The 72089-nt window shown below is 36.4% G+C and overlaps 5 protein-coding genes and 2 pseudogenes across 5 annotated transcripts; 3 read left to right on the forward strand and 4 right to left on the reverse strand.

The window, feature by feature from the left end:
- Window positions 1-3572: 3572 nt before the first annotated feature.
- LOC113914659 (olfactory receptor 4C46-like) lies at window positions 3573-4502 on the forward strand. Its single transcript, XM_027580075.2, has one exon. The coding sequence runs from the start codon at window positions 3573-3575 to the stop codon at window positions 4500-4502; it is 930 nt and encodes a 309-aa protein (XP_027435876.2).
- Window positions 4503-10442: 5940 nt separating this feature from the next.
- LOC113913578 (hyaluronan mediated motility receptor-like) lies at window positions 10443-12951 on the reverse strand. The gene is given in 2 exon segments (XM_035723133.1): window positions 10443-12508; window positions 12921-12951. Coding segments are annotated over 2 exon segments (2097 nt in total).
- Window positions 12952-16634: 3683 nt separating this feature from the next.
- Window positions 16635-17570, reverse strand: LOC113914821 (olfactory receptor 4P4-like). The gene has a single exon (XM_027580380.2). The coding sequence runs from the start codon at window positions 17568-17570 to the stop codon at window positions 16635-16637; it is 936 nt and encodes a 311-aa protein (XP_027436181.2).
- A 10913-nt stretch (window positions 17571-28483) lies between these two features.
- Window positions 28484-29413, reverse strand: LOC113914630 (olfactory receptor 4C46-like). The gene has a single exon (XM_027580031.2). It carries the CDS (start codon window positions 29411-29413, stop codon window positions 28484-28486), a length of 930 nt encoding a protein of 309 aa, XP_027435832.2.
- A 6859-nt stretch (window positions 29414-36272) lies between these two features.
- Window positions 36273-38806, forward strand: LOC113914954 (annotated as a pseudogene).
- A 9427-nt stretch (window positions 38807-48233) lies between these two features.
- Window positions 48234-49163, reverse strand: LOC113914644 (olfactory receptor 4C46-like). The gene has a single exon (XM_027580062.2). The coding sequence runs from the start codon at window positions 49161-49163 to the stop codon at window positions 48234-48236; it is 930 nt and encodes a 309-aa protein (XP_027435863.2).
- A 17678-nt stretch (window positions 49164-66841) lies between these two features.
- Window positions 66842-67508, forward strand: LOC113913577 (annotated as a pseudogene).
- Window positions 67509-72089: the final 4581 nt, after the last annotated feature.

Consider the following 72089-nt stretch of genomic DNA (forward strand, 5'->3'; position numbering starts at 1 on the left):
TCAACATTTTAAAACTCATGCTTATCAGGTAACACCATTTTTTAAAAATGAAGAGGCAATCCATGGATTAGGTGAAAATTTTGTATACATACAGAACATATGTATGCCAAAGGCCTGTATCATATGCAAAGAACATTTATAACTTAGTAATAAGGAAACCAGAACCCTCAGGTTTAAATAATTATGCAAAGGAAATGAACAAAAGTACACAAAGAAGGTATACAAACGGCCAATAATAAGATGAAAAAAAACTCAACATCATTAGTCATCAGGGAAAGCAAATTAAAACTACAACAATACATCACTTCAGGTCTCCTAGAATGACTCAAAGGAAAAAACAGTACCAACTGAAAAAGATGTAGAACAACTGGGACTCATCTTGTGTTTTGATCTCCCTCCACAATTTTAATGTTGCCTACTCTTCCATACTGAACAAACTGAATTCCAAAGATAACTAATTGGGAGCTTTTTAGATTTTGTATTTACTTCCTGTCTCCTAATGAATGTGAAAACAAACAAACAAACAAAAACAGCTTTTGGAGTTAAGAACGTTAAAATGGCTACCATTGATTTCATGCCCTCACTGCTCTAGCTCTCAAGCAATCAGTAGCAGGTTCCAGAGAAGTTTTATTATTGCTAAGGAGGCAGATGTTCGCTCTGTAACGTGAGTCAACAGGTGTACTACATCACAGGTCACCACACTGGAATTATGCCATTTTTCTATTTACCTGACATTCAACTTTCTTAGAAACTCAAGTTCATTTAGAGAAAGGGGATTCCTACATGTTTGGGTTCCAAGCAGAGGGAATGCATTTCCCTATTCAAAACTGGATGGTTGTCAAACCTCTCTTCAGCATGGTTTCTAAGACAAAGCTTTCTGTCAGAGGAGATAACTAATTCCTGGGAGAGAAGTAGCAGCACTAAGACAAGGTCCGTGAACCTATGGAAACCACTTTAAATATCATGCAGTGCAAGGTGAAGATGGTTTTGTTGATCACATTTACAGAGCAAGTATGATCATTATGCTTAGAATGACCCAATTGAATGTGCTTACTCCATACATCTTGCTTCTTGCCTATGGGACCAGAGCCATCTGTAGATGACTTCCCCATAGTGTTTCAAAGGAACCCATTCTAAATCCCAATCCCAAGTGTTCTGTAAAAACTTTCTGAGGTTTTTGGCTAGGACGAAGCTTTTGATTGATAAAAACACTTTCTTAAAAACCGTTCATTTGATATCAAATTATTTGAATAGTCTCTTACTGGGTGTGTCATATCTTTTATATTGAAAGATATTTATCTGAGAGGATGTCAGTTTGAAGATGGGATTATTTCTGAACACCCCCAAACATCATTAAGATCTTCTAAGTCTGTAAGGTAAGTTCTCCATATTGCTGATGCATCTTAAAAATTGTTACTTCCCATATATATTAATCATTGTTTCAGTCCCTTCAAATATAATATTAGAGTATTCCATCCTCACCTCATTTCTTCAAAAGATAGTTGGTAAATATCATTCACCTAAGCTGACAGATGAAAAATTTGAAAGTCAAGGAATTGAAGCCAATTGTAAGACCCTGCTCTTCGTCACCAAACAGCATGCTTTTGCAGTGAGACATCTAGTTGAATAATCTGAACTAAACATGAGAGTGAAAACAAAATGTAAATGCACTTCTCACATAGAAGAGACATAAGTATGAATAATAAATGACAGATATCATCAGCTGTGTAGTCCAAGCATGAATGGAGAATTCTTTCTGGTAAAAAAGGCTACAGATAATTGAGTCTGTATGTCTACTTTATAAGTAAAATTGGAGAGGATTCTTCCTGAACTTCTTGCACAGTTAAATTATTGCATAATTATCACTCAAAATGTCAATAATTCCTATATCCTAGGTTCCTACACAGTTACAAAATAGATGAAAGTCCTCTGTGTGTACAACACGGTGGTGATATGTTCAAATATGTTTCCTTAAACAAGTCTCATAAAAACCTTGGATGTGGATATTATCAATCTTGCATTATAGATGAGGAAACAAGGCTGTAATGTGCTAGAATTATACTCCATATAAAAGAAGATGCAAGGGGAAAAATCAGAATTCTAACCTGGTCTTTTTGATTTTCAAATGAAAACACTTACCACATTGGAAATCCTTTTCAACATTCAACAGATGGCTTGCTTTGGAGATGGATTGTAGTAAGGAGAGCTAGGTCTGAGGGAGAAGTCAAGATAAAAATATCTTTCAATGAATACAGTACAACATTTTATTTAAAAATTGGGAATTCAAGCATGTCATTGTGTGTGTGTGTGTGTGTGTGTGTGTGTGCGTGTCTCCTAATGAAATTGTGTTATATACACTTGGCTCCAAAGTAATAATAAAGCAATTATAATTATTGTGGTCATATAAAAAGGAGATTACTAGTTCAATGTTGTTAATTACAACAATATAGGGCATGGCTAATAATTTGGAGGAAATACATGTCAAGTATAATCTGAACTAATCTTGGTTCTGCCTTTAATTAGCATCTTGATCTTGGCAGGATCTTTAACTTCTCTATCTTTCTATTACATAAAGTATAAAATAAGTATAAGAGAAATAGCAAGAATTATCTTACAGGTTTGTGATGGGGATTAAATCAGCAAATGTCTGCAAAAACACTCAGAGCCACTAAACACTCAATTTTAGTAAATATTGTTATTGTTTTTATTACCATCAACCTGATTCTCTGACACTGATTTCTCATCTCAAAATGGATGGAATAATACCAAACACAGAGGATGTTTTCAGTATTTAATGAGATCCTGTCAACACTTGCTATTATTCCATGAACATAGTAATCAATGACTAAGTCAATTACCATACGTGTATCATTAGCAAATATAATACTATTGTATTTAGACAATAAGCATTATGAATTAATTTTATAGTAGCTTTTGTATACTTTCTTCACATACCCACCACCAACGCCCTGTTACTCCTATGTCAACTATTATAAATAATCTTTTAACTGGGATTTCTGTCACTGGTTTCCAACCCCCTACTAAACCTCACCCCAATTCACCAAGACACATGAAGATCTTTATTAAAATTATATCCCTTATTCCCCATTTCTCAAATTCCTCTTTACTTTTCCACCTATATTCTCACTGTCTTCCCATGGTTCCCCATTTCCTAAGGATAGAGGGAAAATTTCTTAACCCTGCATTCTGAACCTTTACATCATAAACTACCTTCTTTTTCTTACTTAGCTGCCACTATGTATTCAATCGACTACTTCATGTTATGTGGCTAATCAACTCGGATCATGAAGTGTGCACAGATGATCTCCTGCTTGTGTGTTTAAAGATTTCCTCCTGTCCATACTCAACAGAAACTTCAACCAGTAAATAATCTAAGTAATCTTAAAGAACTCATAATTTATTATCTATCTCAAAAAAACATATGAGAATCCACAACTCAATAGAATCTAGGTATGTATAACTTACTAGATGAAGAAGCTTAATAAATTCAAGGTTACGTAAATCAAAAGGGATTTTTTTTCAGGTAATGCAAGGATTCATGACATGAAATAATGGGAAACAGGAACAATGTGACAGAGTTTGTTCTACTGGGGCTCACAGAGAATCCAAAGATGCAGAAAATCATATTTGTTGTCTTTTTGGTGATTTACATCGTCTCTGTGGTAGGAAATATGCTCACCATGATCACTATCACTACCAGCCCATTACTGGCGTCCCCCATGTACTATTTCCTGGCCTGTCTCTCCTTCATTGATGTCTGCTATTCTTCTATTAATACGCCTAAACTGATCATAGATTCACTCCGTGAAAAGAAGACCACCACATTCAATGCATGTATAACCCAAATCTTAGGGGAGCATTTCTTTGGAGGTGCTGATGTCATCCTGCTCACTGTGATGGCCTATGACTGCTATGTGGCCATCTGCAAGCCACTGCACTACACGACCATCATGAATCGACGGGTGTGTGGCCTGTTAATGGGAGTGGTGTGGTTGGGGGGCTTTCTTCATGCCACCATACAGATCTTCTTTATCATCCCTCTACCCTTCTGCAGCCCTAATGCCATAGATCACTTTATGTGTGATCTGAACCCTTTGCTCAATCTTGTCTGCATTGATACCCACACTCTAGGGCTCTTCGTTGCTGCCAACAGTAGATTCATCTGTCGGCTAAACTTCCTCCTCCTGATCATCTCCTATGTGGTCGTTCTGCACTCCCTCAGGAACCACAGCTTGGAGGCAAAGCGCAAGGCCCTCTCCACCTGTGTCTCCCACATCACAGTGGTTGTCCTATTCTTTGTTCCCTGCCTATTTGTGTACATGAGACCTGCAGCTACTTTATCTATTGATAAAGCAGTTGCAGTGTTCTACACTCTGATAACGCCCATGTTAAACTCCTTAATCTATACCTTGAGAAATGACCAGATGAAAAATGCCATTAGGAAATTGTGTAGTAGAAAAGTTATTTCAGGTGAGAAATAAATATGGCTGAAGCCCAACATTGATTCAATGAAAACAAAGGTCTAAAGGACATTTTGGAAGTTCTTAGAAAGGAATACCTACCAAATAAAGAAAAAGCAAACTACTGTGAATTATAACTTCTGAAGTGAGTGGAGCAGAAATGTGTGCAAGAAAGAAAAGAAGCTTACCACAGACTATGCTACATGCTATATACGAATATAGCATGTAGCATAGTCCTATATATATTCATATTGACTATGAATATTTACTATCTATAAATTCCAATATATTTTTATTAAGAATTCTTCTCATATTTATACACCAGTGTTGATGATAACATGTTGTCTATAAATTATGGTATAAAACGACTATAGGGTTATAAAAACAAAGAGCCATTTAACATCTGAGGGGTAACAATGATTACCCCGTTTCCAAATTTTCTTGTAGACTTTAGAGTCATATTGTATTGTTCATGTCACCCATCTTAGGCTGCTAATCCATAAGAAAAAAATGATGACTCAAAATATGAACATCTTATTCTTTGAGAGGAATTTCTATTTATTAAATAAAGTCACACTCTATAGAGTACTTGACTACTTCTTAAAAATAGTTTTTACAAGGTAGCACAATGTCTGGGGCACAAAAAATATTGAATGAGTGAATAATGGTATGAAGGAAGTTGAATAAAGTCAAGAAAATGTAGAGCAAAAAAATAATAGTAGAGACAAGGGACTTTTTTCCTACTTTTATCTGATTCAGACTGAGGATTTTAGATAGATCTCTTTGAGAAACCACAATTTGTTTGAACTCCTGATTAAACTATGTATTTAGAAAGATTGAAACTGAGATTCTCAGTGAAGGGACAAATAGCTTACCTTGATACTCTCTCTGCTCTCAGAAATATTTCATCATCATATGAATGTGAGCTGTTCATGCCGTTTTTCTCTGTTAATTAGATTACTTCTAGGTAACATTTCATTATGAAAAGCTGTTTTTAAAAATATGTGGTTCCATCTACACACAAAACAACTTCAGGATAAATATATTCCATATATATATATATATATGTATATATATATATATATACGATAATATATCCCCATTCACTAATCAATAGATATTTTTAGACAAAAAAATATATCAGACACATTGATGGTTGCTGGGCCTTCAGGGGTGAATAGAGAGGAACCAGAGTCTTGCCATCAGAAAGCTTCAGATCCACTGAGAGACACCCAGGAGGGAGCAGAATATGATAAGACCATGTTATAAATGGGAAGGTAGTGGCTGCACAGCATGCTGAGAAACATATTTGAGGGACACACAACAAAGACCAAGGGGTCAGGAAGACTTCTTAGATGAAAACAAATCAAAAAGGGGCACAAAGGTTGAATGGGAATCATCAGAGTGAATAGGCATGCATTAGGGTGAGAATATTCCTGGGAGAGGATGCATAAGAAAGACCAGATGGTGAAAAAGAGTATGCAGAAAGCACAATCATTTCAGTATGTTGTGGCAATTCATCTATTCATTCAATAATTAATTATTGAGCTCCTACTGTGTGTCGGGTTATAACCTAGACACACAGCTCCTAAAAGTCTAATTAGTAAGACATGAAACTAGAAAGTTAGTGAAGGGAAGGTCAGGAAGGGCTCAGAACTGTGTTAAAGCTGAATGCCAAGTACCATGGGGAACACATTGAAAGGGTCTTCCATATCTTTTCATGGCCTGTAGCTCATTTCTCTTAGCACTGACTAATTCTGGACTGTCTGATGTTGCAGTTTATCTATCCTAACCTACTGAAGGACAACTTGGATGCTTCCAATTTTATGGACAATTATGAATAAAGCTGCCTTTAAACATCTGTGTGGAGGTTTTCTTGTGGACATAAGTTTTCAACTCCTCTGGGTAATGTCAAGGAGTGAGATTGCTAAATTGTTTTAGTTTTGTAAGAAACTGACAAACTGTCTTCCCAAATGGCTGCATCATTTTGCTTTCCCACCAGCAATAACTGAGAGTTCCTGTTGCTCCACATCTTCACCAGCATTATTGGAGACAGTGTCCGATATTTTGCCATCCTAATAAGCATATTGTTGTAAAACCTCTTTTAAGTCATTTGCTTATCCAAAATTTGCAAATTAATTAATTCAAGAAGGCTCATGGACTTGGAGACAATTGGCCCAAACTTCACAATTAAAATATGACAAGTTCAGAATCTATGCCATGTTTGACCTGACATAAACATTGATCCCATCCATCATTGTGAATTCTAAGATCAAAAAAGTGTGCTTTGGTCAACTTATGTTGAATTCTACAGTGTTCTTACATAAAATTAGATTTATTCCAAGGGCAATGGGCCACTACCCACAGTTTCTGAAGAGTGAGCAGTGGAACAAGAATTGTCTGTTAGATGCTGTTTCCTTTATTCTTCAGATCTAAGGACTCACATTTTACAAGTAGGCTCTTTACAGTTCAGAGAAAAATGTGAATGCCAGATTGCTGGGTGGGAAAGAGTAAAATAGCAGACATGTGCTCCCACATGATAAGGTAGCAAAGATAGAAAACATAAAATTATCTCTGAAGAGACTGCACAGCTACTAAGGGAAGAAGTAGAAGGAATGAGATTAAAAATGGAGGGTAAACTCAGCTGAGGTGAGCAGCAACAACGACATTTACTGTGGGAAATGTCATTTCTGGGTACTGGATGGAACTGAAGATCCAAGTTTTATACACATTGACAGGGACTGTTGAGACGTGAAGGAATCTGCAGAGCGTTGGTCAGCGATCTAGGGAATCTCAAGGACACAACAGTTTTTGCCTTGTTTCATTAGAGAAGCCACATAGCATAACCAGGAGAGAAACAGACTTTTTAGAAATAATATTTTGTATACTTATTCACTAGCTGATGGACATTTGAATTGTGTCCAGGTAATGGCCATAGCGAATGATGAGCTGTGAACTTTCATGTGCAAGCCTTAGTGGGGACATAGATTATCCTTTCTCTTGGATTGATGCCTAAGAGTGGAATTGCTGAGTTATATGATGAGTGTATGTTAGCATTTTAAGAAACTGCCAAAGTGTTTTCAAAAGTGATGGTGTTTTGTTACATTTCCACCAGCAATGTGTGAGAGTTCTCGTTTCCCCACAACCTCACCAACACTTGGCATTGTCAGTCTTTTTTTTTAATTTATTATCTATTATTTATTTCTTTATTTCTTTATTTCTTTATAGGTAATATTTTGGGCATTGTTACAATTAGGGTTTTTTTTTTCCAGTTTTTATTTAAATTCCAGTTAGCATACAGTGTAATATTAGTTTCAGGTGTAAAATTAATTTTTTTGTTTTTTTAATTTATTTTTGTTTGTTTCTTTCATATTTTAATTAAATTCCAGTTAGTTAACATACAGTGTAATGTTAGTTTCAGGTGTAGAATTTAGTGAACCACCACTGACATTCAAAACCTGCTGCTTTGGCTAAGTTCAAGTGTAGTTACAATTAGGTGGTAACAAATAATCTATTAATGTAATAATGTATTTTATGTTTTATCACAATCTAGGGATTTACATCTAAGCATTGGTATACTTTTTTGATAAATAGTATTTGTATCAATTTTATTTTTAATTATTCTCTAATTTCTATTATTTATTTTCACTTTTTATTAAAAATGTTTCTAAATTACTATATACTTGAAATTGAAAGTTACCCTTTTATTATTGTTTTCTACCTTAACTGCATTGTCATTAGATAAGTTGCTCTGAGTGGCTCAGATAATTTAACACTAGTTGAGAATAAATTTATGGCATAAAATAGGATGAATATTTTAAATAACTCATATTCACTCAACAGCTGATGAATGTAGAGTTTTTTATATACCCATAGTTTGCTGCTTATTATTTGAATTAAATCCTCTATATGTATACACATTCAGATTTGTAAATGTTTCAGTGTTGCAAATTCTATCAATACTGAATGATTTTAAGAATTGATAATGGCTCTTACTTTAAAATCTGTTTTTTAAATATATATATAATAAAATAATATCAAATATATATATATAATCTCTTGCTTCCAATACTACTGCGTTTTGGGCACCTGGTGGCTCAGTTGGTTAAGTGTCTGCCTTCAGCTCAGTTCATAATCCCAGGGTCCTGGGATCCAGCCTGGCATAGGTCTCCCTGCTCTGCGGGGAGCCTGCTTCTGCCTCTCCCTCTGCCTGCCATTCCTCCTTCTTGTGCTCTCTCTATTTCAAATAAATAAATAAAATAATTCTTTAAAAAATAAAAATAAAATAAAAACCAAATACTACTACATTTTGACTGCTCTATCTTTTTCATGCTTTCAATTTTCAATTTTTCATGCCCTAGGAGTTAGGTGCATCTTTTGTAAAAAGCACCTATCAATTGATGATGTACAGTAACAAAAGACATGTTTCAAAATATTCAAAGCAACTCTACTCATTTCCTTGAATATGAAATGCCTGAATGTCTAGCAACAAAACAATGGATCAATTGTCACATACCTAGGCAATGAGATACCACAGCTCAATGAAAATAATCAGGAAACATAAAACATAAAGAATGAATCTCATGAACATATTAATGAGAAAAACAGTCACTGAAGAGTATAATCTGCATTACTGTTTTTCTACAAATTCAAACCCTAGGTAAATTTATTTTTTTTAAGAACTCTCATAATTTATTTAAAAACAAACAAACAGTAATCCAATTAAAAATGGGCAAAGGATATAAGTAGTTCTTCCAGGAGAGACATACAAATGGCCGATAAGCACAAGAAAAGATGGTCAACATCATTAATCATCAGGGAAATGCAAGTCAAAACCACAATTAGGTATCTCTTCACATCCACTAGTATGGTCAGAATGAAGAAATCAGGTAATAAGAAATGTTGGTGAGGATGTGGAAAAACTGGAACCCTCATATATTGCAGGTGGAATATAGAAAGATACAGCTGCTTTGGAAAAGAGTTCCTCAAATGATTAAACATGAAGTTACCAAGTTACCAAGCAATTTCACTCTTAAGTATAACCCAAGAGAAACCAAAACATATGTCCACATAAAAACTTGTACATGAATGCTCATAGGAGCATTATTCATAATAGCCCAAAGGTGGAAACAAGTCAAATGTCTATCAACTGACAAATGGATAAATAAAATGTGACATATCCACACAATGAAATATTATTAGGTCATAAAGAGGAATGAAGTACTCATATGTGCTATGACATGGATGAACTTTGAAAACACTGTTAAGCAAAAGAAGCTAGTCACAAAAGACCACATATTATTTGAGCGCACAAATAAGAAATATCTGGAATAGGGAAATTTATAGAGACAGAAAGTAGATTAGTGGTGGGAGGGGTGAATGAGGGGATAGGGAGATGACAGTTAAAAGGTAAGGGGTTTCATTTTGAGGTGATACAAATGTTCTAAAATTGACTATGGAGATGGTTGCATATCTGTGAACGTACTAAACACCAGAGTTGAATACTCTAAATGGGTGAATTGTATGGTATGTGAATTATATCTTAATAGAGGTGTTAAAAAAACTTAAATGCTTAGCTATCTTCTTCTTAAGTAACTCTACACCCAATATGGGCTCGAACTCATGACTCTGAGATCAAGAGTCACATGTTCTACAAACTGAGCCAGCCAGGTGCCCCAAATGCTTAAACTATTTTTTGAATACGGCTTATCTTTATGATATTTATTTATACCAAGGACTTTGCTATTTTGCAAATAGAAATGGATGTGTAAAGCTTTATGAACTCTTCCAATTACACTAGTGATTTTCAATATACTAATGAGGTAGTTGGAAAACCTGGGAACATTAATAGCCATCTATGGTCAACACTCTAAAATAAATCCATAATTCTCAGATGGATGTTCCTCTATAAACTTAGTTTTTTCTGATACCGAAGTCCTTCCTTAAACTCAAATTTTATAGTTAGAATAACAAATGCCCCACCCTAATACCTTCAATAGAACTAAGTGTTAGTTTAGAAACCGATTTGAGTTGGCTATTTTCATCTTTCAGTTTCACAACATGCTTGATTTTTTGCTTTAGATTTTGATGACCCAGTAATTTAGCATACACATCTCTTAGTTTATTTAGTTGTTCCTGAGCTGCACCATGTTCATTCAACAAAGCCTGTTTCTCTGTTTCAAATGCATCCAGTTGTAGCTGAAAAGGTTTCATTTTATTATATAGTTCTTCATAAAGGAGACGCCACTTATTCATTTCCTCAGTTAACTCTACCACTGTGTTTTCTTTTCCAGCTTTTCTTGCTTCTTCCTCTTCCAGTTGTTTCTTGAACTCTTCACTTTGTTCCTTGAGCTGGTTCTGCAAGTCAGTTATTGTTTTAAGAGAAGAGACTGTGATTTCTTTAATTTCTGCTTCTTTAAGTGCTGACTTGGTCTGCAGATCTAGAAGCATCTTTGTGTATTCTTGATTTGAGGTCTCAACTGCCAATATCTGATAATGAATGTCCTCTGCATTTTTCTCGGCCTTGGCCACTTTTTCCTGAAGTGATGAGTTCTCCAGCTTAAGATCTTCTATCTCACTAGCTGTTAATGCTTTATAACTTTCAAATTGAGCAGTAACATCTCCAAGGTTTTGTACTGTACTATCATACTTCTCCTGTAAAAGCAGGGTGGCCTGATTGTGAGCAGCATTAGTTTTTTCCAGTTCAGCTTCTTTCCCTTTCAGCTTCTCTTCTAGGAGTTTTAGTTCTTCAGCTCGAGATTTTGTTTCCTCTTCCAACTGCCTAACTAGCCTTTCAGCTTGTTCCTCCTTTTGCTGTAATTTATCTAGCTCATCCAGTACTTGCTTTAATTCTTCCTCAAAGAGAGTCCTCTCTTTCATCATTTCCTCTTGAAAAGAACATAGCTTCTGTTGAAGACTGGAGGACAATTCCTTCTCTTGTTGCAGAAGTGAATCAGTCTGTAATTCTTTTTGTTGTAGTTTTTCATGTTCCTGTTTTTCAAGAGTAAGTTTCTCCTTTAAGTTTTGCATTTCAGAATTTAGAGTTTCATCCCGTACTCTATCCCTGTTGACAAGGTCTACTTTTTCTTTTTCGAGCAGCTGACACTTAGCATTCAGGTCTTCTACTTGTTTAGAAAGTAAAACAACATTTTCCTCAAGAGACTGCTTAAGGCTTACAACTTCATGGTTCTTTTCTTACACATTTTCTTCTAACTGGGCAGTATCTAGCTTGTATTTTTCCACTTGATCTGATGCACAACTAATTTCTTTGATGTATTCTAAGAGTTTTTCTGTTTCGGATTTTTCATCAATCTTTTCCTTCTCTATCAAAACAAGTTTCCCCTCAAGTTGTGCTATTTCCCCCTGAGACTCCTCAAGATTCTTCTGAGTGACGTGCAGCTTCACCTCCATGCCTTCCTGTTTAGCCATCATACTCCTCATCTTTGTTTCTCTTTTGTTTCTAAGTTTCATTAACTCAAGGCTCAGAATTCTCATAGTCTTCTGGTTACTATCTTCAGAAAACTTTGATTTTAGTAGCTCATTAGTCCAGGTTAACTCAATAAGCTGTTTTTCTAGTGAAGCATTACTTGCAGAGAGAGATGTTTTCTCCCTGACTGTAGCATTTAGCTTGGCCTCCATTTTCTCTAGTTCAGCTTCCAGATCCTGGATTCGCTTGTCCTGAGCACCACGTTCCTGCAGAAGAACACGAATCTCTTTTTCTAATATCTTCAAATCTTTATCATTCTTTTGAGATTCCTTCTTTAATCCCAAAGTCTTTACTTTTCTTGCTGAAGCAAGCAGGGTAGTATCTGTGTCAACATTAAGATTTTGTTGAGATTCTTTTTGTTTTTTAAATCTTTGTGATTTCTGAAAGGATACTGGTCCTTTCAATACTTCTGACGTTTTAACATCATAAGCACCTGGAGACGGTGCACAACCGGAAGGGTCATTGAATTGTTTCAGGGGCACCTTAGGAAAAGATATGTTGACGACCAGCTCCACGAACTGAAGGTCACTAACCTCAAACCCTAGGTAAATTTAATCATTTTTGTAGATGAAGATACTGATTACTTTCCAAAGGTGGTCATTTTAAAGATTATGAAGAGGACTTCAAGTGTACTGATAATTTGTGACTTTTAATCTGATTGCTGATTAGATGATATTGCTCATTTTATTGATCTACCCATTCTACACATGAAGATGATCTGTATTCTAGTAACGAAGTTGATCATTTTAAGTACATTGCCTTTCAAACTTTAGACTGAAAAATGTTTTATGATGTTCTTTCAAAGCATAAAATCAAATCTTGCAATAGTTTTGTTTCTTCATTAGTAGCTGTTGAGAAGGTAGTTTGTCCAATTTCTCTTTGTTATAAAAACTCTACTTAATTTTTTCTCCCTCATTATTTTTTGCTACTATTCATTCTTCTTTGCACAGTACCTCCAAAATGCTTGTAGCTCCTGTATTGCATGTGGCTAATCTAAAACTGCTTCAGGGGCACCTGGGTGGTTCAGTCAGTTAAGCCTCTGCCCTCACCTCAGGTCATGATCCATGGGTCCTGAGATCAAGCCCAGGGTCTGGCTCCCTGATCGAAGGGGGGTCTGCTACTCTCCCTCTCCTGCTCCTCTCCCACCCTCCTGTGTGCTCTCTTTCTCTCAAATAAATAAATAAAATTTTAAATACTTAAATAAATAAAAGCCTTCTAGTATTATAATTATCTTTCTTCTTATAAAGTTCCACTATCCTGTTCTTTGTCTGTCATAACTAGTATTTTTCTTAAGAGAGCTTATTTTAAATTCCATGAAACATGAGCAAAAGGTCTTACATTAAAGTTGTAAGGTTTTCTTTTTTTAATTTTTAAAATTTTTTTAAAGATTTTATTTATTTATTTATTTATTTGAGAGATAGTGCATGAGAGGGGGTAGGGTCAGAGGGAGAAGCAGAACCCCAGTGAGGAGGGAGCCCGATGCGGGACTCGATCCTGAGACTTCAAGATCATGACCTGAGCTGAAGGCAGTCGCTTAACCAACTAAGCCACCGAGGCACTTTAAAGTTGCAAGGTTTTAATGTATTATCTCTTTTCACTAGAAAAACTTTTTCAGAAGAATCTTCATTTAGTTACAAGATGTCTTCATTTAGGTATTGTGCAATTTATTTTGTAATCAATAAACTTTATTTTTTAGAGCAGTTTTACTTTTACCACAAAATAGAGTGGAAACTACAGAGATCCCATACCCTCCATCCCCCTCACTGGGACAACCTCTCCCTCCAGAGGGCTACATGTGTTAAATCAAATGAACCTACATCAACACAACATTATCTCCCAAAATTCAGTATACATCAGGGTTCACTCTTGGTGTTTGACAGGTATAATAACACTGTCCCAAATTCAGGGATATACAGAACAGTTTCACTACCCTAAAAATCCTCTGTGTTCCACCTATTCATCCCTCTCCCCTCCCTAATCCTTGGCACCCAGGGATTGATATTTTTGCTGTTTCCATAATTTTGCCTTTTCCAGAATGTCACATATAGATGGTCCCCAACTTACAGTGATTTGACTTGTACTTTTCCAACTTTACAAGGGTGTAAAAGTGATATACATGCAGTAGAAACTGTACTTTGAATTTTGAATTTGGGTCTTTTCCCAAGCTACTGATAGTGCAGTACAATCCTGGTGATTCTGGGCAGGGGCAGTGAGGTGCAGCTCCCAGTCAGCCAAGCAATCACAAGGGTCAACAATCAAGACACTTACAACCATTCTGTTCCCATACAGCAATTCCGTTTTTCATGAGCAGTACAGTATTTAATAAGTTACATGAGATATGCAATGCTTTCTTACAAAATAGGCCTTGTATTCAATGATTTGTCCAACTGTAGGCTAAAAATGTAAGTGTTCTGATGACAGTTACGGTAGGCTAAGCTAAGCTATGAGTTTTGGTAGGTTGGGTATATTTCATGCATTTTTGACTTAAGATATTTTCAACTTATGGGGAACCGGGTGGCTCAGTCAGTTAAGCAGCTGCCTTTGGCTCAGGGCATGATCCCAGTGTTCTGGGATCAAGTTCCATATCTGGGTCCCCACTCAGTGGGAAGTCTGCTTCTTCCTCTCCCTCTGTACGTCCACCTGGATCATGATCTCTCTCTCTCAGACACATACTCTCTCTCTCAGACACACACACTCTCTTGCTCACAAATAAATAATAAAATCAATAAAAAATAAAAAATTAAAGTCTTAAAAAAAGATATTTTCAATTTATAATGGGATTACTGGGCCATAACTCCCTTGTAAGTCGAGGAAGGCCTATAGTTGAATCATACAAAAGGCAGCCCCTTAACATTGGCTTCTTTCCCTTTGAAATATGAATTTATGTTTCCTGCATATATATTCTTACCTTAATAGCTCAGTTCTTTTTAGTCCTGAATAATATTCCATCCTCCAGAAGTACAATTATTTATTTATTCACCTACTGTAGGGCATCTTGGTGGCTTCCAAGGTTTGGAAGGTTTGTGATTATGAATAAAGCTGCCATAAATAACCATGGGCAACCAAAATGCATTAATTTTTTCCTTTACTTTGTGGTTAAATCACATCTTATTTCTGTTTTGCTAGTTCACTCTCTCTCTGTCTGTCCCTCTGTCTCTCTCTGTCATTGAAGTAGGAAAAATCTCTGGTTGTGGATCCAAGGACTAATCATTTAGTTATCAATTTTAGGTATGTAGGAGTGAGCAACACATAAACTTTTTTATAAAGTTCTTTAACATTATGGGAAATGATACTATACTCTGGCCAATAGGTGGAATGCCAGGAAATGTGTTTCAGCATTCAGAATTGTAGATTCTCACTCTGTCTTCACTATTTATTATTGTTGATTTCAATGGGACATCAGGAGAGTTGACCCCAAGGAACCACTTTATTATTATTTTTTTTAATTTTTTTATTGTTATGTTAATCACCATATATTACATCATTAGTTTTTGGTGCAGTGTTCCATGATTCATTGTTTGTTCATAACACCCAGTGCTCCATGCAGAACGTGGCCTCCTCAATACCCATCACCAGGCTAACCCATCCCCCTACCCCCCTCCCCTCTAGAGCCCTCAGTTTGTTTTTCAGAGTCCATCATCTCTCATGGTTCGTCTCCCCCTCTGACATATTCCCCTTTTCTTCCTCTCCTGTTATCTTCTTCTTTTTCTTTTTTCTTAAAATATGTTGCGTTATTTGTTTCAGAAGTACAGATCTGTGATTCAACAGTCTTGCACAATTCACAGCGTTCACCGTAGCACATACCCTCCCCAATATCTATCACCCAGACACCCCATCCCTCCCACCCCCAACCACTCCAGTAACACTCAGCCCAAGGAACCACTTTAAAACAGATTTTTCTTGGGGCACCAAGGTGGCTCATTTGTTAAGAGACTGCCTTTGGCTCCGATTGTGATGCCAAGGTTCAGGGATGGAGCCCTGCATCAGGATCCCTGCTTGGTGGGTAATCAGCTTCTCCCTCTCCCTCTATACCCTGCCCTCGCTGCTCCTGCTCATGATCACTGATGCGCGCTCTCTCTCAAAAATAAATAAATAAATAAATAAAATCTTGAAAAACTAAAACAATTTCTACTCTATTCATTTGCACAACTGACTTCTGTAAGAACTAAGGGATATATATATGTGGGTGTGTGTATATATATTCTTTCAGAAATTTAAATTAATTCTTTTAGTTTTAGATTATTGCTTATTATTGATTTTTTTTTTTTTTTTTTTTTAGATTACAACTTCTGAACTACCGAGAATGTCTGTCACTGTTTGTCTGGCCTCTAAGTGCAATATATTAACAAAACTATCATTAAAATAATTCCCTTTATAATTCACTAATAATATACCATTGGTTTATTTGCTTTGATTCAATTGTTCTTCATGAAGGTTCCCCATGTATACCATCTTAATACCCCACAAAATTAATTTAGTTCCTGATTAATTTTGGTCTGCAAGAATCAGTACTTGCTCACTGATCACTTTAAACCTGTGGTCCTATTGCTGGCCTTCACTCCCCCATGACAGGGATGGTCCACAAACCCATGAGACAGTCACTGCCTTTTTCACTCACATCTCCCTCTTTTCTTTCTCAGAGTTTAGCCGATAAACTTTTTTCCAAGTTAACTGTGTACCTCCTTTGAAAATAATGATGGGCTCCAAAACTTTCTCATGGCTTTTTTCATCTCTGAATTTCTCAGACTATAGATTAGGGGATTGAACATAGGAGAAATGATGGTATAAAATAGAGCAAATATTTTGTCCTCAGGAAAAGTAGTAGGTGGTCTAAGGTAGATAAAGATTACAGGCCCAAAAAATAAGATGACCACAGTGATATGAGAACAACAGGTGGAGAGGGCTTTGTGTCTTCCCTCAGCTGAGAGATTTCTTAAAGTGAACAATATTATCCCATAAGAAACAAATAAGACAATAAAGGATACTAAGGAAAGCAGACCTGAAAAGGCAACCACAAGGACACCAGTGATACGTGTATCAGTACAGGCGACCTTTAGCAAAGGAAAAATATCACAAAAGTAGTGATCAATTTCATTAGGACCACAGAAGGGCAAACCAATTGCAGTGGAAAATAGAGGAAAGGCATGGACGGCCGCACCAGCCCAAGCAGCTAAGACTAGGAGATGGCACCTTGTCCTGTTCATGATAAGTAGGTAGTGGAGAGGTTTGCAGATGGCAGCATAGCGATCAAAGGCCATGGCGGTAAGAATGAAGATCTCAGTGCCTCCAAAGAAGTGCATTGTAAAGATCTGTAACATGCAGTTACTGTAGGAGATGGTTTTTCTTTCCACTAACAGGTCAGCAATTAACTTGGGGGTAACCGTCGAGGTGTAGCAGATGTCCATAGCGGATAAGTGGCTGAGGAAGTAGTACATGGGTTTGTGAAACAGAGGGCTGCATTGAATGGAGACAAGGATCAGAAGGTTTCCTGCCAACAGGGCAACATAACAGAATAAGAAGAGCACAAAGCAAAATATTTGTATGTTCTGGTCATACGAAAGTCCTAGAAGTATGAACTCTGAGATGTTTCTCTGGCTTTTCATATATTTGGTTTTGGTGTATGCTTCCCTAAGGACTTACATTTCTGAAAGAAAGAAAAGATAATTCTAGGTGAATATTAACTGTATGAATATTATATATAAATTTAATTAAAATGCATATTTTCAGAAATAGTGTTAAGAATAATTGTTTTTGATTTATTGAATTGAGCCGGTTTTTCTTTTTATGCTATCTTGTATAAATCTATCATGAAATAGATTTATAATGGCAATAAACAGAATAATTACGTATTTTACTCAAAATTACTAGTAATTATTTAAATATTTAAATACTATTTTGAAAATACATGTTACTACTATTAATTATACTTTTAGGATAAGGACTGCTAATTATATTATTTGGTGTAAAACAAGGAAAAGCTTTCCTCCATATTTCCCAGTTTTTATAACTTACACATAAAATGAAATTCCCTTCTTTTAAAATTATCTGAGAAAATTCCCTTAATTTTCTGGGAATGAATCCTGAAAAAATGCACATTTTTTGAACTACTGAACTATAAGATGTGTAGAGCATACTACACTTCCCTACCTGGTCAAACATTGTCAATGGGTCATGTGAAACCAATGGAATTGCTCTTTTTTTTTTTTTTAAGATTTTATTTATTTGAGAGAGAGAGAGAGAATGAGAGATAGAGAGCACGAGAGGGAAGAGGGTCAGAGGGAGAAGCAGACTCCCTGCCGAGCAAGGAGCCCGATGTGGGACTCGATCCCAGGACTCCAGGATCATGACCTGAGCCGAAGGCAGTCGCTTAACCAACTGAGCCACCCAGGCGCCCTGGAATTGCTCTTACATTAAAAAGCAAAGAATAGTTGAAAACAATACAACAAAAGAGAGAATATCAATTAATGATTGAAATCTTGAAAAATATTCAGGAAACCCATTCTTTTGTCATATTTATAATTCATGAGTTAAATACAATTTAAAAAATACATGCTGTCATTGATTTTGTGATAGCAGTTGATAAAGGAAAGATAAAACTGTTGAATTGCCCATGTATTTTTGAACGATGCACTTGTCCTGGCTTTGGCAGAAAATTTCATATTTTAGATACAATCTAAAGATCCAATGCCAATAAAAGGGGCTAATACTGAAAGTAACTTGAAGACACTCTTCCTGGTGAGTTAGAACTCAATGATATTTGTTGCAATAATGAATAAATGAAAAATTCAGGAATTCACATCTCTGTATCTAATGTATATCTTAAGACATCATTTAATCAGTGCAAAATGAGATTAGGAGGAAGAGAAAGCACTTGCAAGAGCTCTTTTACCCACTAAGGAGGAAATATCTGATTCTGGTGGGTTTGCAAAGCTAGCACCTTCTACCTTAGTCTGAATCTCAAGTGACAGACATATCTGGGCCCCCAGAGGCCTATTTAAAATACAAAATGCTTTTGTTACATTATTTGGCAACAATCATTGTAGAGACTCATAGATTTAATATCTGTGTTATTGATATTCCTCAAAAAGATTTTAGATGGCAAATAGTTGACAGCTAGGGCATTTTTAGAATGGTCTGTACCATAAGACATCAATTCTATTTTAAATTATATTCAAAATTCTAACCTCATAAGTGTAGAAATTTTCAATTGTTCCTATTTTGCTTTCGGGATCTATAACAAGGACCCCTAGCCTCCTTTACATAACAAAATAATATAATTATGTCACAGAGGGTTCCGCAGTTAACTGTAACTAAGGAGTACTGAAAAGCTTTAGGAGTGTGAGGATCATTGACCTATCTTCTACTTACTGCAACTGTTACTAATCTTTGCTTATGAGGTAGAAACAATGTTAATTTTTCAGGTATACCTAATTACTAAAACAAATGGATTTACAGGCAACTCTTATCTAAGTAGACTGTGAACAATAGAAATGTGGAAATCACTGGACCAATTCAAATCTCTGATTCTAATCAGAAAAGATGTATCAAGAGAATTTAAGTAATTTCTCAGGATTTTCAAGTAACACACTGTAAATGTGAAAAGACAGAAATCCTCTGTCTTCCTCAATCTGGGGTTATCTTTCATGGGAGAGAACTGAGAGGGATGTCATGAAGGACAGTATGGAAAAACTCTTGAGTCCTCCTCTGATCAGAAAAGAATATGCAGATGGAGCACTGGGTGTTATGAACAAACAATGAATCATGGAACACTACACCAAAACAAATGATGTAATATATGGTGATTAACATAACAATAAAAAATTTAAAAAAAAAGAAAGAAAGAAAAGAATATGCAGGACAATGGGTTAACCAACACCCTGTCTTTTCGAAAATGTAAGTAAAGAGGTATAGAAAATTTAATATACACATGTATTGTAGGATTTGCTGATGCTAAATCATTTGAAATAATTTGCCTTCATTTTTACAAAAATGCAAATTCCTCATCAGGATTCCTGCTTGTTTTCTAGATCATCATTGGAATTTCAACTCCAATAGCTCAAAACCCCAGCCTGTATTCTGAGGGAATTTGCTCTATGATCAGTGCCTTTAGCAAAGGTAAAAGGGAAGAGGGAAAGTCAGTTGAGGAGAATTACTGTCATAAAACAAATAAAATGATAGCAAGGACCCCACTCATGGAACAATTGCAGTCACAATTGGTAAATAAAGAACATCAGGCAGACACTGAACAAGTGGTTGAAACAGTAGCAACACACAAAGGGGCAGAAATGCTGAGGCATCTCAGATCAACTGACCAGTGTGATCCTTGAGCAAATGGCTTCATCTCTTTAGGCCTCCTCTTCCTCATTTCACAACTAAGCTATCCTTACAAAATTCAGAATTTTAGTGAGGAATGCATGAGGTAACATGAAATTGCCACTGACATGTGTGTTTCAAAACTGTCATTTTTTACAGTCCTTCCTCTCTGAGTGATTAGTTTAGGACCACAGATCGTCATGCGTCCACACACACAATCAATGGGAAAATAAAGGAAATAAAAAAGAACATTCACAACATGGATTTAGCAAGTATGATCATGATAAACTTCAATTTCAACAATCTCTTACTGAAACTCTGTTAGTATCTTAATCAATTGGTTATCTTAGCCTGTTTCTTAACACTGATCACTAGTCTAATTTTTTTTCTACAAAAGGTACACAAATTATTTTTTTAATTTCTTGGAATTATTGAATACAAATTATGTGTACCTTCTGGATTATGCTGTTTATGAAGGAATAGAACCTGTCATATTTACATAAAAGTTTCCACCACACATTCAAACTTTTCCTTAGTGTAACAGAACGTAGGGTGCTATAACCTTACCATGGTTGACTCAGATGAAACTACTCTGTTTTAGTAAGGCAGATGTTTTGAAATATAAGAAATTCTTTTTTATTGTACATATTCAAGCATAAACTGGTCTGTTTCTTAATAAGACTATGGAGGACTGTATTTAAGAGCTGGGGAAACAATGAAATTCACTGCCAACATGAAGATGGTTTATCTAAGTCTACTACTTTGCTCCCCAAAAGGGAGAATTTTGCTTATAGCTAATGTGCCATTAAAACTAAAGTTTGCTGAAACATTTTTATAGTAATAAATTGTCATATGCTGCAAGAGAAGTTATATGCTTTAGAATGAAATTATATAGAAGTAATATAAAGAACACACAGTTAGCCTAGCACGTGTGTGGTGGGACCCTTCCCAAACCAAGATGACATGGGTAATTCACTAACTATAGGATCTGAGTGGCTGTCTGGTTAGTTTTGGGGCTGCATCAGGAAGCATCCCATCCTCAGATACTCACTCTGCCAGTTTGTCTCTAGTACCATAATCTGGAATCAAATGCAGAGATTTAGAAACCCGGGAATTCAAACACATCCAGATGAATTCTCCATGAATATTTTGGGAAAATTTCAACAAGTCTTAAACCTTCTATAATTTACAAGCGAAGTGGACTTCCAAAATTCACAAAGACACAGTGATGCAAGAAGTGGATCTTCATCCCTCAGGAAAGCAGGCTGGGAACTATGAAAGCTGATTCAGCTGCTTAAGGATAGCTCTGAAGAAAAATAAGCAAAATGGGTTTTTATATTCCTGCAAAAGCTAACAATAGTATTTAGGTCCTAGGAATCATCCCTTTACTTTGTGCCTATGCCTGAAGATAATTTGGTTCAAGGGAACAGAATATAAACTTATGTGGCCATATGATAATTATTAGGTCTTTGAAATCTTTATGTAATTATATTCCCAGGGCATTTCCAAACAAGTCTTGGCCCAAGAGTTGCAAAGCCATCATCACATTAATGTGCTTGGTGCTCTTGGCTATAAACTTTCCAAAATTGCTTATCTGGAAAAAAAATTGACCCTTTTTCCCTGAAGGCCCCAAAAGGCTATAGTGTGACTGGCTTGTGTTCTTCAGCTTTCTGAAGAACAGGAGGGAAATTATAGCTTATAATTCTATCAGGGTGGCTTTCAGGAAATCAGAAATGAGGTAGGACAAGGAGCACTAAAAGGGCCACTTAGTCATTTTGTTGTTGTTGTTGTTGTTGTAGTTTTTTGAAATTATCAAGATCTTTGGTGTGCAGGGTAGGTAGGTAAATAAAATTAATGACTTGTGATATTATAATTGGTATGATGTTAGCATTGATGGATGAGCTGGTGGAGAAGGGTAGACAAAAAAAAGAAAGGAATAAAAAATTCTTCCCCCTAACTTGGGAAGGAGGAAAAGCAAAAATGATATGGAAAAATCAGAGGAAGGAAGCAAAGTACAGCAAAGCCTCTAATGTGTCTCCCATCTGGTTCTTTCTCTGCTCACTGACTATTCACAGGTTGTTTAGACTCAGTCTCATCCGCATGCACTGAAGCCAGGCAGTCTCTCTCTACCATACGCCAATCCATGCATGTAAATTTTCTCACGCAGGAAGTGTCAGGAAATCAAATTTTATAATATTTCATCTGCTTCAGATCAATCTCATTAGCCAAAGAATAAAAAAAATTTACTGAGAGATTGTTGGGTGGATTAAGTTCATATTACTTAATGTTCATAATAATGCATATTTTGACATACGTATTATTAGCTTCACTATGTATATAAAAACACAGAAGGTTCTAGAGGTTGAATAACTAGCTCAAATAGCCAGTAAGCAATTGAAGCAAGAAAATGCGTTATTCTAGTTTACTGCTTCCTTTGGGGCTTTAAATATTTAATAACTCTGAGGAAATGAAAGATTCTAGCACTTCATCATAAAGGACATTATAACCCAGTGATTCAGAGCTTGTCTAAATCAGCGTTATGCCCAGGGCTGACCAAGCTGCACTCAAGAGCTAGCCTGTACCAATCTATGGCAGGAAATAGCTGGTCATATTTCTAACCTTCTCCCTGTACACACACGTGGACAAGCCTTAGAGAAGGATACATGTTACATTCACATCCTCAACTGTTTAATTCATCCTACTAGTTGTGCTGCATAGTTATAATTTTGGTGAAGTGTAAATCTGTTGACCTCAGAGAGTCGGGGACCTGTGGCGGCGAAGGAACTGAGAAAAAGAGACCACAGTATAGCGAGGCACAGGGGACCCCGAGCAAACAGCCCGAGGCCCCGAGGTTTATTTTCCATACTCTTACATACCTTCTACAGCGATATAGATCTATAATGGTTTACAGCAGGGGTGTAGTAAGGCACATTCCTCCATGTATACAGGATTAGTCAAGCACATAAGAATCTTTAAAACAGAATAAAGGAACAGAGGGGAGTGCCCAGTGTGCTGTTTACAGCCTGCTTCCTATCTACAAAACATCTTCCGCTGCGGACTTCAGAACAGATCACACATGTCCCAAGGGCATTTCACTCTGATCCTTTCAGGTTATTTTTAACCTTGCAATCTTGAGTTTTCTCAGAGATCTCAGAGTCTGAGCGAACATGCACCAGTGGTCGTTGTGGCATTCTGTTTCCCACATAAATCATTATTTTTTGTGGACACGTTTTTTTAGATATATTTATTTCAGAGCAAGGGAGGGAGGGTGGCGGGGGAGAGAGAAAGAACAAGCACATGGTGGAGGGGCAGAAAGGGAGAGAAATTCTCGAACAGACTATATGCTGCATGCTGAGCCATGCTAGGGGCTTGATCTCAGGACCAGGAAATCACCACCTGACCTGAAACCAACAGAAGGATACTGAACCAACTATATCACCCAGGAGCCTCTATTTGGACACTCATTCAGTTCAGAAATTTTTTTTCGTATAGTTCACATTCAGAAAATTTTTCTTATAATCCAAGGTCATGCGGATATTCTCCTATATTTTACACCATTTTTTTTAACTTTTACATCTCACATATAGCTCTAAGATCCATTTTAAATAAATCTGTACTGGCGTGATGTATAGATAAAAGTTTTCTTGCCTTTTTTGTTTTATTTGTTTTGTGGGGTAGATAAAGATGCCCAATATTTCCACTATCATTTATTGCAAAAACTATTTTTTCACCACTGAATTGACTGCAGACTTTTGCTGAGATTAGTTGGCCATGTATGAGCAGGTCTACCACTGGGATCTCTAGTCTGCTTTTTGATCTTCTGGGATATCTTTATGAAAATACCACATCATTTTGAACACAGCTGTTTTGTAACATTGCTGGAAATGAGATAGTGGAAGTTCTCAAAATTCATTCTTTTTTAACATTCTGGGATCTAATTTAGGGTCCTCGTATTTGCATAGGAGTTTTAAATCAATTTGGAAAAGTTTTAAATATGCCTGTAATTTTGTTTGAGAATGCTTGAATCTGGAGATTCCTTTGGGGAGAATTCAGCTCTTAATAATGTTGAAACATCTGTCCACAAACACAGTCTTTTTTCTAATTATTAAGGTGTTTATAATCTTTTAACAAATATTTTACTCTCAGAGAACATGTTTTCCCTATATCTTGCTATATTTATTCTTAATTATTGTATAATTGTAAGACATTAAAAATAGGATTTAAAATCCAATTTCTATTTGTTAGTCACTAGTACAAACTATGAAACTGAATTATGTATACAGATGTTATATGTTGAAATTATGCTAAAATGACATTGCAAAGTAGGAGAACTAAATTTATCTGTACTCACAGTGAAATGATTGCCTATGTAAAAGTTCTATGTGTGTGTGTGTGTGTGTGTGTGTGTGTGTGCGCTAATATAGTAGTGTTATATACACTTGCCTCCAAAGTAGTAATAAAGCAATTATATTTATTATGGTCATATAAAGAAGAGATTAATAGTTCAATGTTATGTATAGCAATATAGGGCATGAGTAAGAACTTGGAGGAAAACCATTAACAAGTATAATCTGAAGTAATCTTTTTTTTTAAGATTTTATTTATTTATTTGACAGAGAGAGACACAGCGAGAGAGGGAACACAAGCAGGGGGATTGGGAGAGGGAGAAGTAGGCTTCCCACGGAGCAGGGAACCTGATGCGAGCCTCGATCCCAGGACTCTGGGATCATGACCTGAGCTGAAGGCAGATGTTTAACGACTGAGCCACCCAAGCTCCCCTAGAATCCTTTAGTATTATAATACTATTTCTAAGGACCCTACAGAAAGAATGAGTCATAATAGAATATTTTGAACAGCCCTATGCTAAATTTTAAAAGACTAACAATGCCAAGTGTGGGTGAGGTTGTGGGGAAATGGGATTTCTCACACATTGCTGGTGGAAATGTAACATAGCACCACCACTTTTGAAAACACTTTGGCAGTTTCTTAAAATGCTGACAAATATTTAACATATAACTCAGCAATGTCATTCTTAGGTATCAATCCAAGAAATGATAATCTATGACCACACGAGGAATTGTTCATGTATGTTCACAGCTCATCATTCACTATGGCCCTTACCTGGACACAATTCAAATGTCCATTAGCTAGTGAATAAGTATACAAAATGTGGTAGAGCCATACGGTAAAATACTATTTTTTCTAAAGAGTAACAAACTACTGATAATACAATGTGATAAACCTCTAAAACAGTTTGGTAAAGGAAGAATTAGTATTGCCTTTTAAAAGTATTCTTTTTAAAAAGTCTGTTTCTCTCCTGGTTATGTGTCTTCATAAATGAATCAAGGGAAAATCTGATGGTCCTTGAGATTCCCTAGATCTCTGACCAAAGCTCTGCAGATTCCTTCATGTCTCAGCAGTTGCTCTCAATGTGTATAAACCTTGGATCCTCAGTTCCATCCTGTACACAGGAATGACATTTCCCACAGTAAATGTCATTGTTGCTGCTCACCTCAGCTGAGTTTATCCCCCATTTTTAATCTCATTCCTTCTACTTCTTCCCTTAGTAGCTGTCCAGTCTTTTTAGAGAGGATTCTCTGTTTTCCATCTTTGTTACCTTATCATGTGGGCACACGTGTCCGTTATTTCACATCTCCTCACCCAGAAATCTGTCATTCACATTTTTCTCTGAGCTGTAAAGGGTCTACTTGTAAAATGTGAGTCCTTAGACCTGAAGAATGAAGGAAACAGCATTCTAACAGACAATTCTGATTCCATTGCTCACTCCACAGAAACAGTGGGTAATGGCCCATTGCCCTTGGAATAAAATCTAATTTTATGTAAGAACAGTGTAGAATTCAACATAAGTTGACCAAAGCACACTTTTTTGATCTTAGAATTCACAATGATGGATGGGATCAATATGTTTATGTCAGGTCAAATATGGCATAGATTTTGAACCTGTCATATTTCAATTGTGAGGTTTGGACCAATTGGTTCCAAGTCCATGAGCCTTCTTGAACTACTTAATCTGCATATTTTGGATAAGCAAATGACTCAAAGGTGGTTTTACCACAATTCACCCATTAGGATGGCCAAAATATGGGATACCATCACTAATCACTAATTAATGCTGGTGAGGATGTGGAAAACAGGAACTCTCATTTATTGCTGGTGGAAAAGCAATATAGTGTAGCTATTTGGGAAGACAGTTTGTCAGTTTCTTACAAATCTAAACATACTCTTACTGTACAATCCAGCAATCTCATTCCTTGGTATTTATCCAAGGAGTTGAAAGCTTGTGTCCACATAAAAAATGCACATAGATGTTTAAAAGCAGCTTTATTCATAATTATCCAAACAATTGGAAGCATCCATGATGTCCTTCAGTAGGTTAGGGCAGATATACTGCAACATCAGGCAGTGCAGAATTATTCAGTGCTAAGAGAAATGAGCTACAGGTCATGAAAAGATATGGAAGACCCTCTCAATGTGTTCCACATGGTTCTTGGCATTCAGCTTTAACACAATGATGAGACTCTTCTTGGTCTTCCTTGTCCACTAACTTTCTAGTTTCATATCTTACTAATTAGACTTTTAGGAGCTCAGTGTCCTGGTTATAACTCAACACACAGTAGGGGCTCAGTAATTAATTACTGAATGAATAGATGAGCCAATAGCCACAACATATTGAAATGATTAGATTTTCTTTTTCACCCACTGGCTTTTGTTATGCATCCTCTCCTAGTAATATTCTCACCCTTATACATGCCTATTCACTCTGATGATTCCCTTTCACTTTTTGTGCCCCTTTTTGATATGTTTCATGTAGGAATTCTTCTGACCCCCTGGTCTTTGTTGTGTGTCCCTCATACATGCTTTCTCAGCATGCTCTGCTGCCATTACTTTCCCATTTATAACATGGTCTTATCATATTCTGCTCCCTTTTGGGTGACTCTCAGTGGATATGAAGCTCTCTGAAGGCAAAACCCAGATTCATCTCTATTCACCATGGAAGCCCCAGCAACCATCAATGCATCTGATATATTTTTGGGGCTCTAGAAATATCTATTGTTTCATGAATGTGTGATATATTACCAAATATAAATAAATGGTATATATACTGGTATATATATATTGGTGTGTATATATATATTGGTGTGTATATATATATATATATATATATATATATATATATATATATATATATACCAATGGTAAATATATTTATCCTGAAGGTGTTTTGTGTGTACATGGAGCCACATACATTTTCATAACAGCATTTCATAATGAAATGTTCCCAAGAAGTAAACTAATTAACAGAGAAAAATGGCTGAACAGCTCACATTCATATGATGATGAAATCTTGCTGAGAGCAGGGAGAGTATCAAGGCAAGTTTTTTCTCCTCACTGAGAGTCCCAGTTTTAGTTTCTTTCTTATTACACAGTTTAAGCAGGAGTTAAAACAAATTGTGCTTTTTCAAAGAGATTTAGCTAAAATTCTCAGAGCCTAAATCAGAGAAATGGAGGAAATAAGTCCCTGGTCTCTGATACTATTGCTTTTCTCTACATTTTCTTGACTCTATCTATCTTCCTTTATAACATTATTCACTCAATCAATATTTATTATGCCCCAGACATTGGCTGCCTTGTAGAAATTATTTTTAACAAGTAGTCAAGTACTCTATGGAGTGTGACTTTATTTAATACATAGAAATTCCTCTCAAATAATAAGATGTTCATTTATTTGAGTCATCATTTTTTTTTCTAAATGTTGAGCAGCCTAAGATGGGTGACATAAGCAATACAAAATGACTCTGAATTCTACAAGGAAATTTGGAAAGTTGGAGTAATCTTTGTTACCCCTCAGAGGTTAAATGGCTTTTCGCTTTTATAATCCTATAGTCCTTTTACACCATAATTTTATAGGCAACATGTTATCATCAACCCTGATGTACAAAAATGAGCAAACTTGTTAATAAAAATATGTTGGAATTTATAGATAATGAATATGTATATAGTATGTAACATACTCTGTGGTTAAGTTTTTTCTTTCTTCCACACTTTTCTGTTCCACTCGGTGCACAATCTGTCATTCATAACAGTTTACTACTTTCTTTATATGGTAAGTATTTGCTGAGATCATCCAAAATGTCCTTTTCTCCTTTGCTTCCATTGCATCAATGTTGAGCTTCAGGCATATTTATTTCTCACCTGAAGTAACTTTTCTACTACACAATTTCCTAATGGCATCTTTCATCTGGTCATTTCTCAAGGTATAGATTAAGGGGTTTAACATGGGCGTTATCAGAGTGTAGAACACTGCAACTGCCTTATCAATAGGTAAAGTAACTGCAGGTCTCATGTACACAAATATGCAGGGAACAAACAATAGGACAACCACTGTCATGTGGGAGACACAGGTGGAAAGGGCTTTGCGCCTCCCCTTCAAGCTATGGTTCCTTAGGGAACGCAAAATGACCACATAGGAGATGATCAAGAAGAGGAAGAGTAAGACACAAATGAATCCACTGTTGGCAGCAACGAAGAGCCCTAGAGTGTGGGTATCAGTGCAGACAAGATTGAGCAAAGGGTTCAGATCACACATAAAGTGATCTATGACATTAGGGCCGCAGAAGGGTAAAGGGATGATGAAGAGGATCTGTATGATGGCATGAAGAAAGCCCCCCAACCACACCACTCCCATTAACAGGCCACACACCCATCGATTCATGATGGTCGTGTAGTGCAGTGGCTTGCAGATGGCCACATAGCGGTCATAGGCCATCACAGTGAGCAGGATGACATCAGCACCTCCAATGAAATGTTCCCCAAAGATCTGGGTTATACAAGCATTGAATGTGGTGGTCTTCTTTTCACGGAGTGAATCTATGATCAGTTTAGGGTTGTTGACAGAAGAATAGCAGGCATCAATGAAGGAGAGATTGGCAAGGAAAAAGTACATGGGGGACCCCGATAAAGGGCTGACAGTGATAGTGACCATGGTGAGCATATTTCCTACCATAGAGATGATGTAGATGACCAAAAACACAACAAATAGGATTTTCTGCATCTTTGGATTCTCTGTGAGCCCCAGTAGAACAAACTCTGTCACGTTGTTCTTATTCTCCATTATTTCATTTTATGATTAATTTCATTACCTGAAAAATATCCCTTTTGATTAATGTGACCTTGAATTTATTAAGTCTCTTCATTTAAGTAAATAATAAACACTGAAATGCGTTGTGGATTCTCATGAAGTTTTTTTAGATAGAAAATGAGTTTTGGTGATTAGTTAAATTATCTCCTTGTTGAAGTTTCTGTTGAGTATGGACATGGGGAACTTTGTAAACACAGAGGTGGGAGATCATTTGTGCACACTTCATCATCTGAGGTGGCTAAGCTTAACATGAAATAGTAGATCCAACACATGGTGGCAGCTATGTAAGAAAAAGGAGGTAGTTTATGATGTAAAGGCTATGAATGCAAGGTTAAGAAATTTTCTTTATATCCTTAGGAACGGGGGAACGATGGCAGAAATTGAGAATATAGATGGAAATGTGAAGAGGAATATCAGGAAGGGAGTATAAGCAATATAATATTAATAAAGATCTACATGTGTCTTGGATGAAGTGGGCTGAGGTTCAGTAAGGGAATGGAAGCCAGAGAAAGAAAACCCAGTTAGGAGGTTCTTTATAATACTCAACAGAGGACAAACAGGGCACTGGTGGTGGGTATGTAGAGTGTATACAAAAGTGACCATAAAATTAATCATAATGCTTATTGTCTAAATATAATAATGTTATAATTGCTATATATATATACACACACACACACACATATATATATACTTTATTTTTTAAGATTTTATTTATTTATTTGAGAGAAAGAGGGAGAGTTAGCACAAGAGAGAGAGAAAGAGAGAGCACCAGCGGGAGGAGAGGCAGAGGGAGAGGGAGAAGCAGACTGCTCACTGAGCAGGGAGGTAGACCTGGAACTTGATCCCAGGACCCTAAGATCATGACCCTGAGACACTTAACTGACTGAGCCACTCAGGTGCCCCTATATATATATTTTTTTTAATAATTGATTGCTATCTTCATGGCATAGTAGCAAGTGCTCTGTACATAGGATCCCATTGAATACTGATAACAACCTGTGTGGTTGGTATTATTCCATCTATTTTGATGAGGAAACAGTGTCAGAGAATTAGGTTGATGGTAATAACGCTAACAATATTTACTAAAATTGAATATTTAGTGGCTCTGAGTGTTTTGGCAGACATTTGCTGATATCATCCCCATCACAAACCCATAAGATAATTCTTGTGATTGCTTTTATACTTATTATATACATTATGTAATAGAAACAGAGAAGTTAAAGATCCTGCCAAGATCAAGATGCTAATTAAGGGCAGAGCCAAGATTACTTCAGATTATACTTGTTAATGGTTTTCCTCCAAGTTCTTACCCATGCCCTATATTGTTATACATAACAACATTGAACTAGTAATCTCTTCTTTTTATATGACCATAATAAATATAATTGTTTTATTACTACTTTGGGAGGCAAGTGTATATAACACTATTATATTAGTACACACACAAATACACACACACACACACCCTCAGAACTTTTTACATAGGCAAGGATTTCACTGTGAGTACAGACAGATTTAGTTCTCCTACTTTGTAATGTCATTTTAGCATAATTTCAAGATAAAACATCAATATATATAATTCAATTTCATAGTTTGTACTAATGACTAACAAATAGAAATTGGATTTTAAAAATTCCATATATAATGTCTTATAAGTATAAAATAATTAAGAATAAATGTAGCAAGATATAAGGAAAACATGTACTCTGAGAGTAAAATATTTGTTAGGAGATTATAAATACCTTAATAAATAGAAAAAAGACTATGTTCATGGACAGATGACTCAACATTATTAAGAGCTGAATTCTCCCCAAAGGAATCTCCAGATTCAAGCATTCTCAAACAAAATTACAGGCATATTTAAAACTTTTCCAAATTGATTTAAAACTCATATGGAAATACGAGGGCCCTAAAATAGGTCCCACAGCATTAAAAAAGAAAGAATTTGGAGAACTTACACTATCTGATTTCTAGCAATGTTACAAAACAGCTGTGTTCAAAATGATGTGGTATTTTCATAAAGATATCTCAGAAGATCAACAAAGCAGACTAGAGAGCCCAGTGGTAGACCTGCACATGCATGGTCAACTAATCTCAGCAAAAGTCTGCAGTCAATTCAGTGGTGAAAAAATAGTCTTTGCAATAAATGATAGTGGAAATATTAAGCATTATATCTACCTCACAAAACAAATAAAACAAAAAAGGCAAAAAACCTTTTATCTCTATATCACGCTGGTACAGATTTATTTAAAATGGATCTTAGAGCTATATGCAAAAGATAAAGTAAAAAAAAAAGAACAAAAACATCTGGTGTAAAATATAGGAGAAGATCCTCATGACCTTGGATTGCAAGAAAAATTTTCTAAACATGTGGAACGAAGGTGTCCCAAATAGGGGCACCTGGGTGGTGAAGTTAGTCCAGCCCCTGACTCCTGGTTTTGGCAGAGGTGGTGACCTCAGTGTCCTGCGATAAAGCCCCCTTGCAGGACTCAGCACTCGGTGTAGTCTGTTTGAGAATTTCTCTCCCTCTACTTCTGCCCCTCCAACATGCTCATTCTCTCTCTCTCTCTCTCTCCATCCCTCTAAAATAAATAAATATATCTATAAAAAAGTGTCCATTAAAAATGATGATTTGACTTCACCAAAATTATAACTATGCAGCACAACTAGTAGGTTGAATTAAACAGCTGAGAATGTGAATTAACTTGTATTCTTCTCTAAGAGTTGCCCAAGTGTGTGTACAGGGAGAAGATTAGAGATATGACCGGCTATTTCCTGCCGTAGATTGGTACAGGCTAGCTCTTGAGTGCAGCTTGGTCAGCACTGGGCATACTGCTGATGTAGACAAGCTCTAAATCACTGGATTATAATGTCCTTTAAGATGAAGTTCTAGAATCCTTCATTTCCTCAGGGTTATTAAATATTTAAAGCCCTGAAGGAAGCAGTACAGTAGAATAATGGATTTTCTGGCTTCAATTGCCTACTGGCTATTTAAGCTAGTTGTTCAAACTCTAGAACCTACTATGGTTTTATCTACATAGTAAAGGTAATAATACGTGTGTCAAAATATGCATTATTATGAACATTAAGTAATATGATGAACTTAATCCACCCAACAATCTCTCAGTAATTTTTTTTATTCTTTGGCTAATGAGATTGATCTGAAACAGATGAAATATAAATTTGATTTCCTGACACTTCTTGCGTGAGAAAATTTACATGCATGGATTGGCATATGGTAGAGAGAGACTGCCTGGCTTCAGTGCATGCGGATGAGACTGAGTCTAAACAACCTGTGAATAGTCAGTGAGCAGAGAAAGAACCAGATGGGAGACACATTAGAGGCTTTGCTGTACTTTGCTTCCTTCCTCTGATTTTTCCATATCATTGTGCTTTTCCTCCCTCCCAAGTTATGGGGAAGAATTTTTATGCCTTTCTTTTTTTTGTCTACCTTTTTCCATCAGCTCATCCATCAATGCTAACATCATACCAATTGTAATATCACAAGTCATTAATTTTATTTACTTACCTACCCCGCACACCGAAGATTTTGATAATTTCCAAAAAAAGGACTGAAAATGGCCATATTTCATTCTCTTTCTCGTACTTCATCTCAGCTTTTCCTGTGCTAACCTGATACAATTATAGTCTACAATCTCCCTCCTGTTCTTCAGAAAGCTGGAAGAGCACAGGGCAGTCAGACTATAGCTTTTTGGGGCCTTCAGGGAAAAAGGGTCAGTTTTTTTTCCAGATAGGGAAAAGTGGAAAGTTTATACCCAAGAGCACCAAGCACATTAATGTGACGATGGTGTTGTAACCCTTGAGCCAAGACCTGTCTAAAAATGTCTTTGGGAATATAATTATATAGAGCTTTCAAAGACATATTAATTCTTGTATTTCCACTTAATTTTTATTCTGTTCCTCTGAACCAAATTATCTTCAGGCATAAGCATAAAATAAAGGGATGATTCCTAGGACCTAAATATTCATGTTAAATTTTGCAGGAATATAAAAACCCATTTTGCTTATTTTTCTTCAGAGCTCTCATTGGGCAGCTAAATCAGCTTTCATAATTCTCACCTGCTTTCCTGAGGGATGAAGATCCACTTCTTGGATCACTGAGTCTTAGTGAATATTGGAAGTCCACTTCCCTTATAAACTGTAGAAATTTAGGGGTGTTGAAATTGTTAAAATATTTGCACAGAATTCATCTGGATGTGTTTGAATTCCGGGTTTGTAACTCTCTGCATTTGATTCCAGATTTTGGTACTAGACACAAACTGGCAGAGTTACTACCTGAGGACAGGATGCTTCCAGATGCAGCCCCAAAACTAACCAGACAGCCGCTCAGATCCTATGGTTAGTGAATTACCCTTGTCATCTTGGTTTGGGAAGGGTCCCACCACACATGTGCTAGGCTAACTGTGTTCTTTATATTACTTCTATATAATTTCATTCTAAAGCATATAACTTCTCTTGCAGCATATGACAATTTATTACTATAAAAATGTTTCAGCAAACTTTAGTTTTAATGGCACATTAGCTATAAGCAAAATTCTCCCTTTTGGGGAGCAAAACAGTAGATTTAGATGAACCATCTTCAAGTTGGCAGTGAATTTCATTGTGTCCCCACCTCTTGAATACCAGCAGTCCTCCATATTCCTATTAAGCAAAGAGGAGTTTGGGCACCTGGGTGGCTCAGTCCGTTAAGCATCTGCCTTCTGCTCAGGTCATGATCCCAGGGCACATCGGGCTCCCTGCTCTTCGGAGAGCCTGCTTCTCCTTCTCCCTCTGCCTGCTCCCCTGCTTGTGCACTCTCTCTCTTTCTCTATCTCTCTTTCAAATAAATAAATGAAATCTTTTAAAAAAAGAAACAGACCAGTTTATACTTGAATATGTATAATAACAAAGAATTTCTTATATTATAAAACATCTGCCTGACTAAAACAGAGTAGTTTCATCTGAGTCAACCATGGTAAGGTTATAGCACCCTACGTTCTGTTACACTAAGGGCAAGTTTGAATGTGTGGTAGAAACTTTTATATAAATATGACAGGTTCTATTCCTTCATAAACAGCATAATCCAAAAGGTACACATGATTTGTATTCAATAATACCAAGAAATTAAAAAAAATAATTTGTGTACCTTTTGTAGAAAAAAAACTAGACTAGTGATCAGTGTTAAGAAACAAGCTAAGATAACCAGTTGATTAAGATACTATTAGAGTTTCAGTAAGAGATTGTTGAAATTGGAGTTTATCATGATCATACTTGCCAAATCCATGTTATGAATGTTCTTTTTTATTTCCTTATTTTCCCATTGATTGTGTGTGTGGACACATGACAATCTGTGGTCCTAAACTAATCACTCAGAGATGAAAAAATGTAAAAGAAAAATGACAGTTTTGAACCACACGTCACTGTCTATTTCATATTACCTCATGTATTCCTCACTAAAATTCTGAATTTTGTAATGATAGCTTAGTTGTGAAATGAAGAAGAGGAGGCCTAAAGAGATGAAGCCATTTGCTCCAGGATCACACTGGTCAGTTGATCTGAGATGCCTCAGCGTTTCTGCCCCTTTCTGTGTTGCTACTGTTTCAACCACTTGTTCAGTGGTTGCCTGAAGTTCCTTATTTACCAATTGTGACTTCAGTTGTTCCATGAGTGGGGTCCTCGGTATTATTTTATTGTTTTATGACAGCAATTCTCCTCAACTGACTTTCCCTCTTCCCTTTTACCTCTGCTAACAGCACTGATCGTAGAGCAAATTCCCTCAGAATACAGGCTGGGGTTTTGAGCTATTAGAGATGAAATTCCAATGATGATCTAGAAAACAAGCAGGAGTCCTGATGAGGAATTTGCATTTTTGTAAAACGGAAGGCAAATTATTTCAAATGATTTAGCATCAGCAAATCCTAGAATGCATGTGTGTATTAATGTTCTGTACCTCTTTACTTACATACATTCTCAAAAAGACAGACGGGGTGTTGGTTAACCCATCATTTTGCATATTCTTTTCTGCTCAGAGGAGAAATCAAAAGAGTTTTTCCATACTGTCCTTCATGACATCCCTCTCAGTTCTCTCCCAGGAAAGATAGCCCCATATGATACCATATGTTTCACTTATTTGTGGAACATAAGGAAGAGCATGGAAGACATTAGGAGAAGGAAGGGAAAAATGAAGAGGGGGAAATTGGAGAAACCATGAGAGACTATGGACTCTGAGAAACAAACTAAGGGTTTTAGAAGAGGGATGGGTTGGCCCAGTGATGGGTATTAAGGAGAGCACATAGTGCATGGAGCACTGGGTGTTATATGCAAACAATGAACCATGGATCACGACATCAAAAACTAATGATGTATTGTATGAAGACTAAAATAACAAAATAAAATTAAATTAAAAATCAAACAAACAAACAAAAAAAAGATAGCCCCAGATTGAGGAAGAAACAGGATTTCTGTCTTTTCATATTTACACTGTGTTACTTTAAAATCCTGAGAAATTACTTAAATTCACTTGGTATGTCTCTTCTGTTTAGAATCAGAGATTTGAATTGGTCCAGTGATTTCCACCCTTCTATTGTCCACAGTCTACTTAGATAAATGTTGCCTATAAATCAATTTGTTTTAGTAATTAGGTATATCTGAAAAATTAGCATTGTTTCTACCTCATAAGCAAAGATTAGTAACAGTTGCAGTAAGTAGAAGTTAGGTCAATGATCCTCACACTCCTAAAGCTTTTCAGTACTCCTTAGTTACAGTTAACTGCGGAACGCTCTGTGACGTAATTATATTATTTTGTTATGTAAAGGAGGCTAGGGGTCCTTGTTATAGATCCTGAAATCAAAGTAGGAACAATTGAAAATTTCTACACTTATGAGGTTAGAATTTTGAATATAATTTATTTTTTTAAAGATTTTATTTATTTATTTGAGAGAGAGAGAATGAGAGATAGAGAGCACAAGAGGGAAGAGGGTCAGAGGGAGAAGCAGACTCCCCGCCGAGCAGGGAGCCCGATGTGGGACTCGATCCTGGGACTCCAGGATCATGACCTGAGCCAAAGGCAGTCGCTTAACCAACTGAGCCACCCAGGTGCCCAGAATTTTGAATATAATTTAAAATAGAATTGATGTCTTATGGTCAGACCATTCTAAAAATGCCCTAGCTGTCAACTATTTGCCGTCTAAACTCTTTTTGAGAAGTATCAATAACATAGATATTAAATCTATGAGTCTCTACAATGATTGTTGGTAAATAATACTGTAACAAAAGCATTTTGTATTTTAAATAGACATCTGGGGGCCCAGATATGTCTGTCACTTGAGATTCAGACTAAGGTAGAAGATGCTAGCTTTGCAAACCCACTAGAATCAGATATTTCTTCCTTAGTGGGTAAAAGAGCTCTTGGAAGTGCTTTCTCTTCCTCCTAATCTCATTTTGCACCGATTTAATGATGTCTTAAGATATACATTAGATACAGAGATGTGAATTCCTGAATTTTTCATTTATTCATTTTTGCAACAAATATCATTGAGTTCTGACTCACCGGGAAGAGTGTCTTCAAGTTACTTTCAGTATTAGCCCCTTTTATTGGCATTGGATCTTTAGATTGTATCTAAAATATGAAATTTTCTGCCAAAGCCAGGACAAGTGCATCGTTCAAAAATACATGGGCAATTCAACAGTTTTATCTTTCCTTTATCAACTGCTATCACAAAATCAATGACAGCATGTATTTTTTAAATTGTATTTAACTCATGAATTATAAATATGACAAAAGAATGGGTTTCCTGAATATTTTTCAAGATTTCAATCATTAATTGATATTCTCTCTTTTGTTGTATTGTTTTCAACTATTCTTTGCTTTTTAATGTAAGAGCAATTCCATTGGTTTCACATGACCCATTGACAATGTTTGACCAGGTAGGGAAGTGTAGTATTCATTCCCAGAAAATTAAGGGAATTTTCTCAGATAATTTTAAAAAAAGGGAATTTCATTTTATGTGTAAGTTATAAAAACTGGGAAATATGGAGGAAAGCTTTTCCTTGTTTTACACCAAATAATATAATTAGCAGTCCTTATTCTAAAAGTATAATTAATAGTAGTAACATGTATTTTCAAAATAGTATTTAAATATTTAAATAATTACTAGTAATATTGAGTAAAATATGTAAATATGTAATTATTCTGTTTATTGCCATTATAAATCTATTTCATGATAGATTTATACAAGACAGCTTTTATAAAAAGAAAAATCAGCTCAGTTCCATAAATCAAGAATAATTATTCTTAACACTATTTCTGAAAATATGCATTTTAATTAATTTTATAAATAATGTTCATAGAGTTAATATTCACCTAGAATTATCTTTTCTTTCTTTCAGAAATGTAAGTCCTTAGGGAAGCATACACCAAAACCAAATATATGAAAAGCCAGAGAAACATCTCAGAGTTCATACTTCTAGGACTTTCGTATGACCAGAACCTACAAATATTTGGCTTTGTGCTCTTCTTATTCTGTTATGTTGCCCTGTTGGCAGGAAACCTTCTGATCCTTGTCTCCGTTCGATGCAGCCCTCTGTTTCACCAACCCATGTACTACTTCCTCAGCCACTTATCCACTATGGACATCTGCTACACCTCGACGGTTACCCCCAAGTTAATTGCTGACCTGCTAGTGGAAAGAAAAACCATCTCCTACCGTAACTGCATGTTACAGATCTTTACAATGCACTTCTTTGGAGGCACTGAGATCTTCATTCTTACCGCCATGGCCTTTGATTGCTAAGCTGCCATCTGCAAAACTCTCCACTATGTGATTATGATGAACAGGAAAAGGTCCCCTCTCCTACACTTAGCTGCTTGGGCTAGTGTGGCTGTCCTTGCCTTTCCTCTCTTTTCTACCACAATTGGTTTGCCCTGCTGTGGTCTTAATGAAATCGATCACTATTGTTGTGATATTTTTCCTTTGCTAAATGTCACCTGTACTGATACCCACATCACTGGTGTCCTTGTGGTTGCCTTTTCAGGTCTGCTTTCCTTAGTAACCTTTATTGTCTTAGTTGTTTCTTATGGGATAATCTTGTTCACTTTAAGAAATCTCTCAGCTGAGGGAAGACGCAAAGCCCTCTCCACCTGTTGGTCTCATATCACTGTGGTCATCTTATTTTGGGGGCCTGTAATCTTTATCTACCTTAGACCACCTACTACTTTTCCAGAGGACAAAATATTTCCTCTATTTTATACCATCATTGCTCCTATGTTCAATCCCCTAATCTATACTCTTGAGAAATTCAGAGATAAAAAAAGCCATGAGAAAGTTTTGGTGCCCATCATTATTTTCAAAGGAAACACACAGTTAATTTGTAGAAGTTTATAGGCCAAGCAACTCTGAGAAAGAAAAGAGGGAGATGTGAGTGAACAAGGCAGGGACTCTCTCATGGGGTTTGTGTCATGGGGGGAGTGAAGGCCAGCAGTAGGACCACAGGTTTACAGTGATCATTGAACAAGTACTGATTCTTGCATACCGAAAGTAATCGGAAACTAAGTTAATTTTGTGTGGTATTAAGATGGTATACGTAGGGGAAACTTCATGAAAACAATTGAGCCAAAGCAAATAAACCGATGGTATATTATTAGTGAATTATAGAGGGCAATATTTTAATGGTAGTTCTGCTAATACATTGCACTAGAAGCCAGACCACACAGTGACAGAAATTCTTTGGTAGTTCAGAAGTCATAATTGTAAAAAAAAAAAAAAAAAGCAATAATCTAAAACTAAAAGAATTAATTTAAATTTCTGATAGAATATACATAAATATATATATACACACACACATATATATCTTAATTCTTACAGAAATCGGTTGTGCAAATGAATAAATATTTAGAGTAGAAATAGTTTTATTTTTTTAAGATTTATTTTGTTAGAGAGAGAGAGAGAGAGAGAGCACATGAGTGAGCATGAGCAGGAGCAGGGGGGTAGGGGTGGCAGGGTATAGAGGGAGAGGGAGAAGCAGACTACCCACTAAGCAGGGATCCTGATGCAGGGCTCCATCCCAGGACCCTGGCATCACAACCTGAGCCAAAGGGAGGCTCTGAACCAAATAAGACATCCTGCTGCCCCAAGAAGAATTGGTTTTAACGCAGTTCCTTGGGGTCAACTCTCCTGATGGCCCATTGAAATAAAAAAATAATAAATAGTGAAGACAGAGTGAGAATCTAACAATTCTGAATGCTGAAACACACTTCCTGGCATTCCACCTACTGGCCAGAGTATAATATCTTTTCCCATTAAGTTAAAGAGCTATGTATAAAAGTTTCTGTGTTTCTCACCCTTACATGCCTAAAATTGATAACCAAATGATTAGTCCTTTGATCCAAAACCAAAGACTTTTCCTACTTCAATGACAGGGAGAGAGAGAGAGGGAGTGCGAACTAACAAAAACAGAAATAAGATGTGATTTAATCACAAAGTAAACGAAAAAGCTAATGCATTTTGGTTGCACATGGTTATTTATGGCAACCTTATTCATAATCACAAACCTTCCAAACCTTGGAAGCAACCAAGATGCCCTACAGTAGGTGAATAAATAAATAAACTATTGTACTTCTGGAGAATGGAATATTATTCAGCACTAAAAGGAACGGAGCTATTAAGGTAAGAAGATATATGCAGGAAACATAAATTCATATTTCAAAGTGAAAGAAGCCAATGTGAAGGGGCTAACTTTTGTATGATTCAACTACAGGGCTTCCTCGACTAACAAGTTAGTTATGTCCCAATAAACCCATTGTAAGTGGAAAATATCTTTAAGACTCTTATTTTTTTATTTTTTATAGAATTTATTATTTATTTGAGAGTGAGCGAGAGATTGTGTGTGTGTGTGTGTAAGAGAGAGAGAGAGATCATGAGCAGGATGGAGGGGCAGAGGAAGAGGGAGAAGCACACTTCCCGCTGAGCAGGGAGCCTGATGTGGAACTTGATCCCAGCACACTGGGATCATGAACTGAGCCAAAGGCGGCTGCTTAACTGACTGAGCCATGCTGGTTCCCTGTAAGTTAAAAATAAGTTCTTAAGTCAAAAATGCATGAAATACACCCAACCTACCAAAACTCATAGCGTAGCCCAGCCTACCATAACTGTGCTTACATCTTTAGCCTACAATTGGGCAAAGTCATCGAATACAAGGTTTATTTTGTAAGAAAGCATTGCATATCTCATGTAACATTGAATACTGTACTGCACGTGAGAAACAGAATTGCTATATGGGTACAGAGTGGTTGTAAGTGTATTGATCATTGACCCTTGTGATTGCTTGGCTGACTGGGAGCTGCACCTCACTGCCCCTGCCCAGAATCACCAGGATTATACTGCATTATCAGTAGCTTGGGAAAAGACCCAAATTCAAAATTCAAAGTACAGTTTCTACTGCATGTATATCACTTTTACACCCTTGTAAAGTTGGAAAAGTACAAATCAAACCATTGTAAGTTGGGGGCCATCTATATATGACATTCTGGAAAAGGCAAAATTATGGAAACAGCAAATATATCAGTCCCTGGATGCCAGGGTTAGGGAGGGGAGAGGGATGAATAGGTGGAGCACAGAGGATTTTTAGGGTAGTGAAACTGTTTTGTATATCCCTGAATTTTGGATAGTGTTATCATACATGTCAAAACCCACAGAATGTACAACACCAAGGGTGAACCCTGATGTAAACTGAATTTTGGGTGATCATGATGTGTTGGTTTAGGGTAGGTTCATCTGATTGTAACACATGTAACACTCTGGAGGGAGAGGCTGTCCCAGTGAGGGGGACAGGGGGGTGTATGGGATCTCTGTAGTTTCCACTCTATTTTGTGGTGAAAGTAAAACTGCTCTAAAAAATAAAGTTTATTGATTACAAGATACATTGCATCACAATACCTAAATGAAGTCGTAACTAAGTGAAGATACTTCTGAAAAAGTTTTTCTAGTGAAAATAGATAATACATTAAAACCTTGCAACTTTGATGTAAGATATTTTGCTCATGTTTCATAGCATTTAAAATAAGATCTCTTAAGAAACAGCAATTGTGACAGAGAAGGGCCTGGAGAGTGGAATGTTATGAGAAGGAAGATAATTACAATAGTGAGTTCTATTTATTTATTTATTTATTTATTTATTTATTTATTTATTATGTATCCATTTATTTATTAAAGATTTTATTTATTTGAGAAAGCACACAGGAGGGTAAGGGAGAGGCAGAAGGAGAGGGAGAGTAGCAGACTCCCCTTCAATCAGGGAGCCAGACCCTGGGCTTGATCTCAGGACCCACGGATCATGACCTGAGGTGAGGGCAGAGGCTTAACTGACTGAACCACCCAGGTGCCCCTGAAGCAGTTTTAGATTCGCCACATGCGATGCAGGTGCTACAAGCATTCTGGAGGCACTGTGCAAAGAAGCATGAAGAGCAGGAAAAAATAATGAGGGAGAAAAAATTAAGTAGAGTTTTTATAACAAAGAGAAATTGGACAAACTACCTTCTCAACAGCTACTAATAAAGACACAAAACTATTGCAAGATTTGATTTTATGCTTTGAAAGAACATCATAAAACATTTTTCAGTCTAAAGTTTGAAAGGCCATGTACTTAAAATGACCAACTTCGTTACTAGAATACAGATCATCTTCGTGTGTAGAATGGGTAGATCAATAAAATGAGCAATATCGTGTAATCAGCAATCAGATTAAAAGTCTCAAATTATCAGTACACTTGAAGTCCTCTTCATAATTCTTGAAAATGACCACCTGTGGAAAGTAATCACTATCTTCATCTACAAGAATGATTAAATTTACCTAGGGTTTGAATTTGTAGAAAAACCGTAATGCAGATTATACTCTAGTAACTGTTTTTCTCATTAGTATGTTCATGAGATTTATTCTTTACGTTTTATGTTTCCTGATTATTTTCATTGATCTGGGGTATCTCACTGCATGGATATGTGACAATAGATCCATTTTTTTTTGTTGCTAGACATCAAGGCATTTCACTTTTAAGGATATTATGAGTAGAGTTGCTTTGAATATTTTGAAACATGTCTTTTGTTGACTGTACATCATCTATTGATATGTGCTTTTTATAAAAGATGCACCTAACTCCTAGGGCATGTAAAAATTGAAATTGAAAGCATGAAAAAGATAGAACAGTCAAAAAGCAGTAGTATTTGTTTTTTATTTTATTTTTAATTTTTAAAGAATTATTTATTTGAAAGAGAGAGAGCACAAGAAAGGGGGGTGGCAGGCAGAAGCAGGCTCCCCACAGAGCAGGGAGACCTGTGTCAGGCTGGATCCCAGGACCCTGGGATTATGACCTGAGCTGAAGGCAGACACCTAATCACCTGAGCCTCCCAGGCACACAAAATATAGTAGTATTTGAAGCAGTGAGATTATATATATATTTGATATTATTTTATTATATATATATATTTAAAACACAGACCTTAAGGCAAGAGCCATTATCCATTCTTAAAATCATTCAATATCAATAGAATTTGCAACACTGAAACACTACTCATCAGCTATTGAGTGAATATGAATTATTTAAAAGAATTCATCCTATTTTATGCCACAAGTATTTTCTCAACAAGTGTCAAATTATCTGAGCCACTCGGAGCAACTTATCTAATGACAATTCAGTTAAAGTACGAAATGATAAAAGAAAACAGTCAATCTCAAATATATGTTAATTTAGAAACATTTTTAATAAAAACTGAGTAGGGGTATGTGCACCCTGATATTTATAGCAGCAATGTCCACAATAGCAAACTATGGAAAGAGTCAAGATGTCCATCGACAGATGAATGGATGAAGAAGATGTGGTATATATATACATATATGTATATATATACATATACATACACAATGGAATATTATGCAGCCATCAAAAGGAATGAAATCTTGCCATTTGAAATGACGTGGGTGGAACTGGAGGGTATTATGCTGAGCGAAATAAGTCAATCAGAGAAAGACATGTATCATATGACCTCACTGATATGAGGAATTCTTAATCTCAGGAAACAAACTGAGGGTTGCTGGAGTGGTGGATTGTGGGAGGGTTGGGGTGGCTGGGTGATAGACATTGGGGAGGGTATGTGCTACGGTGAGTGCTGTGAATTGTGTAAGACTGTTGAATCATAGACCTGTACCTCTGAAACAAATAATACATATATGTTTATTTTTTTTTAAGATTTTTTATTTATTTGACAGAGAGAGACAGCGAGAGAGGGAGCACAAGCAGGGGGAGTGGGAGAGGGAGAAACAGGCTTCCCATGGAGCAGGGAGCCCAATGCAGGGCTCTATCCCAAGACCCCAGGATCGTGACCTGAGCTGAAGTCAGACACTTAACGACTGAGCCACCCAGGCACCCCACATTATAGGTAAAAAAAAAAAAAAAGAAGAAGAAGAAGGTAGCAGGAAGGAGAAAATGAAGGGGGGAAATTGGAGGGGGAGATGAACCATGAGAGACTATGGACTCTGAAAAACAAACTGAAGGTTCTAGAGGGGAGGGTGTGGGGAAATGGGTTAGCAGGGTGACGGGTATTAAAGAGGGCACGTACTGCATGGAGCACTGGGTGTTATATGCAAACAATGAATCATGGAACACTACATCAAAAACTAATGATGTAATGTATGGTGATTAACATAGCATAATAAAAAAAACTGAGTGAAAATAAATCATAATATAAATTGGAGAATAATTAAAAATAAAATGAATTCAAACACTATTTATCAAAAAAGTGTACCAATGCTTAGAGGTAAATCAATAGCTTGTGTTAAAACATAAAATACATATTTACACCAATAGATGATTTGTTACCACCCTAAATGTAACTACACCTGAGCTTAGCCAAAGCACTGGGTGTTTAATGTCAGTGTTGTTTCACTAAATTCTACACCTGAAACTAACATTACACTGTATGTTAGCTAACTGACATTTAATAAAAATTTGAAACAAACAAACAAAAATAAATAAATAAACAGAAAAAAATAAAGTTTACACCTGAAACTAATATTACACTGTATGCTAGCTGGAATTTAAATAAAAACTTGAAAAAAATTCTAATTTAACAATACCCAAAATATTACCTATAAATACTTTAGAAGACAACATATTGAATTATAAAATTCTAAAAGTTATTCCTTTGGTATCAGGAAGAAGAATCGACAGTATCATCAGTTCATATTAACATTATTTAATATTATACTGAAGGTGCTAACCAATCCAATAAGACAAAAAAAAAAAGGAGAAAGTGATAAGGATTGTATCAACAAGAATAGAATACCATTTCTAAGGACCCTACAGAAAGTATGAGTCATAAGAGAATATTTTGAACAACTCTATGTCAAATTTACAAAGACTGACAATGCCAAGTATGGGTGAGGTTGTAGAGAAATGGGAATTCTCATATGTTGTTGGTGGAAATGTAACATAGCACCACCTCTTTTGAAAACATTTTGACAGTTTCTTAAAATGCTAACATACACTCATCATATAACTCAGCAATTCGACTCTTAGGTTATCAATCCAAGAGAAATGATAATCTATGTCCATGTGAAGGCTTGCACATGAATGTTCAAAGCTCATCATTCACTATGGCCATTACCTGGACACAATTCAAATGTCCATCAGCTAGTGAATAAGTATACAAAATGTGGTAGAGCCATACTGTGGAATACTATCCTAAAGAGGAACAAACTACCGATAAATACAATCTGATAAACATCTAAAACAGTTTGGTAACCGAAGAATTAATATTGTCTTTCATAAAAGTCTGTTTCTCTCCTGGTTATGCTATGTGGATTCACAAATGAATCAAGGGAAAATATGATGTGTCCTTGAGATTCCCTGGATCTCTGACCAAAGCTCTGCAGATTCCTTCACGTCTTAGCAGACGCTGTCAATGTGTATAAACCTTGGATCCTCAGTTCCATCTTGTACCCAGAAATGACAATTCCCACAGTAAATGTCATTGTTGCTGCTCACCTCAGCTGAGTTTACCCCCTATTTTTAATATCATTTATTTTATTTTATTTTTTAAAGATTTTATTTATTTATTTGTTAGAGAGAGAGAGCGTGGGCGAGAGAGAGTGACCGAGAGTACAAACAGGGGGAGCTGCAGGCAGAGGGAGAAGCAGGCTCCCTGATGAGCAAGAAGCCCAATGTGGGACTCGATCCCAGGGCACTGGGATCATGATCTGAGCCGAAGGCAGCCGCTTAACCAACTGAGCCACCCAGGTGTCCCAAATCTCATTTATTTTAGTTCTTCTTCCCTTAGTAGCTGTCCAGAAACTGTGGGTAATGGCCCACTGCCCTTGGAATAAAGTCTAACTTTATGTAAGAACTTTGTTGTATATAGAATTCATCATAAATTGACCAAAGCACACTTTTTTGATCTTAGAATTCACAATGATGGATGGGATCAATATGTTTATATCAGGTCAAACATGGCATAGATTCTTAACCTGTCATATTTTAATTGTGAGGTTTGGACCAATGGCTTCAAGTCCATGAGCCTTCCTGAATTAACTAAACTGCATATTTTGGATAAGCAAATGACTCAAAGGTGGTTTTACCACAATACACCCATTAGGAAGACCAAAATATGGGACACCATCACCAACAAATGCTGTTAAGAATGTGGAGCAACAGGAACTCTCCTTTATTGCTGGTGGGAAAAGAATATGGTGCAGCCATTTGGGAAGACAGTTTGTCAGTTTCTTACAAATCTAAACATATTCTTACTATAGTCCAGCAATCTCACTCTTTGCCATTTACCCAAAACTTATGTCCACCAAAAAACCTGCACATGGATGTTTCACAGCAGCTTTATTCATTATTGTCCATACAATAGGAAGCAGTCAAGACGTCCTTCTGCAACATCAGACAGTGGAGTAATATTCAGTGCCAAGAGAAATGAGCTACAAACCATGAAAAGATATGGAAGACCCTTTCAATATGTTCTCCATGGTACTTGGTATTCAGTTTTAACACAATGATGAGACTCTTCTTGGTCTTCCCTGTCACTAACTTTCCATTTCATATCTTAGTGATTAGACTTTTAGGAGCTCAGTGTCCAGGTTATAACCCGACACACATAGGGGCTCAGTAATTAATTATTGAATGAATAGATGAGCCAATAGCCACAACATATTGAAATGATTAGATCTTCTGCATACTTTTTTTCACCCACTGGCCTTTGTTATGCATCCTCTCCCGCAAATCCTCTAAGGCAACACATGCCTATTCATTCCCTTTCAAGTTTTGTGCCCCTTTTTGATGTGCTTTCATCTAGGAAATCTTCCTACCCTTTGGTCTTTGTTGTGTGTCCCTCAGACATGCTTTCATAGCACTTTGTGCTGCCACTCTCTTTAGAACATGGTTTTGTCATTTTCTGCTCCGCTCTGGGTGTCTCTCAGTGGATACAGTGCTCTCTGAAAGCAAGACCCAGGTTCTTCTCTTCACCACTTGAAGCTCCAGCAACCATCACTGTGTCTGAGATATTTTTTGGGCTCAAGAAATTTCTATGCATTAATGCTTGAGGGATGGAAGGAATAAATGGAGTATATTTATCCTTAAGTTGTTTTGTTTGTAGATGGAGCCACATATTTTATAAAACATCATTTCATAATGAACTGTTACCAAGAAGTAAATTAACAAGGGAAATGACATGAACAGCTCACATTCATAAGATGATGAAATCTTACTGAGAGTAGGGAGAGTATCAAGATAAACTATCTGCAGGGGGCCTTGGTGGATCAGTAGGTTAAGCATCTGCCTTTGCTCAGGTCCTGATCCCGGGGTCCTGGGATTCAGCCCCACATCATTTTCCTGCTAGGCATAGAGCCTGCTTCTCCCTCTCACCCTGCCTGTCACTCCCCCTGCTTGTGCCCTCTTTCTCTCTCTCTGTCAAATAAATAAATAAAATCTTTTAAAAATATATTTTTAAAAAGCTATTTGCTCCTTCACTGAGAATCTCAGTTTCAATTTCTTTCTCATTACACTGTTTAAGCACGAGTTAAAACAAATTGTGGTTTCTCAAAGAGATCTAGCTAGAATTCTGATTCTGAATCAAAGAAAAGTAGGAAAAAGTCCCTTGTGTCCAGTACTATTCCTTTGCTCTACATTTTCTTGACTATATCCATCTTCCTTTATAGCATTATCATTCATTCAATATTTATTGTGCCCCAGGCATTATGCTGCCTTGTAGAAATTATATTGAACAAGTAGTCAAGTACTCTATGGAGTGTGACTTTATTTAATAAATAGAAATTCCTCTCAAATAATAAGATGTTCATTTATTTGAGTCATCATTCTTTCTGATGGGTTAGCAGCCTAAGATGGGTAACATAAGCAATACAAAATGACTCTGAAGTCTAAATGGCTCTTTGCTTTTATAACCCTATAGTCATTTTATACCATAATTTTAAAGGCAACATGTTATCAATGAGCAGCTGTTGTATAAAAATGAGCAGAATTCCAATTCTTAATAAAAATATGTTAGAATTTATAGATAGGGATATATATATATATATATATATATATATATATATATATATATATATATATAGCATAATCTGTGGTTAGGTTTCCTCTTTCTTGCACACATTTCTCTTCCACGCAGTGCAGAATCTATCATTCATAGCAATTTACTCTTTTCTTTATTTGGTAAGTATTCCTTGCTGAGATCATCCAAAATGTCTTTTGACCTTTGTTTCCATTGAATCAATGATGAGCTTAAGCATATTTATTTCTCACCTGAAATGACTTTTCTACTACACAATTTCCTAATGGCCTTTTTCATCTGGTCATTTCTTAAGGCATAGATTAAGGGGTTTAACATGGGCGTTATCAGAGTGTAGAACACTGCAACTGCTTTATCAATAGATAAAGTAGTCGCAGGTCTCAAGTACACAAATATGCAGGGAACAAAGAATAGGACAACCACTGTGATGTGGGAGACACAGGTGGAGAGGGCCTTGCGCCTCGCCTCCGAGCTGTGCTTCCTGAGGGAGTGCAGAATGACTATATAGGAGATGATCAAGAGGAGGAAGAGTAAGACACAAATGAATCCACTGTTGGCAGCAACGAAGAGCCCTAGAGTGTGGGTATCAGTGCAGACAAGATTGAGCAAAGGGTTCAGATCACACAAAAAGTGATCTATGACATTAGGGACGCAGAAGGGTAAAGGGATGATAAAGAGGATCTGTATGGCTCCATGAAGAAAGCCTCCAACCCATGCCACTCCCATTAGCAGGCCACACACCCTCCGATTCATGATGGTCGTGTAGTGCAGTGGCTTGCAGATGGCCACATAGCGGTCATAGGCCATCACAGTGAGCAGGATGACATCAGCACCTCCAATGAAATGTTCCCCAAAGATTTGAGTTATACATGCATTGAATGTGGTGGTCTTCTTTTCACGGAGTGAATCTATGATCAGTTTGGGGTTATTGACAGAAGAATAGCAAGCGTCAATGAAGGAGAGATTGGCAAGGAAAAAGTACATGGGAGACCTCAGTAATGGGCTGGTAGTGATAGTGACCACGGTGAGCACATTTGCTACTATAGAGATGATGTAGATGAACAAAAACACAGCAAATATGATTTTCTGCATCTTTGGATTCTCTGTGAGCCCCAGTAGAACAAACTCTGTCACGTTGTTCCTATTCACCATTATTTCATAGTGTGATTAATTGCACTACCTGAAAAAAAAATCACTTTTGATTAATGTAACCTTGAATTTATTAAGCTTCTTCATATAGTAAGTAAGAGTATGGACACGGGGAACTTTGTAAACACACAGGTGGGAGATCATTTGTGCACACTTCATCATCTGAGGTGACTAAGCCTAACATGAAGTAGTGGATCCTACACATAGTGGCAGCTAAGAAAGAAAGGGGAGGTAGTTTATGACATAAAGGCTATGAATGCAGGATTAAGAAAGTTTCCCTCTATCCTTAGGAAATGGGGGTCCATAGGCAGACAATGAGAATATAGGAGGAAAAGTGAAGAGGAATTTGCGGAAGGGGGAATAGGGATATAATTTTAATAAAGAACTTCATGAGACATTTGCTGATTTAATCCCCATCACAATCCTGTAAGGTAATTCCAGCTATTTCCTTTATACTTATTTTATACTTTATGTAATAGAAACATAGAGAAGTTAAAATCCTGCCAAGATCAAAATGCTAATTAAGCATTTTGAACCAAGATTAGTTCAGATTATACTTGTTTGTGTTTTTCCTCCAAATTCTTACCCATGCCCTCTTTGTTATAATAACATTGAACTAGTAATCTCCTTTTTATATGACCCCAATAATTGTGATTGCTTTATTAATACTATGGAAGCAAGTGTATAAAACACAATTTCATTAGGAAACACACACGCATGCACGCACGCGCGCGCACACATATACACACACACACACACACTGACATGCTTGAACTCCCAGTTTTCAAATAAAATGTGGTACTGTATTCATTGAAAGATCTTTTTATCTTGACTTCTCCCTCAGACCTAGTTCTCCCTACTACAATCCATCTCCAAAGCAAACCATCTGTTGAATGTTGAAAGGATTTCCACTGTGGTAAGTGTTTGGTTTGAAAATCAAAAAGACCAGGTTAGAATTTTGATTTTTCCCCTTGCATCTTCTTTTATATGGAGTACCGTTCTAGCACAGTACATCCTTGTTTCCTCATCTATAAAGCAAGATTAATAATATCCGTATCAAAGGTTTTTATGAGAATTGTTTTATGAGAATTGTCAAATATCAAATTGATATTTGAACATACCACTCCTGTGTTGTACACACAGAGGACTTTCATCTATTTTGTAACTGTGTAGGCACCTAGGATATAGGAATTATTGACATTTTGAGTGATAATTATGCAATAATTTAACTGTGCAAGAAGTTCAGGAAGAATCCTCTCCAATTTTACTTTTATTTATTTATTTATTTAAGATTTTATTTATTTTTGACAGAGAGAGACACAGTGAGAGAGGGAACACAAGCAGGGGGACAAGGAGAGGGAAAAGCAGGCTCCCCGCAGAGCAGGGAGCTCCATGCGGGGCTCGATCCCAGGACCCTGGGATCATGACCTGGGCCGAAGGCAGACGCTTAATGACTGAGCCACCCAGATGCCCCTCCAATTTTACATTTAAAGAAGACATACAGACTCAATTATCTGTAGCCTTTGTTACCAGAAAGAATTCTCCATTCATGCTTGCACTACACAGCTGATGATATCTGTCATTTATTATTCATACTTATGTCTCTTCTATGTGAGAAGTGTATTTACATTTTATTTTCACTCTCATGATTAGTCTAGATTATTAAACTAGATATCTCACTGCAAAAGCATGCTGTTTGGTGACGAAGAGCAGGGTCTTACAATTGGCTTCAATTCCTTGAGTTTCAAATTTTTCATCTGTCAGCTTAGGTGAATGATATTTACCAACTATCTTTTGAAGAAATGAGGTGAGGACTATATTTGAAGGGACTGAAACAATGATTAATATATATGGGAAGTAACAATTTTTAAGATGCATCAGCAATATGGAAAACTTACCTTACAGACTTAGAAGATCTTAATGATGTTTGGGGGTGTTCAGAAATAATCGCATCTTCAAAGTGACCTCCTCTCAGATAAGTAATTTTCAATACGAAAGAGATGACACACTCAGTAAGAGACTATTCAAATAATTTGATATCAAAAGAACAATTTTTTAAGGAAGTGTTTTTATCAATCAAGAGCTTCCCTTCCACCCTAAAGTCTCAAATTCTTTTTACAGAACACTTGGGATTTGAATTTAGAATGGATTATTTTGAAACACTATAGAGAAGTCATCTACAGTTGGCTTTGGTCCCATAGACAAGAGGCAAGAAGTATGGAGTAAAAACATTCTAATGTATCATTCTAATCTTAATGAATCTTGCTCTACAAATGTGATCAACAAAAATCATTTTAACCTTGCACTGCATGGATATTAAAAGAGGTTTCCATAAAGGTTCAAGGGCTTTTGTGTTGCTACTTTCTCTCCCAGGAATTAATTATCTCCACTGACAGAAAGGCTTTGTCTTAGAAACCATGCTGAAGAGACATTTGACAAACATCCAAATTTGAATAGGGAATTGCATGCCCAGTACTTGGAACACAAATATGTAGGAATCCCCTTCCTCTAAATAAACCTGAGTTTCTAAGAAAGCTGAATGTCAGGCAAATAGAAAAAAGGTATAATTCCAGTGTGGTGACCTGTGATGTAGTTAACCTGTTGACTCATGTCAGAGAGAACTTCTGCCTCCTTAGCAGTAATAAAACTTTTCTAGAGCCTACTACTGATTGCTTGAGAGCTAGAATAGTGAAGGCATGAAATCAATGGTAGCCATTTTAATGTTCTTGACTCCAAAAGATGTTTGTTGTTTGTGTGTTTGTTTTATCTTTGTTTGTTTGTTTTTACATTCATCAAGAGGCAAGAAGTAAATAGAAACTTGAGAAGGCTCCCAGTTAGTTATCTTTGGGATTCATGGTTCGGGCAGTATGGAATACTGGGCAACTTTAAAATTGTGGAGAGAGTTCAAAACACAAGATGAGTCCCAGTTCTTCTACATCTTTTTCAGCTGGTACTGTTTTTTCCTTTGAGTCATTCTAGGAGACCTGAAGTGATGTATTGTTGTGGTTTTAATTTGCTTTCCCTGATGACTAGTGATTTTGAGCTTTTTTTTATATATTATTATTGGCCATTTGTATACCTTCTTTTGTATACTTTTGTTCAAGCTCTTTGCATAATTTAAACCTAAGGGTCTGGTTTCCTTATTACTAATTTATAAATGTTCTTTACAAAAAATACAGGCCTTTGTCATATATATGTTATGTATATATACAAAATTTTCACCTAATCCATGGATTGCCTCTTCATTTTTAAAAATGGTGTTACCTGATAAGCACTGAGTTTTAAAACTTTGACAAATTCCAATTTTTATTTTTTTTCATGGTTCATGATTATTGTTTTGTATCTAGTAAATGTCGTCTACCCCCAAGGTCAAAAGGATTTCTTCTGGAATTTCTAGGATTTAGCTTTAACAGTAGACCCCTGACTCATTTTGAGTTCATTTTTGTGTATGGTCTGAGGTGAGGTTGTAGTTTCGATTTTTTTTCTCATGTGGATATCCAATTGATCCAGTATAATTTGTGGAAAAGGCTATCCTTTCCCCATTGAATTACTTGACATCTTTGTAAAAATTCATATAACTAGGCCTATTTCTAGGCATTCTGTTGGTTTCAAGGTCTCAATGTTCATCCCTATGCCAATACCACACAGCATTGATTGAGAGTTTTATAGCAATTCTTGAATTTAAATAGAGTAAGCATCCAAACTATGTAGTGTGTGTGTTTTTTGTTTTTGTTTTTGTTTTTGTTTTGAAAATGATTTAATCTTCCAGATTCTTTTAAATTTGTGTACTTCTATGTAAATTTTAGAATAGAATTGATAATTTCTTTAAAAATACTGTCAAGATTGTTATTGGATTTGTACTGAAAGCAGAGAATGACATGGTAAAAGTGGAGTCTTTTAACCCAATGACAAAGTATATTTCTCCATTTTTCTATTTAATTTCTATTGGCAGTGTTTTCTAGTTTTCTTTTTTAAATATTTTATTTATTTATTTGTCAGAGATAAAGAGAGGAACAAACACAAGCAGGGGAGCGGCAGACAGAGGGAGAAGCAAGCTCCCCTCTGAGCAGAGAGTCCCACGTCAGGCTTGATCCCAGGACCCTGGAATCATGACCTGAATCGAAGACAGAGGCTTAACTGACTGAGCCGCCAATGCGTGCCTCTAGTTTTCATATAGAGGTTTTGAATATACTTTTAGAATTTATTCCTGGGGCACCTGGGTGGCTCAGTTGGTAGAGCGACTGACTCTTGATTTTGGCTTTGGTCATGATCTCAGGGTCGTGATATTGAGCCCTTATGGAAGGCTCTATGCTGGACATGGAGCTTGCTTGAGATTGTCTCTCTCCAGTTCCCTATGCCTCTCCCCTCATTCTTTCTCTCTCTCTCTCTCTCTCTCTCTCTTAAAAAGAAAAAAAAAGAAAAAATATTCCTCAAATTTTGTTTTAAAGATTTTATTTATTTTGTTATTTTAGAGGGAGAGAGCATACATAAGTGGGGGGAGGAGCAGAGGGAGAGGGAGAGACAGAGAATCTCAAACAGACTCCATGCTGAGCATGGAGCCTGACACAGGGCTTGATCTCACAACCCCAAGATCATGAACTTGAGTCAAAACCAAGAGTTGGACACTCAACCAATGGAGCCACTCAGGTGCCTCTCAAATTTTATGTTTTAAAATAGTATTATGCTAAGTGAAATAAGTCAAGCAGAGAAAGTCAATTATCATATGGTTTCACTTATTTGTGGAACATAAGGCATAGCATGGAGGACATTAGGAGAAGGAAGGGAAAAATGAAGCGGGGGGAATCAGAGGGAGAGATGAACCATGAGAGACTATGGACTCTGAGAAACAAACAGGGTTTTAGAGGGGAGGGGGGAGGGGGGATTGGTTAGCCCGGTGATGGGTATTAAGGAGGGTACATGCTGCATGGAGCACTGGGTGTTATATGAGAACAATGGATTGCGGGTCACCACATCAAAAACTAATGATGTAGTGTATGGTGACAAACATAACATAAAATTTTATTATGTTAAAAATTTAAAAAATAAATAAATAAAATAGTATTCTACATACAGTTGTTTCTAATTTTAATTTCTAATTGTTGCATTTATAGAAATATATGAGGTATTTTTTATTTACATTGTATCTTATGACCTTGCTAAATTAACTAATTAGGTCCATTAGAATTTTTGTAGGTCACTTAACATTTTCTACCTATATAATCATGTCATCTGCACATAAATATGTTTTTGCAATTTGTCTCTACCTTTCCAATCTGTATGTCTTTATTTCTTTTTCTCATCTTATTGCAATGGCTAGAATGTAAGGGACAATGAAGAAAAGAAATGAGTGGAATTGCTTGACTTGTTCCAATCCTAGAAAGAAAGTATTTACTCTGATATAATACCGTGCTTGTAGGTTTTGTAGATATGCTTCTTATCAAGCTGAACAAGTACCTTTCTGTTCTTCATTGTTAAAGCCTTTTTTTTTACATTTTTTAAAATTTTACTTTATTTTATTATGCTATGTTAGTCACCATACAATACATCATTAGTTTTTGATGTGGTGATCCACGATTCATTGTTTTCATATAACACCCAGTGCTCCATGCAGTACATGCCATCCTTAATACCCATTACCAGGCTAACCCATCCCCCCAACCCCTTCCCTCTAAAAATTTCAGTTTGTTTCTCGGAGTCCATAGTCTCTCATGGTTCATCTCTCCCTCTGATTTCCCCCCATCATATTTCTCTTCCTTTTCCTAAAGTCCTCCATGCTATTCCTTTTGTTCAACAAATAAGTGAAACCGTATGGTAATTGACTTTCCCTCCTTGATTTATTTCACTTAGCATAATCTCCTCCAGTCCTACCCATGTTGATGTAAAAGTTGGGTATTCATCCTTTCTGATGATTGAGTAATATTCCATTGTATATATGGACCACATCTTCTCTATCCATTCATCTGTTGAAGGGCATCTCGGCTCTTTCCACAGTTTAGCTATTGCGGACATTGCTGCTATGAACATTGGGGTGCATATGGCCCTTCTTTTCACTACATCTGTGTATTTGGGGTAAATACCCTGTAGTGCAATTGCTGGGTCATAGGGTAGCTCTCTATTTTTTTTTATTATGTTATGTTAATCACCATACATTACATCATTAGTTTTTGATGTAGCGTTCCATGATTCATCATTTTCATGTAACACCCAGTGCTCAATTCAGTATGTGCCCTCTTTAATACCCATCACCAGGCTAACCCATACCCCCACCACCCTCCCCTCTAGAACCCTCGGTTTGTTTCTCAGAGTCCATAGTCTCTCATGGTTCCTCTCCCCCTCCAATTTCCCCCCCTTCATTTTTCCCTTCCTACTATCTTCTTTTTTTCTTTTTTTAACATATAATGTATTATTTGTTTCAGAGGTACAGGTCTAACACAGATCTGTTAAAGCCTTTTTAAATCATAAATATCAATTGACGGGGCACCTGGGTGGCTCAGTCGGTTAAGCGACTGCCTTCGACTCAGGTCATGATCCTGGAGTCCCGGGATCGAGTCCCGCATTGGGCTCCCTGCTCAGCAGGGAGTCTGCTTCTCCCTCTGACCCTCCCCCCTCTCATGCTCTCTCTCTATCTCATTCTCTCTCAAATAAATAAATAAAATCTTTAAAAAAATAAATAAATCATAAATAGCAATTGAAATTTATCAAATAATTTTTACATCAATTGAAAGGACCTTGTGATTCTCCTTCATTCTGTTAACTTAGTGAATTACACTGATTTTTAAATGTTAATTCAGCTTTTTATGCCAGGAATAAATTCCACATCATCATGGTCAACTATTATTTTATAAGAAGCATTGATGGATTTGGTTTACTGGTATTTTGTTTAATATCTTTGGGTTTGGGTTCATAAGAGATAATTGTCATTTTTGTGTTTCAGTATGACTTGGCATTTAGGCAATGGTGGCTTCCTATAATTAATTGTGTACTGTTCTCTCTATTTTCTGAAAGACTTTGTGTCGAATTTGTATTATTTTTTTTCAGGGTTCCATGCAGTGCCATATAAGTTTTAAGACCAACTTTCCCTCTGACAAAAAAGGCTATTGATATCTTCTCAGGGATTGCCTGGAATCTGTGGATCACTTGAGGAATACGGCTATCTTAATCATATTATATATAGTCTTCTAATCCGTAAATATGATCTGTGTTTCTATTTAATTAGGTATTCCTTAATTTCTTCCAAAAGTATTTTGTACTTTTATATGTAACAGTCTTTCATTCTTCCATTTCAGAATTATTTACAAAACCTAAGATATGGAAACAACCTTACTGTCCATCGATGGAAAATGGATAAAGAAAATGTTCATTTACCATTCTGAAAATCCTGGGGCCCTTAATAATTGTGCAAAATCTACTCTGCTTATGTTCCACAAGTAGAACAACAAAGGCTGGATGACAGCACATCTGTTTACAACATGATTTACTGAATATCTTAAACCTACTCTTGGGATCTGATGTTCAATAAAAAAAAAGAAGATGCCTTTCCAAATATGACTGCTCATTAACAATGCACCTGGTCACCTAAGAGCTCTGATGGAGATATCCAGCAAGATTCACATTTTCATGCCTGTTAACGTAACATCCGGTGTTCAGCCCATTGATCAAGGAGAAGTTTTGACTTTCAAGTCTTATTATTTAAGGAATGTATTTTGTAAGCCTATAGCTGCTATAGATAAGGATTCCTTTGCTGGATCTGAAAAAAGTAAACTGGAAACCTTCTGAAAAGAATTCACTACACCAGATGCCATTAAGAACATTTGCAATTCATGGGAAGAGATCAAACTATTGACATTAATAAGAGTTTGGAAAGAAGTTGATTTTAACTCTCATGAATGACTTTGAAGCTTTCAGTGACAGAAGTCATTGCAGATGTGGTGGAAATAACAAGAGATGGAAAATCAGAAGTGGAGCTTGAAGATGTGACTGAATTGCCATAATCTCATGATCAAATTTTAACATATGAAGAGTTGCTTTTTATGGAAGAGCAAAGAAAGTGGTTTCTTGAGATGGAATCTAGTCCTGAGGAAGATGCTGTGAAGATTGTTGAAATGACAACAAAAGATTAAGAATAGTGCATAAAATTGGTAGATAAACCACTAGCAGGATTTGAGCGGACTGACTCCAGTTTTGAAAGAAGGTCTCCTGTGGGTAAAAGACTATCAAACATTATCTCATGCTACAGAGAACACATGTGTGAAAGGAAGACTCAATCAATGCAATAAAACTCACTGTTATTCTGAAAAATTACCACAGCCACCCAAAACTTCAGCAACCACCACACTCGTTGCTCAGCAGCTATTAACATTAAGGCCAGACCTTACACCAGCAACAAGATTATAACTCTCTGAAAGCTCAAATGATGGTTAGCAGCATTTAGCAATAACATATATTATATTTTAAAAAAGCATTAGTTTGTAATCATCATGCTCCAGCACAATTTAGAGTGCAGTAATGTATAACTATAACTTTTTTAAAAAAAAGATTTTATTTATTTATTTGACAGAGAGATAGCACAAGTAGGCAGAGTGGCAGGCAGAGGGAGAGCGAGAAGCAGGCTCTCTGCTGAGCAGGGAGCCAGACGTGGGGCTTGATCCCAAGACCCCAGGATCATGACCTGAGCTGAAGGCAGCCGCTTAACTGACTGAGCCACCCAGGTGCCCCTATAAATATAACTTTAATATGCACTGGGAAACCAAAATATTTATTGACTCACTTTCTTATGATATTTGCTTTATTGCAGTGGTCTGAAACTGAATTGACAATACCTGAGTTACGCTTGCACTTTACTTAAAACACTGCCTTAGCTTTCACTTCCTGCTTGCATAAGCCCAATGGTCATTGAGTGGTAACCATATCACTGTCTTCTTGAATTTTTCTGAGTATGCATCCAGCCCTGAGCATATAGGGATGGTCCTCTAGATTCCCTGGTATATACACAGGTAATTCTCACAGCCCTTGTTCTCACATGTATCTCCTTCCCAAGCCTGATCCTTTCTAGTGTTTTCAGTCATTTGTTGCTTTCCTGATCTTATACTTTGCGTCAGAAAATTATAATGAGAATATTTGACTCAAATGATTCTGATAAAATCTACCCTGCCGTCCTCTCCAGCCTTGGGAAGTCTCCCAGACAGATGAAACAAAGTCAAGCCAGTGAGCCAATTCTTTGTGGAGCCACCAAAAATGAAAAACATACTAACACAATCCTTTGAGGTCAAAGTCTGTATTATTCCCTCTGACACCAGCAAGCTCTATGAGGAATGTGGGCCACCATTCTCATGGCTGCCACTGACCTAGGAAGTAGGAAACAGTGGGTTGATTAAAAACTAATGATGTACTGTATGGTACTAACATAACATAACAAAAAAAAGAAAGAAAGAAAGAAAGAAAGAAAGAAAGAAAGAAAGAAAGAAAGAAAGAAAGAAAGAAAGAAAGAAAGAAAGACGAAAGAAAGAAAGAAAGAAAGAAAGAAAGAAAGAAAGAAAGAAAGAAAGAAAGAAAGAAAAAAAGAAACCTGAAAAAAATTTTAAAAAATAAACAAAAAATTCCACGATGTTCTCTCCCCAAAATATATAACTTATTTCTTCATTAATCATTCCACTTGGTTATTGTCACTTTTCCATTAGGTTTAATAGTTCCTAAATTTTGGGAAATAGCTTGGCCATAATTTAAATAGGTAAACATGTTGGCTACAGCAACTTCTTTCAAGACAGGTCTCTAGGGATGCCTGGGTGGCTTAGTCAGTTAAGCATCTGCCTTCGGCTCAGGTCATGATCCCAAGGTTGTGAGATTGAGTCCTGAATCCAGCTCCCAGCTCAGCGGGAGCCTGCTTCTCCCTTTGACTGAAGCTCCCTCTGCTTGTGCTCTATCTCTCTATCTCTGTCTCTGTCTCTCTCTCTCAAATAAATAAATAAAACTTAAAAGAAAAAGACACCTCTCTAAAGGCAAAGGAACAAAAGCAAAAATTAACTTTTGGGACTTAAGTTAAAAAGCTTCTGCACAGCAAAGGAAACAGTCAACAAAACTAAAAGGCAACCAACAGAATGGGAGAAGATATTTGCAAATGACATTACAGATAAAGGGTTGGTATCCAAGATCTATAAAAAACTTCTCAAACTCTACACCCAAAAAACAAATGATGCAGTCAGAAAAGGGCAAAAGATATGAACAGATGCTCCTCCAAAGAAGACATACAAATGCCTAAGAGAAACATGAAAAAATGTTCAACATCACTAGCCATCAGGCAAATTCAAATCAAAACCAAATGAGATACCACCTTATACCAGTTAGAATGGCAAAAATTAACAAGACAGGAAACAACAAATGCTGGCAAGGATGTGGAGAAAGGGAAACCCTCTTATACTGTTTTGGGAATGCAAGCTGGCACAGCCACTCTGGAAAACAGTATGGAGGTTCCTCAAGTTGTTAAAAATAGAGCTACCCCGCGACCCAGCAATTGCACGACTAGGTATCTACCCCAAAGATACAGATGTAGTGAAAAGAAGGGGCATAGGTACCCCAGTGTTCATAGCAGCAATGTCTGCAATATCCAAACTGTAGAAGCAGCCGAGATGCCTTTCAATAGATGAATGGATAAAAAAGATATGGTTCATATGTACAATGGAATATTACTCAGCCATCAGAAAGGAGGAATACCCAACTTTTACATCAACATGGATGGGACTCGAGGGGATTATGTGAAGTGAAATAAGTCAAGCAGAGAAAGACAATTATATGATTTCACTCATATGTGAAACATAAGAAATAGCATGGAGGACTCTAAGGGAAGGGAAATTGAAAGGGAAGAAATCAGAGAGGGTGACAAACCATGAGAAGCTCTGTACTACAGAAAACACTGAGGGTTACAGAAGTGAGGGGGCTGGAAGGATGGGGTAACTGGGTGATGGGTATTAAGGAGGGCATATGTTGTGATGAGCACTGGGTGTTATACATAACTAATGAATTGCTGAACACTACATCAGAAACAAATGATGTACTATATGTATTATATATGATCATAATAATAAAAAAATAAAAAACAAAGTATTAAAAAATAAAATAAATATAAAAAGTATGTGTTTTTGTAGGAAAAAAATAATAAATAAATAAATAATAAATAAATAAATAAATAATAAATAAATAAATAGTTAAACAGACACCTAACATTGGCCAGGACACTCCACTGGTATTTGTACAAGAGTAATAAAAGCATATGTACATACAAAAAGTTTACATGAGGGCGCCTGGGTGGCTCAGATGGTTAAGCGTCTGCTTTCAGCTCAGGTCATGATCCCAGGGTCCTGGGATCGAGTCCCGCATCGGGATCCCTGCTCCTTGGGAGCCTTCTTCTCCCTCTGCTTCTCTCTCTCTCTCTCTCTCTCTCTCCCTCTCTCTCTCCTCCTCTGTCTCTCATGAATAAATAAATAAAATCTTTAACAAAAAAAGTTTACATGAATGCTACTAACAGCTTTATTTGTAATAGCCAAAAATTGTAAATCATCTCAAAGTTTACTGGTAAGTAAATGAGTGAGCAAACTGTGGCACAACCAAGCAACAGAACACTACACAGCAAATTAAAGAAAATATTAGTTACTTGACACTTCATCATCTACAACTAATGTGAATTATGTCTATTTTAATTATATTTCTTATTGTTGATGGCATATGGACATGTATTTGAATATTGTATATTAATTGAATATTGTATATTATTTTTATATTCAGGCACTATCTGATTCTGCTATTTCTAGTAATATCTATGGAATCTTTGGATTTTTGTATTTGAATGTTCATATCAGCTGCAAATAATATCAGCTTTATTTCCTCCTATACATTTCTTCCAGATCAGATTTTTGTCTCATTGTGCTGCATTACAGTGTTGAATAGAAATGGTGATAGAAATGAGCATTTCATCTCATTCTTGATGTTAAAGAGAATGTATCTAACTTAATCCCTTTAGGATAACGTTTTAAGTGGGACATTTAAGAAATATTATTTTAGTGGTAAGCAAGTTCCTTTATATTATTAATATGCTTTTGAGTTTTGATATTGCTAAACATTTATATGATGAACATGTAAGTTTATCACATACTTTTTCGGCATCTATTGAAATAATTATTTGGTTTTTCACTTTTAATTTCCAGTTTGGTGGATATATTTATCAAGTTTCTCATAATAAACTATTAAAGAATATCTGGGATAAAACTGGATAATGGAATGTTAATTTTTATACAAAATTAAAGTAATTTAATATTTTGTTAAGGTTGCTAGAGTCAATATCAGAGAGGAAAAGATCAGTGATTAATTGTATTTCCTTGTAACAATAATCTTGCAAAATGAATTAATGCTAGCTTGATTTTTATTCCTCTATGAGAAACTGTAAAAGAGTAGGAAGGTCTGTTTTGGAAAACTTTGGTAGAATGTTTTAAATCCTCGGGTGCCTGGGTGGCTCAGTTGGTTAAGTGTCTGTCTTCAGCTCAGGTCATGACCTCAGGGTCCTGGGATCAAGCAGCACATCTGGATCCTAGCTCAGCAAGGAGTCTGCTTCACTCTCTCCCTCTGTCTCTCTCCCAGGTTGTGCTCACTCTCTCTCTCAAATAAATAAATAAAATCTTAAAAAAATGTTATAAATTATTTTGAGACTGGTATTTCTTTTAAGGATTATTTTTAATTAATTCTAATTTTACTAATTATGGACTAGCTGTCTTTTGTAATTCTTATGGAGTTAGTTTTGATATGATAGTTTGTAGAAACATCTTTTTATGTTAATGCTTTCAAAATTATTGGCATTTAGCTGTTGATAATATTTTATATTTTCCTCTCCCTTTTTATCAGTATATTATCATTAATTAATATTATATTTTTTTCTTTTATATTGATCCATACTGCTAAAACTTTAACTATTTTGACAGATTTTCTCAAAGATCCAACATGAAAATTTGTTGCTCTTTCTTTTTCATTTTTTGTTTCTTTTTAATTTTCACTTTGATTTGTCTTATGTTTTCTCATATTACTTTTTGATGTGCCCCCGTCTTCTAAAGATAGAATCCTTTTCAGATTATCTTTTTTTCTAATGAAAATATTAAGGTTATAATTTTCTTTAAAAGTACCACTCTTCCTGGGGTGCCTGGGTGGCTCAGTTGTTAAGCGTCTGCCTTCTGCTCAGGTCATGATCCCGGGGTCCTGGGATCGAGCCACACATCGGGCTCCCTGCTCCATGGGAAGCCTGCTTCTCCCTCTCCCACTCCCCCTGCTTGGGTTCCCTCTCTCACTGTGTGTCTCTCTGTCAAATGAATAAATAAAATCTTAAAAAAAAAAGTACCACTCATCCTGTATCCTATAAACTTTAACAGGTAGTATGTTCCTCATATTTCAACTATAGGTAGATTTTTAAATTTCTGGTGAGATTTAATTCTTAACAAATTAGTTATTTTGCAGAGTATAAGTTTCATTTCTCATATTGTATATGTGTGTGTATTCATATCTATCTAGATCTAGATCTACTTATACCTTTTATTGTGCTCAGAGTTTTGTATAATGTCACTTTTTAAAAATATGGTGAGGCTTTTCAAAATAACCTAATAGCTAATTTTATGTATATTCCCTCTATGCATACCAAAATATATATTCCTTGTTAGATGTATACTTTTCTATATACCTCCATATACCTTTAAGTTCTGTTGTTCAGATCTTTTATACCCTCTGGACTTACTGCCTTTAGTCATCGATCATTGAAAAAGGAACATTGAAATCCTCCACTGTGAAGGTCGATTCATATTTTTCTTCATGTGGATTTATCTAAACTTGCTTTATGCATTTGGAGGCTAGACTACTAAGTGCACGCATGAGGCAGTGTCATGGAGCAAGAAGAGCAAATGTCATACTTTATGGATAGTATTGTAAGAGGTTCTATTCAAGATGTGGACAGTTGTAGGAAAATCACAAGGAATGTGTAATATCTTGGGGCTAGTGAAGTTAAGTACAATTGAGCACAATGGGTGCACAGTAGTGGCAAGCAGAAGTGGAAATGAGCAAGGCAGAAAAAAATATAAAGTAAAATTAGACTTACATGGACCTATCATGGACCCATGAGGATTGTTGCTATGAACGAAGGACTACAATTTACTCAACCTGATTTACTCAAACAAAGTAAAACAAAAACACACTAAAATAAGGAAAATTAATTATGCATTGTGGCATTTCCAAATTCTGAGACCCTAATATTAGATGATACCTAGTAACATAAAACAATGTAGATGACTTCTAAGTTTCCAATGGATGTAATTAATTATTGAGAATGTTTCAAAATCTTCATGCTTATGGCAATGACTCTATGTTGATGAGTAAAACTGTAATGCTCTTCTATACTCTCTTTGCATATTTAACTCATTAGATGATGTGATCAATTAAAAATATGTGTGTACATATAATATACATCCCCAGTCTTTGAAGAAATTATTCTAGGAGAAGACAGAGAGAAAAATACATATTTACATTACATCAGTGCTAGAACAATACAAAAGTATTGAATCATTTAACTAATCACCCACAAGAGATACATCAAGCGGTGCCTGGGTGGCTCAGTCAGTTACGCACACAACTCTGGATTTCAGCTTAGGTCATGATATATGGGTCCTGGGATCCAGCTGGAGTTGGGCTCCATGCTCATCAGGGAGTTTGCTACAGGATTCTCTTTCTTCTACTGACCCTCCTTATGCTATCTATCTCTCTCACTCTCAAATAAATAAATAAACAATTCCTTTAAAAAAAAGAGATATAAATCAAGTAAGCCTCAAGCCCATCTTCAGTATATGACCACTATACTATAACTTATAGTATAGTGTGATCAAATTATAATCACACACACATTGGCTGATGTAAAATGCATGCAGGAGTTTTCCCCTGAGGATCTTCATATGCTTTAGTTAATTCATGCTATTCCCAACAATGTTTTCCTGGAAGGTTCTTTGGATGGAAGATAAACAGGAGAGCCAGAGGTGCTCCATGTCTGTTTGCTATTATATAGTACATGTACATAAAGTAAAATAACCACCTGAAGGATCACCTTGACATATATATTATATATATAATATTACATACAAAAACATATATATGTGGATATATATATGAGATATAGAGAAAATAACTCTAATTTCCACAAGTCTTCATTTTATACAAAATTTGATCTCATAATTTAAATTTTAAGTTCTTTTGTAATAATTTTGTTAGTAGTTATTTAATTTTATTGGTAGTTCTTTTTAAGAGAAGGCATTCAGGAAAATCTGGAGTGCAATTGATGAAGGTTTTTAGGCTTCATTTGTATTTGGGAGAAGACATCTAAGCACAATGAAAAAAAGTATGAGCTTCCAAATCATATGGTTTAAACCAATGATTTAGATGTAGACCTCCCTCTTATACTTGTGCAACCTTAGATTCAAGTTTCCTTATTTGCAAAACAAGGACAATAATAGAGCAGTCCCCTTTATCCATGGTTTCACGTTCCTGCTGTCAACCATGGTGCAGAAGCAGATGATCCTCATTTGATGTATTGTGAGAAGGTCAGCAGCCTAAGGCTATCTGACAGTGCCTACCTCCTTCACCTCACTTCATCTCATCATGTGGGCATTTTATCATCTCACATCATCACAAGAAGAAGGGTGAGTACAATAAGGGTGAATACAGTATGGTATATTGAAAGAGAGAGGGAGAGAGAAAGAGCAAGGGGAAGGGAAAGAAAGGAAGGAGACACAGGGAGGTTTTATGGATTCTTTTTTCTTTTTTTCCACCAGGTGATTCCCAGCAGAAAGTTTATTGCCACTGCTATAGATCTTTTTCTATACTGATCTACATTTTCACAACTGATTTTTAAACACTGTAGTTTGAGCAGAACTGGACTTTGTGTTAAGAGATGTTCATGTTTGCACCAATGTTCAGGACACACTCTAAACCAAGAGTCCCATTTCCTTCGGTATCAATTCTCTTGTTTTTCTTCTATGATTTTAATGAAAAGCTACCCTGGGATTTATATATGTCCTGTAACTGATCCTATTCTTCCATATAATGAAAGTTTCTGCTTGGATATTCTCAATTGATACATAAAGAAGTATATTGCCAAGCTCTATGTTGAAACCAGAAGAAACTTATACTGATGCCAATGTCTTTTTCTTATCCTGAATGTATGTCTAATATAAAATCTTCAACCCATCCCATTGTGGCAGAATACAAAATCCAGAGGAAAAACCAATTAATTGATGAAGAACATCCTGTTATCTATTTTCTTATGCAACTGTTCCTCTCCACACATTTTTGGGAGTACTCTTCTGTGGACTTGACAAGTTAGAACCATAAGACCTTTCATTGCATATTCTCAACAGAACTCCATTTTGCTCTTAGCACAAGACAAATGGATCCAGTATTTTTAGTTCCAATAACCAGCTGAAGAAGGAGGATGAGAGAGAATGAATTGCTCAGTGCTAACAAGAAAAAGGTAACAAAACATAGGAGCCTGGATGCTCACCCTCATGATCATTAGATGAGAGATCTGTCCACCTCAACATACTGTTGCTGGTACCATTAAAATAATTCATTCACATAATAGTCTTTTAGGCAAATCATGATTTTGCTGTGGCAGACATTTAGTTAATGGGTAAAAGGTGATGGCTCAACATATTCACTCTCTGCTCCTAGATCTCCTCCATCTAAGTGGTTGTGCTGCTTAACTGCATGGTTAAACATGCAGGATATTCTTTAATCACCTTGGGTTTTTCAATATGTCAAGAGAAAACAAGGAACTCTCCACAGTGTTTCTAACATTTTAAACAGCAACCTCTGAAATGTGTCTTTAGAATGATTTGGAAAAAGGGGAAGTTTTATTCAATAATTACACCACGTTCTTATATCCAGGTGCCCAGATTGTTCTCCCTTTCCTGCCTCTCCTGAATCCTGACCAAACTGAATCTTGACCAAACTGCCAAGGACAGTCTCTGAATTTATTAACTGCTATGATTAAGAATATTGACTTTGCTTTTATGTCAAGAATAAATATTTAGTTTTCCTAAATGTATAGAATATGGTGTTAGATTGGGACTTTATAAATTATTATTACTAGCACATGGAAGGGGAAAGAATAGTTTAATTGGGTGTTAATGGCAGAGTTAAAAAATAAAAAAACACACCTTTGAAGGTGGTGGAAAACAGATAGAAGTCCATTTAGTCAGTGGATAATGTAACATAGTTCTGAAGAGCATAGAATTTGGCATCTGATACATGTTCATATCTTAGCTTACTGCTTAGCATCTGAATGAATTGATACTATTATCTGAACCTAACTATTTTTCTTCCTCCATATGTAATGTGAGTACCAGAAGAGCCACTATTAGAGTTAAATGCATACAAAATATTTATAAAATTTCCCAACATATAGTAGGCTCTCATTAAACATCATTTGAAATATGATAATAACCTTAAACCAGAAAGATATCAAAGATAAGTGTAAATATCCCTCTGTGATCTACATTTTTTTGGTGTAAAAATACTCCAACAATTTAAAAAGTACTACTAAAATGTCATATGTTCTGTAACATCTCAGATGAATTAAGTTTCTGTTGTGTTTCTGGACTCTCCTCGACCTCATGGAAAATAGGAACAATGTCACAGAATTTGTTTTCATGGGATTATGGGGAAATAGGCAACTAGAGCTATTGTTCTTTCTCTTGTTCCTGCTCTGCTACCTGGCTGTCTTAATGGGAAACTTCATTGTCTTACTCACAATCACATGCAGCCATCTAAGCGAAAAACCAATGTACTATTTTCCATCACCTTTCCCTCATGGACCTCTGCTATACCTTCACTGTGTCCCCAGGCTAATCAGGGACTTAGGTGCAGCAAGAAAAAAATATTTCCTATAACAACTGTATGACCCAGCTCTTCACTGCCCACTTGCAGGTGGGTGTGGAGATATTCATCCTGGTGTCCATGGCTTTAGACCACTATGTTGCCATTGTCAAGCCCCTGCACTGCATGGTCATCACGAGCTGGCGGAGGTGTAACATGTTGATCTTCGTGGCCTGGGGTGTGGGGTTTTGGCACTCTGTCGCTCTATTGCTCATGGTACTCAATTTACTCTTCTGTGGCCCTAATCAGATAGATCACTACATATGTGATGTGAAGCCTCTTTTGTAACTGGTGTGCAAAGATATTCATGTTGTTAGTATTTCAGTGATTGCAAATTCGGGAATGGTGGCAGTTGTCATTTTTCTTGTCCTGGTGGCTTCTTACCATTCTTACAAGTCATTGTAATTCAGATTGCAATCTGCACTTTAAAGGGTCCAATTAGTTCAAGGTGTGAGCACTTGGATTTGAGGTATTCAAGAAATGCCCTTCCACAGCACATCTCTGATCAAATCCCTGGTCTGTCCAAAAAATGTATATGGAACGCTATTTTCCTTGGAACAAAACCCAACCTTCTTAAATCTCCCCAAATTGGTTCAGCTCTAACTTGTTAATATCAGAGCTCATCACATTGGAAGAAAGTATGGTGTTACAATGACAGGCTTTGGACTAGGGCAGAGCTGGGTGATACAGTGACTCTGTAAGTTTTTACCTCTGGATCTTGGCAATTTGATTTAATTATTTGCGTGTCTATGAAATGGGATAATATTATACCTCAGAAGATATCATATCACTTGGACTAACACATGCGAAGATTTTACATGACATAAGGCACACTGAAAAATCAAGTTACTTCCCTCTTTCCTTCTGTGTGTCCTTTTGCCTAGATGCTTTCAACCAGCTCCACTGGGTCCATCTACATTCTCCAAACACACTCTAGAATCTATCAGCTTTATGGCTGTATATCTGCTATCTCCTCTGCTTAGGATTCCCCACCTCATGCTTGAGGGTCCATGTCTTATCTATAATTCACACTCCTTATGTTTTCTTATTCGGGAAGACTTGGCAGATCCAACAGACTAGAAGTCCTTCCGATTCCTGCCCTGTTCTTTTGTTGCTATTCATCAGTATCATCTCTCCACTTCAAATAATCCTATATCCTATATAAGTATTTCTTCCTGTGAACTGTGCTTTTAATAGTTTGAGCAGGAGGAATCTGTGATATATCTTTATTTTTTCTTTTTATCTTTCTTTTTTTCTAACAATAAACTTGGACAAATCAAGATGTAAACAAATAATAATTAAATTCTTGGAAAATATTTTTTATTTGACTGTATGCATTGTTCTTACATATCTAGAACTTGTTCTTGTGTCAAGAACAATCATTCATTAATAATAAAATAAGTAATGTCAGAAAGGCTAAGAATTTAACATATATTCCCATGTGCCTATTAGGGAGATAATGAAATTCAGCAGACCACCAGACCTTTAGAATAGTTATACTTTTTTTATTTTCTGCGTTAAGGAGGCACTGCTCTCTCAATTATTGGGTACCTCTTTGTCCATTGAATCACATAACCCAAGCTCAGCTCTGAGCTTCCAATCCTATTTGTCTGAAAATATCTCTCTGCCCAGAGACTTGTCTTTTCTCAGCAGAAAGATTACATTGCTTCCACACAAACTTGGCTTGATTACCTTACTTCTGCCCCAGCACCGTGGCAAAATGCAAGAAAAATCATGGACATAGTAGCTATTGTCTTAGTGCCTGGCACCACTCTTCTGATGTTTCAACTCTTAGGCACCTTCATATATATTACTAATATGTTTAATTTTTTTTCCTACTAAAGCCCTGCAAGCTTCCAGAATATGATGGGAAAACATTTTGTCTGCCCCATAGGAAATTAGCATTGATAAGTTATTCATAGTTCTGTTTGATGGCTTAATGTAGACTTTTACTAAATATTTTTGGATTTTTTTAAGTATGCAAATGGCATGTTCCTGTGTGTACGTGTGTGTGTGTGTGTGTGTGTTTGTAATGATTGTGTCTGTGCATGTATTGTTTGGGGAAACTTGGGGCTCTTGGAATTCCTTAGGGCAGGTCAGGGAAATCCTTATCCCGTCAGAAAGAATGCTATGCAACAAAATTTATATATATATATATATACACACATTAGCTCTCATATTTTCTTTTTGTTTCCCAAGGGTCCACAAGATTTTATTGGCAAAATTGGATGACATTATATAAAAAGCCAACAAATAAAATATAACAAACTGAATTACTTATCAATTTGTCAGGTAGATTCTATCCATCTATATAGGAATTTATTGCTAATTTAAAAACTCATTTTTAATTAAAGGGATACTTCTAATCAGCTAAAAAAAACTGTTAAACAGGTTCTTTCTTTATGCCCCAGAGTTATCAGGAAATACCAGGTTGGAAGAAGCTTAGATATCTTGCCAAGGGCCTACGGGAATAATTGGAGTCCCAAACTAGCTGTGGCTGAAAAGGTTTTATGTGACTTCCTTCCTCAGCATCTTCTCCTAATCCTTCACCTTTTGCTTCACCCTATATTTCTCTTCAGACATCCATTGGGAGGACTGATTTAGATATTGAACCTAAATCATCCACCAAAAGATATTTAGTAAAATCAAAATGCTCTTGAAAAGTTGATGATTTAGGTACAGAGTGAAGGATGAAGTGTTTGGAATCAATGGCTTTGAAATATCTACTTTATGTGACACCATATTCATGGGGGTCTCCGGTGTTGAGGAGAATTCTGGAAGAGTTGAAATCAGCCCTCACAGTGGGCTGTCAGAGGAGGATGGAAGGCCTGTCTTCAACTTTGGGCCTCTACATTTCTGTCTAGTTCATATAGTACTGCCTCAATGGTTAGAGCAAGTTCTCACATGCAGGTGACTCTGAGGTGATATGGTGTGCCAGGTGCATTATGGTGGCCGGGAATTTAAGGTCTCAGTTAGGAAGACCTGGTTAGGATCAGCTAGCTGTGTGATTTTGAGCATAGTGGACATGACATTCCTAGTTGAATTCTTGGTATATGGTAAATAACCTATAAGTGATTGGAACAGTTGCTTTTGTTTTAGGATTTTAGAATTTAAAGACTTTGTTTAGAGGTGCTAAATAGTATGGCTAGTAAGAGGTTGTATCCAGACTCTCTGAGTTTGAAGTCTCAAGTTTTTGAAAACTGTTTCCCATATCTGTCTATTAACAGTAGCACAAGTTTGTTTGTTTGTTTGTTTAATATTTTATTTATTTATTTGACAGAGAGATACAGCAAGAGAGGGAACACAAGCACGGGGAGTGGGAGAGGGAGAAGCCGGCTTCCTGTGGAGCAGGGAGCCCGATGCGGGCCTCGAGCCCAAGACCCTGGGATCATGACTTGAGCAGAAGGCAGATGTTTAATGACTGAGCCACCCAGGAGTCCCAACAGTAGCACAAGTTTTATTCTTTATTCATTAAGTTAGTTAAAGAAGCACTGATGCTTCTTGGTTCCCCTTTCAGCTGGGGCTACCCACTGATGAGGAAGGGAGTTGGCGATGTTGGTGATTTTCTCTATGAAGGTAACTATTGGCTTGACTAAAACTTGTTTCCTGAAGAGCAAAGATGTGCCCTTACTGCACTTTTTCCTCAGAAGGAAGGTAAAACTTTGGAAGCTTTTGAGTGGCTTGCCTCCATTTAGTAAACATCCTCAAGGTCAGCCATTGGTCTCTTTCTGCCTGTGAAAGGTTTTCTGATTGGATTCTCAAGCACTGTTAGCCTATTATGCTCTTCAAATTCTTTATCGTCAATGTTTTGCCTTAAGTAATATTATTTAGTTCTGTCCCCCCATATTTAAATTCTATGATTAATTTGTTAGATAACATATGTATAATGATTTCACTGTACCTTTTACATATCATGTTTTACTGAAACATGTTTCTTTTCTTCCAGCTGAAAGTTTCCTTACTGTTTTGAGACGTTCTTCAGAGCTCCTTCTTTGCTTATAATTCTTTGTCAAGCTGCTTCTTATTCCTCATGCAACTATGCTTTCTTCAGGCTCTTCTTTCAATGCATCCAAATAAGCAACCTATAATTGAATTCAGCTCTGAATCCAACTGGAGAGTTTTCACACAATAACCATTAGGCCCATTAAAAGTAGGCTTCTGTCACGTGAGACTCCCAGAATGCTTGACCTGTCCATTTTGCTGCGATTCCTGCCCCATGTGTCCCATACAAGTGGGTACATGTTGTAAGAAGTCTGGCCTCGGAGTTTTTGGTGTTTGACTCTGAAATAGCTCTATACTCTCAATTTAAGTGCAGGTATAATTTGTTTTTCCCCACTTGGGCTTAATTTGGTCATTGGCTCTTTGAAATTTATTACAAACAAGATATGAGCCATGTGATCATGGAATGTTTTGCTTCCCAGAAGCAGGTATGAATCCATACCTAATGACGTTCCATCTACATCTAATTGATGATGACTTGGTGCTTGCTATTCATGCAGTTTTATGGTATTGCAAATAAATATCTAATGGTAGAATTACTAGAGAATAGCTTAAAAATATTTTATTTATTTATTTGAGAGCGAGAGAGAGAATGGATGGGTGGGGGAAGAGCAGAGGTAAAGGGAGGGAAGCTGACTCCGTACAGAGCAGAGCCCAATGCAGGGCTTGATCCCACAACCCTGAGATCATGACCTGAGCTGAAACCAAGAGTCAGAAGCTCAACTGACTGAACCACCCAGGCACCCCTAGAAAATAGCTTATAATTAGCTTGAATAGATATCATCATCCTGGATTTCAAAGATTTTTGTACAAATGAACACTACTTTTAAGTAACCTATGAGTTCCATTCCTCATTTTTGTAATTTGTGGGTTTTTTTCTCTCTTTTTTCTCTTGATTGATCTTGATGAGGTTTTCTGAGTTTTATTAATTCTTTTGGAGAATTAACCTTTAGCTTTTTTACTATTCTCTATTTAAGAATGTTACTT

This window comes from Zalophus californianus, chromosome 11 (genome assembly GCF_009762305.2).
Source record: "Zalophus californianus isolate mZalCal1 chromosome 11, mZalCal1.pri.v2, whole genome shotgun sequence".
Taxonomy (NCBI): Eukaryota; Metazoa; Chordata; class Mammalia; order Carnivora; family Otariidae; genus Zalophus; species Zalophus californianus.

Coding starts and splice junctions, on each gene's coding strand:
- LOC113914659 (XM_027580075.2), top strand. CDS start 3,573: ATGGGAAACAGGAACAATGTGACAGAGTTTGTTCTACTGGGGCTCACA.
- LOC113914821 (XM_027580380.2), bottom strand. CDS start 17,570: ATGAAAAGCCAGAGAAACATCTCAGAGTTCATACTTCTAGGACTTTCG.
- LOC113914630 (XM_027580031.2), bottom strand. CDS start 29,413: ATGGAGAATAAGAACAACGTGACAGAGTTTGTTCTACTGGGGCTCACA.
- LOC113914644 (XM_027580062.2), bottom strand. CDS start 49,163: ATGGTGAATAGGAACAACGTGACAGAGTTTGTTCTACTGGGGCTCACA.